The sequence below is a fragment of the Aythya fuligula genome, chromosome 1 (assembly GCF_009819795.1).
Source record: "Aythya fuligula isolate bAytFul2 chromosome 1, bAytFul2.pri, whole genome shotgun sequence".
Taxonomy (NCBI): domain Eukaryota; kingdom Metazoa; phylum Chordata; class Aves; order Anseriformes; family Anatidae; genus Aythya; species Aythya fuligula.
This window is the reverse complement of record NC_045559.1, coordinates 69859335-69927183: the sequence shown is the minus strand read 5'-3', so window position 1 is coordinate 69927183 and position 67849 is coordinate 69859335. Positions and strand designations below refer to the sequence as shown.

Sequence of the window (67849 nt, the reverse complement as noted above, 5' to 3'; positions counted from 1 at the left end):
AAGATAGTAAGATTTATTGCTCATTACTAACAAGCTAGAGAAGTGAGAAACAAAGGAAAGAAACCAAAAGCACCTTCTCCCCCCATCCACCCTCTTCCACCTCCTCCCCGCGAGCGGCGCAGGGGAACGGGGGAATGGGGGTTATGGTCAGTCTACAGCACTTCTTCTCTGCCGCTCCTTCTCGGTCACTCTCATCCCCTGTGCTGTGGGGTCCCACCCACGGGATGCAGTCCTTGATGAACTGATCCGGCGTGGGCTTCCCACAGGCAGCAGCTCTTCCAGAACTGCTCCAGTTATGGGTCCATACCATGGGGTCCATCCCTCAGGAGAAAACTGCTCCAATCTGGCTCCCCTACGGGCAGCAGCTCCTGCCAGGTCACCTGCTCCTGTGTGGTCTCCCCTCCACGGGCTACAGGTCCGGCCCGGAATCTGCTCTGGCAGGGGTCTTCCACAGGCGGCAGCCTCCGTCGGTGCAGGGCCACCTGCTCCACTGTGGTCTCCTCCACGGGCTGCAGCATGGAACCCTGCTCTACCGTGGTACTCCATGGGCTGCAGGGGGACATCCTGCTTCACCATGGTCCTCACCACAGGCCGCAGGGGACTTCTGCTCTGGCGCCTGGAGCACCTCTCCCCCTCCTCCTACACTGACCTTGGCACCTGCAAGGCTGTTTCTCACTCCCTTCACTCAGCCGGCTGCTGTGTGGCGCAGCGTTTTTTTTTCCCTGTCTTAAATATGCTCTCACAGAGGCGCAAAACAACATCGCTTATTGGCTCAGCTCTGGAAAACAATGGGGCCCTTCCCAAACACGGGGCAGCTTCTAGATCTTTCTCACAGAAAACCACCCCTTTGGCCCCCTGCTACCAAAACCTTGGCACGTAAACCTACTACACCAGTGCAAATCCTCCCAACCTTATTGATGATGATACAGTGCATGTTTTATGAGATAAATTACACATCTTTAATTTTCCTGTATAACACTGGAAACTTCCATTGTAGTGTAAATGCTGTGAAGAGTTAAGAGTAATAGAGTACAGTAGTAAATACATCATTATCAGTGGTCTTTTATTAATGTATTTTATGTTATAATGTAAATGCATCACCCAGAGTGTATGTAATGATACACACCCTGAGGTTACTGCCGTTAAAGATAACAAAAAACGTTTCTATAAATACATCAACACAAAAAGGAGGACTAAGGAGAATCTCCATCCTTACTGGATGCGGGGGGAAACTTAGTTACAAGAGATGAGGAAAAGGCGGAGGTGCTCAATGCCTTCTTTGCCTCAGTCTTTAGCGGCAATACCGGATGTTCTCTGGATACTCAGTACCTTGAGCTGGTGGAAGGGGATGGGGAGCAGGATGTGGCCCTCATTATCCATGAAGAACTGGTTGGTGACCTGCTACGGCACTTGGATGTGCACAAGTCGATAGGGCCGGATGGGATCCACCCAAGGGTACTGAGAGAACTGGCAGAGGAGCTGGCCAAGCCACTGTCCATCGTTTATCAGCAGTCCTGGCGATCGGGGAAGGTCCCAGTTGACTGGCGGCTAGCAAATGTGACGCCCATCTACAAGAAGGGCCGGAGGGCAGACCCGGGAAACTACAGGCCTGTCAGTTTGACCTCAGTGCCAGGGAAGCTCACGGAGCAGATCCTCCTGAGTCATCACGCAGCACTTGCAGGGCAAGCAGGTGATCAGGCCTAGTCAGCATGGGTTTATGAAAGGCAGATCCTGCTTGACAAACCTGATCTCCTTCTATGACAAAGTGACGCGCTGGGTGGATGAGGGAAAGGCTGTGGATGTGGTCTACCTTGACTTCAGCAAGGCTTTTGACACCATCTCCCACAGCATTCTCCTCAAGAAACTGGCTGCTCTTGACTTGGACTGGCGCATGCTTCATTGGGTTAGAAACTGGCTGGATAGCCGGGCCCAAAGAGTCGTGGTGAATGGAGTCAAGTCCAGTTGGAGGCCAGTCACTAGTGGCGTTCCCCAGGGCTCGGTACTGGGGCCGGTCCTCTTTAATATCTTCATCAATGATCTGGACAAGGGCATTGAGTGCACCCTCAGTAAGTTTGCAGATGACACCAAGTTAGGTGCGTGTGTCAATCTGCTCGAGGGTAGGAAGGCTCTGCAGGAGGATCTGGATAGGCTGCACCGATGGGCTGAGGCCAACTGCATGAAGTTCACAAGGCCAAGTGCCGGGTCCTGCACCTGGGGCGCAATAACCCCAAGCAGAGCTACAGGCTGGGAGAGGAATGGTTGGAGAGCTGCCTGGCAGAGAAGGACCTGGGAGTGATGGTGGATAGTCGGCTGAATATGAGCCAGCAGTGTGCTTAGGTGGCCAAAAAGGCCAACGGCATCCTGGCTTGTATCAGAAACAGTGTGACCAGCAGGGCTAGGGAGGTGATCGTCCTCCTGTACTCAGCTCAGGTGAGGCCGCACCTCGAGTACTGTGTTCAGTTTTGGGCCCCTCGCTACAAGAAGGACATCGAGGTGCTTGAGCGGGTGCAGAGAAGGGCGATGAAGCTGGTGAGGGGCCTGGAGAACAAGTCCTACGAGGAGCGGCTGAGGGAGCTGGGCTTGTTCAGCCTGGAGAAGAGGAGGCTCAGGGGCGACCTTATCGCTCTCTATAGGTACCTCAAGGGAGGCTGTAGTGAGGTGGGGGTTGGTCTGTTCTCCCACGTGCCTGGTGACAGGACGAGGGGGAATGGGCTTAAGTTGCGCCAGGGGAGTTTTAGGTTAGATGTTAGGAAGAACTTCTTTACTGAAAGGGTCATGAGGCATTGGAACAGGCTGCCCAGGGAAGTGGTGGAGTCACCATCCCTGGAAGTTTTCAAAAGACGTTTAGATGTAGAGCTTAGGGATATGGTTTAGTGGGGACTGCTAGCGTTAGGTCAGAGGTTGGACTCGATGATCTTGAGGTCTCTTCCAACCTAGAAATTCTGTGATTCTGTGATTATATACATTTGTATATATCACATATATACATATATACACTCTAAACATGTAATGTATGCGTATGTGTGCATTCTTCTGTTGCAAGGTAGTGCTTGGGGGTTCATTACTTTTAGGTAGAAATGTCAATAGCTAACGTGTAAATAAGGAAGCAAGTTAGGCCCTCCAGAACATAAATTGGGAAGCAATGAGAAACGGAAAACCACACACGGTATCTAAAGGCATTAACTCTCTCCATAGGCAATTATTTTACTGGTGTTTACTGGCCAAGAGGAACATGGCGTTAGTTCATGACAGCTCTGACCTCAGGCAACCCTGTCCATAATAGATTGAAATTTGAGCTGTAGAGCTACTATATTTGCTTCTCTGCGGTCACTGTTCTAACCTCCAAGTAGCAGATGTCTCATTTTACATCCAAACACTTGCCCCCACAAGCTGGAGAAGTAAGTTTCTTATGGCAAGGAAAACATGAGCTGTCTCCAATGGAAAAAAAAAAAAAAATCACACAAATTAAGCTCTTGGCCATCTGGAAGAGTTGTGATGCATAGTTTTACTGGTGCTGTTGAGGAGACTAACCTTTCTTTTATCTCTCATATAAACATTCCAAAGAAAGACTGAGATCTAGTGCTTGGTCAAACTAGAACTTGCTTTGTCAGTTTTCTGGCTATTCTTTTTGCATCTAGAAACTAATCACTGACATAAGATGTCTTTAGTAAACAGTGTGTTAAGAGTTGTGAAGTAAAATGTTCAGTGTTGCTAAATAGTCTCTTGAGGTTGTTTGCCTACATTCTAGCATACTTTTGCCCTTTAAAAGGGGGTTTTAGAACACTAAGCATTATCTGTTGTTTAGATTAGACAAAAAGGTCTATAGAGAGATACGATTATAATTTAGCCAGGAGGGTAGATGTTAGAACTACTTGGAATTTCATGAAGTGCTAAGATCTGAACATGACTGGCTATGCATGAAAAGTCTGTGACTTCCACAGATGATCTTATGGTCTTCAGAGAAGTAACTTATACTCCTGACTGGAGTTGACACTTTTGCCATGTTTTTGTGCATAGCGTTGCTAGAAACAGAGCTAAGGGATAAAGGGACAGTAGCCTAAAAAGGTGTGTTCTATCTGAACAAAACATCCTTCTGCCCATTCTCTCATACCTTATATTTATGTACTCACTTTCATGTTATTTTCCTAGTCTTTAGTAAGTGGTCCTGCTCCTACTGTGCTTTATATAACTTTTTTCCTGCCTATTTATCTGAGAACAGTAATAAAGGAGAGGGGATGTTTCATGTTCACATTTACTTCTGGTATTTCCTGTCTTGAATGTAACCCTTATTGATACCGCAAGAACTATGTTGTGTCAGACATGCAATGGTCTGGCCCATGTAAGCAATGTATTTTAAACGTGTGGTATGGATTTCAGAGTCTTCTGTCTTCCATGTATGATTAAATACTGTGTTACATCCAAAATACATTATTTTCAGTATGATAAATTAATGAATAAAGGACACTGTATTACAATGCAAACAGTTCTGCATATCTTATTTATTATGTGGAGCAGATGGAAAGAGGTGTATACTTTCTTTGAAACCTGGAAAAGGGAAAAAAATTGGCATTCAAATAAAAAGTATGAAACAAAACAAATCGTATATCCCTCTTTAATTGAAGATAACTAGTATTCTTAGCAAATGAATTATTATAACTACTATACTTAGCAAGACTCTAAACTTAGAAAAGTAAAACACTTGATTCCACTGAAGTTGTGGAGGAATTTTTAGGTAAACAATGTAATTATTTCAATTGGACTAAGCTGCTTGCATGTGAACTCCACTACATAATTTCATGTCATTTTTTAGAATAACAATAATTTTAGCATGTTCACTGATTTTTCAGGATAAATTATATCTGGAATTCAGTGCTGCAAGGTCTTGGAAATAAAGTTTGGGCAGTTTGAAATGTCCTAGTCTCTGAAGTAATGGCTTCTCTTTGGCTGGGAACTATTGAACCTCTAGTGTGAACACAAGCAGAAATTTAATAGCTCCATTCAGCCTGAAGAAAGTCATTGCACAGTGCAGATCTAGTTCACTTACTTACTTATATATTTTTTTTCAAGTTTAGGTTTAGACACTTTATCTTGTAATCCTATATAAACATAATGTTCTTTGAAGTGTGTTTATTACTGAGTCATCCTTTTGGCAGCAAACATACACTTCACTGTTGTAATTTTTTGACCTTTTTAAACAAAAAGTTTCCTATAAAAGAGTACTTATTAATGTGTTATATTGCATATTAATTCATCTGGTAGTGAATAGACAAGCAGAAAGGTAACTAGATGTAACTCTGCCCTTGATGTATCTGTACATCTTAGATGCAATCTTAGATGCAAGTTGTTTTTAAATTTTTTTTCCTTGGTTACATGACTTCAAAAACGAGGAGAAACCTATTTTTAAAGCATTTTCAGTGCAAAATGTTTGACAGTGCTGGGTGAGGTGTGGAGAATCCCTATGGTAAACTGTGCTTTTCATTAGTACTAAGTGAAATGAGATTTGGAGCATGTGGTTCATCAGTTTATTTAATGTATTTATTCAAATTGCCACGATGTACACCTGAATGATAAATGTGGTAGAAATCTAAATACAAATTTAGAGAACTTTTCATCTTCTCATTAAGGCTCTGTAAATATTAATCGGTTATGCCTGCTTGTTTCTTTAACACAAAGGTGCTTCACTGAGCCATGAACTTTTCCTTCAGAAATTTACTTGAGCAGAACGTGGCTGTTAGAGCTAAGAGAATCCTGCAGCTTCTAGTCTAAAAAAAAGATCATACTGGTAGTCTTGGTGCATATCACCATTTCCAGTGTAAGTTGTGGTGAAAAATAACACACATCCCAGTAATCAACAGGCTGAGGAACTGAGTTCCTCCCCTGACATGCATGTGCCTTTGTTTTCTTAATGAAATGAATCAAACCTGAAAGTTTTCCATTGCAGGGTCAGAGTAAATAAAATTACTTAAGATGATGAACATGTGAGAAATACATACTTCTTTAACAATACCACCACATTTGTTCTTTGATACATTATAGAGTATCTTGGTTCTTCTCTAGTTTCTTTCTTTTTGGTGTTAAAAGCCTAGAAAAGAATGTCAGCTTCCTCTGAAGCTTCTGCTGAAGAGTTCTTGAGGTCTTACCATTCTTATTTGAATGTTTCATTACAAATACTTTAGTGATAGCTTAACTATGTGCTAGATTCAGCCACATGAAGAATCAGAAAAGTGTAATTTGAAGGTAAAAGTCATTTAATCAAAGTTGAAGTAAATCTTGCAGTAGGTGTATCGCCAGAGCCTGTATAAGATAACCACAGAACTCCCCTTAAAAAAAGAACGGTATCTAATTTTACTTTTTCTAGATAAAATGGAAAAAAAAATGCTTTTGTATTTTATCAGATTATGCAAAACAAAACAAACAGTCCTTTAAGGTGTTCTGGCTGTCAGTCTCTCTCCTATTACATACAAATTAGCATACAAGATTAATCAAGAAATAAACGAGGTGTTTTGTTTCTTTTTTTAAATCTTCAGTTTCTTAAACTACAGTGCTAATCAGTGTGCACTAAAATATAATTTTAGGCCTTTTCCTTTGAAACCAACCCACTCAACTGTAACTAGGTAGTCATGTGGCTTTCTACCCTCATTACTATAGTCATTAAACTTTGTTGTACTAGTTTTGAAATAACTTTCTATACAGACATATGGCAATCATTTTTATTTTGGATTGTTTCCTTTTATAACATTTCAACTCATCTGGGAAATAGGAACTTTTTTACAGCAAGTGAAGAAAGTGAGAAACTCTGAGACATCAACAAATTTAAAAGAGGAAGAGCAATCCCAGTTACTGTTGAAAATGTTTGCTATGCTAAGCAAACTTCCTGAGCAAGGTAAGCTGAGGAAATACCTTGCTACCTGATTGATCTAATAAGTTGATTTATATTCAGAAGGGGCACTTTTATGAAGCATGTATAAAGGATAAAGAAACAAATGTGTTTTTTTCTTTTTTTAAAATATGTATTTATTTTTAATTATAATGCTAACTTCTAGACCTTTCAAAACCTTTTGTATATTTATGTGCAATGTACATTGAATGTCCCTATTAAAAAAAAAAAAGCAAATGTTGTAAATGGTAAATGTGATTAGGCACAAAAAAGTAAGTCAGTGAGGGCAATACAAATTGATTGTAATGCATGAACAATTCTTAGCTGTATTTGTGCCTGCATTAACCAATAGTAGAATGAATCTGCAATGTACTGCACAGCAAGTAAGCTTAAAAAACAGGAAAAGTCTAAAGGTACTTCTAGGAGGACTTGAAAAACATTGAAATAATTGTTATCAGAAGATTGGGGTTAAAGTAAAGCATAAATAATTGAATAATCAGATGTTTTGGTATGAGTTAATGGAATTCGGTAGTTTCAGGGACTAGTTTTTTTATAGGTGTTTTTCTTTGAAGAAGTAAATAGTCCTGGTGAAATTGTTTTGTTCCAGTATAAGGGACAAATAGTGAAAAACAATCTAGAATATAACGGGAGAAAATGAATACGTAGTTTTTATAGAAACAACTAGATCTTAGGTAATTAAAGGATTATTAGAATTAAATGATTTTATGATTGTTAAAACTTAAGTCTGTTTTACTGATTGCATTTTTACTTAATTTTCTAAGTTTGGTCAAAGTCGAGGGAGAGGATATATAAAACTGTAGTGAATCTGCTCTCTTAAGTTAGGAAAAGTGTATAGTTTGTATCAGGTATTAGCCTGGGTCAGATTATAAATCAAAATATGCTCAAGCAGCTTTGAAAGTGCAGAGTATATACTTCTTACCCAAAAAAGAAATTGTGTTTCATCTGGTGAGAATGAAAATACAACTAAATGATTCTGAAAAGAATTAGGCCAACACATGCTATTCATTTTTTTTTTTTTTTTTAAGGCTATTTGTTTCAAAACAAAAATGGTGACTGCATTTTACAAACTACCTTTGACTCTAGTGTATTTTATGACTCGTCTAGACATTGCTCTTCCTCTCCTTACGGGATTGTACTGACCTTTCCTATTTCTGCAACGCCCTGCTGCAAGAGCGACAGTACAACAGCAAAGGAAGATGAGAGAAGAGCAAAGAACAACTGGAATCAACCAGACACCCAGAGCTGCAGCATCCAAGCAGGTACCTCATTGTCTGAAGTATAATTCCTACCACTGTAGCCTTTGGTTTCATTTAAGTGTTGCTTGCTGCTGTTCAGACGAGGTGGAGTGGGCATGTGGGATAACACCTCTGCAGATTTAGATATCAAAGTTGAGCGTACAGTTCTTTTGTCTGAGCTAGTAGTTGACCTAGTGCTTACTGAAGTTGTATAAGTCCTCTTAGCCAAATGGTCATCCAGAGGAGATGTTTCTGCCTTGGAATATGTGATAACTTTATTTTTTTCAACCATCAGGTTTGTACTGGAAGTGTAAGTGTTTGCTGTTAAGCCATGGCCAGTGGTAGAAGATGGAGCTAGGAGCAGAAGAGAACTTGACGTGACATTACCATGCTGGCATCTTTCCCACTCAGTGGTCTTTGTGCTGTTTTGTCTTTCATATTTATTAGGTGAGGAGTGCATATGTAGCTCTTTGGATGTTGCTTTTTCAAAAATAAGAAGATCAGGATCAATCCCTGTTAAATCATAAACATTATTAGTTTATGTGATAAAAGTTCATCTGCATACGAGAGAAGAGTCAGTCAATCTGTACCAGGAACTGGAGGGTGGTTGCGCCCCTGGGGGGTCAGGTGTCCAGGTGCCAGCATAGGGTAGACTGGGATCCAGTGGCAGCTACTGGTCAAAATGAGTGTCTGAGCCCACTTGCTGGAGGGATTCACCTTGGCTATGTGCATTTTATATATACATATATATATACATAAACACACATACATTATATGTATATACGTTTATAAATATGTATGGATAAATATATATTCTCACTAGCAGATCTCCATCCTGTGCAGCCACAAAGAGGATGAGGCTCTTCGTGCTGCCTTTGTGTCTGATTTGTGTGTCTCTCTATGCTACTTGTGTGTCTAGCTGTGCATATGTGTATACATGTGGTCTGTATGGGTATGCCTGATGGGAACACATTTTCAACCTTGCTAGTGTTTGGAGCAGCAACAGCCTCGCCTCTCTGTCTGTCAGATCTTGCATGGTATTTTCCCTTAATAAAGTATTCATTAGATACTCAGACCGTGAATCTTGAAAACAGTAAAGGTCCTTTCTCAAACACTGAATGGAAGAAAGTGGAGGAGTATTCCCAGAAGTAGATACATTATGAAAAAGGAAAAGGTGTCTTACACGTTTTTATCATTGTGTGTTACAGCAGATCTTTTAGCAAAGCAAATGACATGGTATAATTTTAACGTTTCTTATAGTTGCTTTGTTTTCAGACTATATATGTAAAGCTTGATTACCTGTTGTGATGTTGTACAAAACAACGTTGATTCTAGCCTTTATTATACAACTTTCCAGTGATGGGCAAGTCATGTGCAAGCAATTCATATTCTCATGAGTAGCTCCATGGTAGAACACTGCTAGGTTGCAGGAGACTATAACACAAAAGGAATAAAGCTGAATTTATCAGCATAATGACCATTGTATTTTGCATGTTATTACATTATTTAACATCAAAAGTGCATTAATACTGAGCAGCTGATCAGTATTTTTTAGTACTGTAAATCTGTGGTTCTCTCATTGTCATGCAAACTACTTAAACACCCAGTCAGAAAAGCATAACTACTTGTAACTATATTCTTATTTCATGTCTGGAGAAGACAAATAGAATAGCCTCCTGAATTCTAAATGAACCTCTGATTAAAGAAAACCATATGCTGTAGCCTGTAGTCCTCTTACTTGTGTATTCTTTCCTTTATATCTCTGTTGCAGTGAGTGGGCCATTTCTAAAAGTAAATCTATCAAGGAAGGCAACTTTGAAGTGTTTGCTCTTGTGTAATGGATACCTGTCTATTTAAAAACTGGACAGCAACCATCCTTTCACCCAGAAAACCATCACATGGCCAATCCTGATGTACAATATGTAAGTGGCATCCAACCTTTTTCCTAGTTTCCAGTCCTTTCCATTTTGCCTTTGGGCTGTTGTATTTCTGTGAATATACTAGTTTAGACAATTCTTCATTTATATTTGGAGGTTCATTTCTGTCTTCCCACCTGAGGAATCAAGGCTAAAGTAATAATGACAAAATGCCTGAACAAATTGTTACTGAAGACCAATTTTCAAAAGTATATAGATGTTTGAATCCTAGTGGTTTTAGATATCTGTAAGCAAGAAAATAGGGCTTCAGAAGTCAGATTCATTAGATACTTTTGAAAAATTTATGTCACGTGCTCATCCATATGTTTAAATACTTATGGTGTCACAGTCAAATACAAAATACCAAGTCAAAAGTTGATTTTATTTTATATCAGTGTGTTTAAAGTAGGATCAATGTAAGGTTTTGGTTTAGTCGTATGAAGTTTTGTGGGCTTGTTTTGCTTAGTTTGAATGTAGCCTTCCCACCTGTACTTCATATATGGCTACCTGCAATTAGAAAAAGTATTAATGGGACAGGAGACACATTCAACAGCAGAAAATACTGTAGATTATTTACAAAGCTATGGAGAATTTTCTGATACCTGCCTCTCCAGGCTTTGTGCTTCAGAAAATTGTAGTATTCCTTTTACCTGAATGGGACAATTTGTATATGAAGTATCTTAAGATGCTTATCTGTATTAGATAGTGTGACTGTTTAGAAAATGTGAATTTATAGGGCTGAAGTAATTAATGTGAATTGTAAATAATGTGAAAAATGTGAATTAATAGGGCTTCAAGTAAGCAATTCTAAAATATTTATGTATATAAATTTGAAAAATATTCTAGTTGCAGGATATTCATTTAACAGTAATGAAAAAGCTTTATTTTACATAAACTGCTAGGAAACTACCTGGCTTTAAAAATGTTTTCCATTTACTTAGGTATTTATTCCAAACATGCCTGGTATTTGTAAGTAAAGAAAGTAATCTAATTCTTATGCAACAAATAATTAAAAAAATAATGCAGCTCTTTCAATGTTATGTGTAACTAAAGGAAGTTACCCTAATTTATCAACAAATAAGAAAAAGGAAGAATATGCAGTATGTCTACCCTTACTATCTTTTCTGTATTTATTGTAATTTTTCACTTAATATTCTAAATACTGCATCATAAAATAACACTGCAAACATACAAATAGAAAACGTTTTTCCTTCATAATGAACATGTCTGACCTAAGAGAAAAGCATAGTTTTCAAAATATGTATATCATGCAATTTAAAAAGTACATTGAAAACATAATCTGTCTGAACAATGCAAATTCAGTAACTTTATAGAATGAAAAAAGCATACTAGAAGTGCTGTTACCAAATTTATATAGCATTGTGTTTTTTAGCTACTCACATACAAAGATCTAAGTTATCTGTGTATCTGAAACAAAAATAGTGATACTTACAAGTAAAACTGGGATTATAAACTATAATGAATAGCAAGTAAGGATAGGATTTGGCATCAAATCTAAATCAAAGGATTTAATCAGCATTTTTTCTTTAACCAATACCACTTTCTAACTTTACTTAGGTTTAATCAGTTTCCAGTTATGAAAATTCCAGTTGAGCTTAGAGTAGACTTATAAAAGTAAAACTGGTACAAAGAAGTCTATGATTATTAAAACAATAGAAGAACATAACTTGTCAGAGAGACAATGATAATCTTACAGGGACTGTACAAAACTCTGTTCTATACCAACTGATTTACATCTTTCTTTAAAAGATTACAAGCATTTTGTAATGTTCAGGAAGCATTACAGTTTAGCCAGTAAATTTTGATATATTTCCTGAGAGCTTTGGGCATTTCTGAAGGTCATATATAAAAATCATTGGCTTCCATGAATAAGATAACTTAAAATCCAGTAACTGTTTTTAATAAATATATATATATATATATATATAAATAGTTCTAGATAGTTCTAGGCATGAATAAACATCTTGCTTCAATTTTAGCATAAGATAACAGTTTAAAAGACAAAGGCCTTTGAATATTTCTATGAAATATCTAAGTAATAGTTGTTTTTCTATGATATCCTTTACTGAAAGATTTTTAAAGACTCTGAAAACACTAGTAATGTCATATGAATATTGTTATTGTTTTTAAATCAACATTTTTCTCATGTGTGCTCACAGTGATGATTTTTCTTCCAAGAGAAAACTGTTCTTCGCTTTTGTCTCAGCACATACTGTTGCCTTCACACTTGATAACACAACGTCCTAGATTTTGTTGAAGAATAGAGGTTTTGTGCTAATTGTATATTTTATGTTTGTTTCTCAGTATGATACATGAACACTATTCAGTTTTGTTGATACAGAGCAAGGATAAATTCTTATTTAAGAATGTAGAAAATACCTGAAAATATGTGGACTTGTTTGAAGGGAGGAGTGGAATGTTCAAAAATGTTTCTGTCTTCCAAGTTTGTGCAAAGTTCTACTGTCAATAAAATTTTCTATTTTCAGCACAACACAATTCTAAATATTTTTCATCTCAGTGGTTACTTTGCAAACTTTAAGAAAATACCATTAAATAGCAGAAAAAAAAAAATCTCCTCTGAAGAAATTGGCTTCTGTGCATATCTTCTTTTGGGGATGTGTGATGGATTTTACTGCATAGAATCAGGTAAGAAAAGTCACAAGCCTATGTTTTGGTAGGGAAGGATAGCTCTCTGGTCAGGAAAAATACTTCAAAAACATGCTGTAAGATATTTTGAGGAGTTAAGCAATTAAATAGGTTGCTTCTGATTTAAAATAATTTCAGAATTTCTTTTTATCTTTTAAGATTAGCTTTCAGTAACTGTACTATTACTAAGAATCCAGAAAAGATAATTTTCATACCAAACTTTCTTGAAATCTTAATTAGGACATTTATTAGTAATAGTGTCTGTGGTAGACTACATTTATTTCTTCCGGACTGTATGGAAACCACAATCTGATATAACAGCATATCTTTGAAATGTCATCTAACGTCTCTGTATTTTAGGTAAGATTGTAACAAATCTGCACTTGACTGTGTAAAACTATAAAAACAAAGCTCCAAATTACCATTACTTACCTTCATTAGCTATCTAGTCTTGAGTTTTATGACCAAAAATTTATTGTCCAAATAGGTAAAACATTACTAAAATGCCTATAATTGCTCTTTACTCACAATGTTTAAACTGAAGTTGACACTTCACAGGAATGCAGATGACACTTATGTTAGTTATCTTGGTGTCAAGTTTTCAGGGTTGTAACTGTGTGTATAATTCAAACTGTCATCAAAATTTATATTTTCTTTATTTAGTAACTGGTAGTTTACTTCCGTCATCTCTATCCAAAAACCTTTGAGCCTTGTGAGTTTTTTGGTTAAGTTAGACACCACAGGCACACACATCACATACACCCCTAAAATACTCTGCTAGAGTGTACCAGAGCAGTGTGATACAGTAAAAGTATAGTCTTGGATTTAAGATAAGGAATGAAATTTTCTCATTTTTATTCTGAGTCTTTATAAGACTAGGGAAGAGAGGTTGCTAGCTGAATAAATACTACGTCAAAGCTTTATTGCTCATATTAACACTATATGTGGGTTGGACCACAAATATAGCATAAGCACAGAACAAGAGAGTGCTCTCAAAGAAAATTAATATTCTTGTATTTTGGAGAAGGCCAAATTGTGCCTTCCCTCTTTTTTTCTCATCTAATGAAGAAGAGTCCTGTTGTAATCTGTGTCACTTTGTACCACTGTATAGAATTTTCCATACAGGAGTAGATGGAGATGGATATTAAAGAATTGTTTTAATGTTAGTATTACTCACAAGTTTGGTAACAGAGGTCTAAAATTTTAAAGCAGACTCTAAGGTTTTCATGTGGTGCTAGTGTGGTCTTCCACAAATACCAGATTATCAAAGTCCTTTCTATGGGACTGAAGATGGGAGGACAGTTAAGATGTGCCTCTGTTTTCCTGTCTCAAAAACTACATATACATGTATATTTTTCTTTTTTGGGAGGCATTATTTCTTCTTCAAACAAAAGGATGTTTGTATAAAAATTACCCAAAATGTTTTTCCTCGTGTGTCATGATACAGATTTTAATGTATGCTGCAATCTTGATAATAAACACTCACCATTCCTCTGAAGACAGCAGTTTCTGCTGCACTGTTGGGATGAGACTTCTGCATAAATCTTCAGCACCTGGGCTCCCCTTTTCTGTGATTCCTGCAGGTCAATCAGAAGACCTGGGAAGCGTCGGATCCAGCAGTTTTTGTAAAACGTAGTGGGTGTGCAGAGACAGTCTGATTCCACCACCAAATCCAGAACCAACAGCACTTCTGATATTGCCACCAGAAGGACCATCTCCTCAATGTAATTGGCTTGGTGAGCACGCTTTCTCCTCCACGGATGCACTAAATTTTGGACTGGCATTTTAAGACAGTCTCTGTAGTGGTGAGGATACTGCCAATTTTGCCAGGGAAATGAACTAAGGGATGTTTTTTCCAAACAATTCTCATGATGTTATTTGTGCAACTGCTAGAAGGAAGCAGCCATTTTATGAGCTACTTATGATTAAAATAGTTATTTTGTTCTCTACATTATTCAGAAGCAGTTTTTGAGAGACAGCAGGTACATGCTGCTTTTAGTCATTCAGAGAGCTTGCTTGTGTGATCTCAAGTTTGTGTCTTTTATCCTTCTAACACCAGACCATGCAGACAACCTTAGTATGTGGTGAATAACGATAAGCACAGCGTATTGTTTCACTTCAGCTCAGAAAGTATGCAAGTCCAGTCACTTGAGAGCAGGTGGGTCTGCCACTTTGTTCAAGCTCAGTACTACACTCAATACAGAAGAAGCAGCTTGATTTAATTTCTTAATACTTTTTGAATTATCTAGTGGTTGCAAATATAGTTTCCTTCTTGATTAACAAACTGAAGTATCTAATTTTATCAGCCTGCCAGAGGCGGAAATTTGTTCCCCTTCCCCACTGTGTTAGCAACAGATGAATATGACTGGAGAAAGCTACAACCTACAGTTGTCTTCAGACTAGATAGCTAATCAAAAGCCTGCTCTTAATCTTCCATAAATCCAAAAATATCGAACGGTCTGTATGGATTTTTATGCTTATACTGAAGTTGGATGAAGCCTGTGCAAGAAAGAAAGTACTGTTGGCATATAGGAAGGCAAATTTTCAAGCACCTGGTCTGAAACCTGAAACTCCCAAGTGTTTTGTTTCTTAAAAGGATGCATCTGATCTCTGATTCCCACACCTGTATGCAGGATAGCATGCAGAAAGGATCTAAAATATTACAATACACGAGCTCATACACTCAATGGACTGTGCAGAGAGGCTGAGGGAATTAAGTAGAAAAAAGTCCGCAATAAAGATTGTGCATGGAATATATAACAATGTTTTAGACAAGATTTTTTTGTCTTCACAATTAGTAATTTCTCCAATTCCATATAAAGTGTAGATCTGTGACTTCGATGGGGGCTGTAAAGATATTTCAATGCTTTAAGCACTATAGCTAGTATTTGTTTTGCAAAACAAGGCCCCCATTTTGAAAATCAGGCAACATTTACACAATTTTATTCCTAAAAGAGCTCCTTAGAAGGTAATGGAGCTCAGCATAGGTTAATTCCTATTGGTGTAATAGCAAGATCAAGGCATTTCTTTGTTCAGTGAAACTACTGGCCATGATTATAATATATATTTTAATGTCTGTTTTTATCCAGACTGAATGCCTGTTGTGAGAGGTGAATTAAACTGTAAGAAAGAGCCTGTGTGGGCAATTATTTAAGCCTTTGTCTTGAAAACTAACTCGTGATATTTGTGTGTTACTCTTTTGTTTCTTTTTTTTTTATAGTCTGATGTGCTTTATTTTGTTTTCATCTCTGCCTGAATGTTGCTATTTAAAATTTTAAGTGTTATATTTTAAATATGTAAATATGCACAGAGATGTTTTTAGGCATTTATCTGCCATTGACATGAGCATTCCTGACTGTGCTTTTCTGAAATATTTTTTTTTCAGTTTTCCTAATATTCCAAGATACCATTTAATATGGACCACATAGTTTTGAAAGATATGCTGTAGCTTCACCTCTAGCATTTAATATGAATTCTGTATCTATTTTGTTTTGTAAGACTGGTGTACAGAAATGTTGATTCCTGATTGCTTTCATCACTCCAACTCTTCACATTTCTTCAACATAAAAAAAATCTAGAAGATTCTGAGTAATTTGGGAAAACGTGGAACGAAATGAATAAACTCATACAAAACAAGCATTTTCAATAGGTAAAACTAAACATGTCTTTAGTCCACTGAAATAAATTAGATTACTTGCATGAACAAAAAATTAGATGTAATAGGTAGCTTTAACAGTAATGGCTTGTGTTTGTGGTTACTTAAAGATTACACTGTCTCAATTCATCTGTTCTTATATGTTTGGTGCCTTGCAAATTTGTATATAACAAATACGTTTGTTTCTTCCTTTCTAGGAAGAAAAAAATAAAGTCAAGGACAAGCCCCATGGCTTACTTCAATTAGATAGACCTGAAACACCAGATGATTTCTTCAGTTTCAGTAAGGATTTATTTAGGTAAAGTGCAACACTGGATGTAAACATGCTTGAGTATCAAAGCATCTTTCAGATTGTTCAGTAAGTCTTTCTCTGACATCACGTTTTGAATAAAGTAACAAATTTTCAAATACCTATTGCTGCCACTAAGGCAATCGCCAAACATAGTAAGTGAGGTTACTCCTCATGTTTAAGTATGTTTTTACAAGACTGAGCTTTGGTAACCAGTCACGTTCTTTACAGATCTGTGTGTTTACAATGCATATTTTAAATCTGTTTTTAGTTTGCCTCTACTTGCCAATAGGCATGCTGCTGATCTTTCTCAGTACCTTTGCATGTTTATTCTGTTTTTCTGCTGTCTGCTTCAACCAAGCAGCCTTTTTTCTTTTTCATTACTTGTAATTATTTCTCTCTTCTCTGTTTCTGAATAAATTATGAGAAAATGACTGCTTTAAGCAGTTTTCTTTAAAGATTAAAAGTTTTTGCTTAAATTTCAGGGTCTTCTGCCAGCTTGCCCATAATTTGCCAACTTGCCCACTTTGATTCTTGTATGGCAGATACATATGTATAATTTAATGCTGAAGTTTTAAATGATAAAAATTTTGCAAGAAGGAAATATATAAATCTTACCTGCAATCCAGTGACCAACTGTTCCATGTGCCCCACAAGGAGGGATCAAGAGACTTTTGCTGTTAATATGGAATCTCTGGCCAGTATCAAACCAACACTTCATGTTATTTGCAATTCTTTTCATGGTCGTCTCAAATTTCTTCCAGGAAAACAAACTGGCAGTTGCCTGTTTTCTGTAAGAACATGGATGTCTTTACAGATCTTTCAGTAAAAGAGATGTAAATGTACCTGACACAAGGGAAGAGAATGATCTTTTTATCAATTCTTGTTATGAACTGAAATAGTACCTGAAATTTTCCACCTGGGCTGGCAGTGACAGTGGCACAATCCAAGAACTTCCTAGTGCAAAGTATTCATCAGGCATTAACTCTTTTTTTGCCAAATATAAACAAAAGCAGACACTTTCTCCACTTACAGTTCCAAATATGTGTTATTTTATTTAGTTTGTATGGAATACGTGGTTCTAGTACTTGAAATGTGTAAAGACCACAAAGAAGATCTATATGGTATAGGAAAGTATTCCTGAAAAAGACTAAAAGTGTAAAGGGTTTGATCCTGTAGACAGGTCACCCTGTCTAAAACTACACTCTACAAATAGTTTGGTTTTGTTCATAGGTTACCTGCTGTTGTCCCATGCTTCTCTTTGAATGTCAGCAGGTGAGAGGATAGTCGAAGGCTATATGACTTTAGGTCTTCGTGCTGTTTCAAGTGCTATGAAATACAGTGCTGTTACTTGCTCTTTCACAGCTGACACTAGCGCATGTCTTTGAAAGTTTCTCTGTCTCCTGTTCTGTCAACCGTGGTTAAGCCAGTATGATCAGAGACGGATACGTCCCTCATATGAATGCAGACTAGACAAGAGAGGACAGTTGGAAATCATGTCTGGGTCTTCCATTTCCCAAGCAGATTACAGGAGATAAGTGAGACATACTCCTGTGGCCCAGATGTGGCAAAGCAGTTCTTGATGCTGCTATGATGATGTAGAAGTATACAGAAAATGATTGCTTCTAAACACAGATCCAGCCTGTCTCAGAAAGGGGAAGAGACCACAGCTGTATAAAGCACTTCTCTGCTACAGTTAAAGTCAGGTTAGTAACAGGTTAGCTTAAACCATCCAACTTTTAGGCTGACCATCAGAGCAACTGGAAGTTGGCAATTGCCAGCTGAGAAGCAAGACCAAAGCCTGCAGATTCCCAGATGAGTTATGAACCTGTCTGTCCTCATACAACCATCAATAAGCTTCTTTAACCAAACATGTGCAGCCTAATCCCATGTAACATCAACACTAGTAGTCTGCTGAAGGCAGTGTACCTCGGTGCCTCTGTTGCACTTTATGTGAATAAATTGCATGTCTTTGCTGAAATCTTTGTCTCATTTGTCTTAGATCACAATTTTACCTAATCCTAAATGTTTTGATAATGCCAGAATATGTCACTGTGACCCTATTACAGTATAAAAGTTGTAAAATACTAAAATAGTAGACCATGAAATAATGAAATATAAGTGCTATGACACTTATCAAAGTAAATCTTTCTATTATTGAAATAGTGTTCACTTGTTCACTTTCTCCTTTAATATTTCCTTGAAATCAAAACATTCTTGTGGTGTTATTTTATTTTATTTTATATTTTTTTTTTTTTGAGAGAGAGGGAGAATTGTTTTCTTAAATACAGCTATTGGTGATAAAATTTTGGTTTGAAACAATAAATTGAATTTTTAATAAATCTGAATTTCTCCATATCTTCAGACAGTTGGATTAAAAATTCTTCTTCCAGACCCATGGACACAGTAAAAAGAAGTAAAACTTTACTGTTCCTGTTCCTGAGACATTGTGAAAAAAAAACATTTTCAAACTATTGTTTCAAAGATGCTAGCAGGCCCAAAGATTCTCTCAGACTTTGGCCTCAAACTAATTCTGGTAAAACTTATATATGATTGCTGGAGTCTTTGTATTCAAGCAAAGAGTAACAGAAGGCTTGAACAGATTAGATTGTACAAATATAAATCTACTGACATATGTATAAACTTGAGATGAGATTTATGACAACAGGGCACAGTGTTTAGCAAACACTTTAATGTATGAATGTTGATTTATGACAGAAGTTAAGACTAGGCAGAGAGATAGAGTTTCAATATTGTGATGAATTTTATACAGCTGAATACTCAGTGAAAAAACTTCCATGTGGGATACCATTTATCTAACCTAGTTATTTCATACTAATATTCAGTCCTGTTTGCACAAGGATTTAAAAATATACACTGTTTTAAAAGCTCCCAGTTTACTCTCCTCTAGACAATGCTACAAAAGAAAATTCTGGCCTGGGCATGCACAATGCTTTTGTGCAGGACAAACATTCCGAACAGGAGATTCAGCAGCAGGCAGGATGCTCCAGCAGCCAGACCCCCACTGAAGTTTTATCAGGGAACACTTACTTCACCTGAGAGTTTTTAAGGAAATTCCTCATGTAAAAAAACAGACTAGACTGAATGTCATTGTAACTACACACTCATGCCTCCATTCTGCTGTCTGGTGACTGAACTTTCTTGTGATCCACAGGGAATGTCCACTAACACACAGACAGTTGTAACAGCCTCTTTGCTGCCTGAAGAGAGCTTGGTGAAACACACTTGAGTATTAATCACTCATTAAATTTGACTAAACTGGGGAGAAGTATTTGTTAATAAATTCCAAAAATACCACTTCAAGTATTTTTTCTGTGGTATTACAAAATACTTGTGTTGCAAGCAGTAAATATTATATTGCGCATCAAGAGCAGAAAAAATAATCAGAAAATAGGGAATAAAGTCGGAATAAGTGCTATTAAAAATAGGAGTGGTTTACGTACTTATTTTTGAATAGCACTGTTAAAGGTATTGTGTAAGAAGTGCTTTGTTTGGCTATGATTCTTAAAAAAAAAATTACCTTTGTTTAGCAGCTCATCTTTCACAAATGATAGAGATTGTTGAAATAAAACTATGCTCCAGTCAGTTGCTCTTAGAAATGCCAAGATCCTTTAGAACACTGATATTTTTAATGCTGAAATGCTGCAGAATATTTCCTATGTTCCACAGATGCTTACTTTGTATCCTGTGACAAGGAAAGTACTAAACAATGGCAGCAGCTAGTGAATCGTTTCCAAAAGACTAATTCCTCTCTTGAGTAATTCCACTATTACCCAATACACAGTCCCTTGGCAGAACAGTACAATTCCCTGGCATCTCAGAGGGAAGAATGTGGCACTTTATATTTTATATTAAGTAGCATGTGTATTTTAAGTATCCCGATTCTGTTTCAGTTCACGGTTTAGTCTAATACAACTGAAAGGAATTCAAAAATTCCATTGTTTTTTGCCCTCTATGAGGTCTGGTCCTTAGAACAGTCAGACTTATGTTTCTTACTGATGCCCACATATTATCCAGTTTCTCTGTGTTGAATCTAGGGAAGGTTTGCCTAAAACAAATACAAAACCACTGCAGTGTTCTTTTAGACACTCTGCTGGTGCTTAAGGGTTTGGTTCTCTGCTGCTGCATATTTTTTTTGTATGATCTTGGGTTAGACCCACAAAGAAATTCAGGCTGTATTTCATGTGTATGTAAATCAGGTTTCCTGCCAGGAAAAGCATTTGTCATTCTGATTCCCAGTCACTGGTACTTCTGTTACTCACTTTGCTGCATCTTGTGACTGTACAGGGAATCAAACTGGAAACCCAGCCAGCTTGCCATGCTAAGCCATCAAGTTGTTCACTGAGGAAAAACAAATGGCCATAGTTTCCTAAGTTAAAACAGTGTTATATACTTGAGATGATTATATAGTTTAAGCAGGCTTCAGCCTCAGCACACAGAGCAGCCTTGAATCAGTCTTTTAGCTGTTCCTTGCCTACATGCTCTGTGCAACGCCAGTCAGGAAGCATAACCAAGATGCCATGTACAACATAAAGAGTACTCCTCTCCTCTCCTTTCTCTTCCCCTCTTCTGTCCTCTCCAGCAGTAACTCCTCCTGACTCCCTCTCTGTTTCCTTACTTTTGCTATGCAAAGGGCTACAGAAATGCATGCCCAGACAGAGAAAGGGGCAGAAGCTTAGGTTTTCCTTATCATGGTTGAATGGTCTGTTACAATGTGGCTGCTGTATAAAAAAGCTTCTTCCATTTCCAAGTTTTCTAAAAGAAAAGAGTGATCATTTTTCAGCCTTGGAAATAATTTAGTCATTAAATACAAGAGAATAGTTTAGGTACAAGAAAAAGTGTCTAGCCTGTGAAGAAGGCTAACCCAACCAGAAATGACTATCTCAACTCCAGAGTGAGAGAGCCCTTACTGACGTTTTCTGGTGCCGCTGTGTTCCATTTGCTGGCACACGAGAATAATTTCACTATAGAGAGAAACCTGAAATATATCTAAAACAGGCTTGAAGATTTCACTCCAGAAGCCAAATCGAGAAGCTAGGCACTGAAAAGCTGAGAGCATTACCTTTGTTTTCCTCTCTATGTAAATGTCTTGTTCTTCAGGGTATGTTCTTTTAACACACACTTGTTTAATACCTGCCATGATGCAAACTTGTTTTTGTGTTCTTCCATTCTGCATCATGTTCTTAATGAGTTGCAGATTTTTTTTCATATTTGTTTCAAAGTGCAAGTTTTTTTATGGGTCTTGCCTACAGATTTTGACACAGTAGTTCTAGCACTAGATATTTCCGTTTTCAGCTGTGGAAAATATATTGCTTACTCTCGTAAGATCAACTAAGATGTCTGCTGGTGAAACCACAAGACCTTTTATTTGACTCCAGTATAATAATGTATATGTATCTTAGCATATACCGCAGTATAGCTGTGGACTGGGATTATCTGTACAAAATTATCTGTACAAATATGGAACAAAAAGGTAGTCCTTGCCTTGGTGTTTTTGCAGTGTAAGTACAATGTAAGCACAGCATACAGACTGATTAGCATAGTAAAAGAACAATGGATCTGCCCTGTCAGCATACTCTGACTTAACACAGTTGTCCAGTCCTAAGCCTGGATAAAGTACAGATAGCTGACAATCAGTCTAGTAAAAACAATTGGATGAAGAAACAGATTTAAGCTTTCTGCAAAAGTGGCCATCCAACAAAGAGTACTGCTGACCCCTTGTGCTTATGACAGCTCCTGATGAGAGCTATACAAGTCAGTACTCTCAAAAGTTTACTGTTGCGAAAAACGGTTTTTAGTCGCCTATTAAAAACCTCATGAAATGTGATGAAGGTGGATTTGAAATCCTTGGTGGTGTGGCAGGTGCAGGCACATAGGCCACAGGAAGGCACTAAGGCAGCAGCAGAAATATTCTAACTATCCAGGTTGTGGTGTCAACGCTTTGAGGGAACAGAACTTATCATAACTGACTACATGGAAAAAATCACTCACCAATTAGGAGCTAACTTACCAGTACATCAAACATGAGCTTCCAAACCAGATGTCTAAAGATGGCAATCATACCACTGTGTTGGCAATCATACTGTATTCCAGCAGGGGAGCTTAATGGCCATGACAAGCATGAGCTCTCTGTTTACTTCTGGAGTATAAATTATTACAGTTACTTGAAACGTCTGGCTGTGGGAATTAAAGTGCAAACAGGACATATGGGTTAGAGTCCTACAGAAGTGGTAGAACCTTTGTTTGTTGTGTGACATCTTTTCAGGCTGAACCTGAGGCAGATAAAAAATGGCCAGTGGTCAGAATCAGGTTTCTGCTAGGTGTAAGAAGCTTGGAGAGCCAAATAATGCAGTGTTTCACCAAGACCAGAATACAGTAAAGTGTATATGAAAATAACTGAAATACTGAGTGGGAATGAAAGAGGGACACAAAACAAGCAGACAGTGGAACTCATTAGTAGGAAAGAAAAAAATGAGAGGTGATAGTGACCTAGCTAGGGACTGAAGCTGCTGAAGAGAGCTTTTTGGAAACATTTGAAGTCCTATTTCTAAGGATTTCAAAACAGAAAACAGGATTCAAAAGCAAGATGCTGTGAAGAGAGGTGATAAAACAGAAATGCAGAGAAATCTACCCCACCTCAACAAATGTTTTTTATAGAAGTTGGCAGAAAAGAACACCTTTTCTGAGTGACTGTTCAACTCTGAGGTTGACATTGCTGTCATTTGTATAGACAAGAATTAAGAAGCTGAAGTTCAACAAAATTGAGAGAGGATCATTTCACAGAGGAAATGCTAAGAAGCAAACAACACCTTTTACTAAAACAAATGAAAAAAAAAAAAAGAAACAACAAACACCCCTTGTCCCCAGAACAAACTGAAGAGTTTTATTAATTAGGGGAAACAATCCCTTCTGAGCAGAGGAAGCAGGGAGTTGTCTGAAAGCTAAGCTATCTGCAATAGCTGGAGCTGAGTCACATTACTGTTAAAGGGAAAGACTTCCTATAATCTAGCAAAGCATGGGGTGATGTAAGTCTTTATAAAAGTAAATAAAATAAAATAAAAATGCAAGATTGCTAAAGTCTTTTTATTGTACCATCCTCTATGTTAAGCATCATCATATAAGAATACATACAATGGCAGACTCCCTTGGCTGTTTCATCAGTTAAAAAAAAAAAAAAAATCACTTTCATTATGTGAAATGAATTATTATTCTTCAGAAAAATAATTGGGCAAACTGCAGAACAGCCACGTTATCCGTGCAGCTAGATGCTCAGTCAGTGAGCATCTAGCTGCAGTTACTGAGCATCTGAGTTTTTTCCTTTCTCGCGTCAAATAAAGCAGAGCCCTGCTACGTGACTTGTAAATAGCATTTATTTCCTTTTCCAGGACCTTAGTTTAAATAAAAAGGATAGAGTAGCAGAAAAGGCTATGTGGTATCTCTACAAGCCGAAGAAGGAGCTGAGACACCGAGTGCTTGTGCAGGAGGAGTCGGCAAGGTCCCAGCAGAATTACGGGTCCCAATCGTCCCCACACCCTAGCGCTGTGCCGCTCCTTGCCGCTGCGCCTGTGCCGAGGAGCGCCCCGGGGTCGGTCGGAGCCGTGCCGCAGACCTCACACCGCCCCGGAGGGGAGCCGAGTCCCCCGGGGGGGCCGCCCCGCCGCGTTTATGGCAGGGCCGGAGCCCCAGCGCTGCCGGCCCAATTCGGGCACTACGAGTGGGGAGGCGGGGGCACGGCCGCTCCGACATCGCCTTTTTAGGAACTCTTTTTTAATCCCTCTCTGATTTTTTTTTTTTTTTTTTTTTTTTTTTTTTTTTTTTTTTTTTTTTTTTTTTTTCCCCCTTCTCTCGTCGCGGAGACGGAGCAGCACCTCCTCCCTCCCTCTGCCGGCCCGGCTCGGCTCGGCCCGGCTCCTCCCAGCCGGCACGGGGCGGAGGAGGGAGGAGGAGGAAGAAGAGGAGGAAGAGGAGGAGGAGGAAGAAGAGCAGGAGGAGGAGCGCGCACCGGCAGCGGCCGGGCCGGAGCTTGGTCAGGGGAGGGGGAGCGCAATGTCCCTGGCGGAGCGGCAGCGGCAGGAGGAAGAGGAGGGGGAAGGGGATGGCGCGGGGGAGGAGGTGGTGCAGATCCGGCTGGGGGACAAGTGCTACCCGGTGTGCAAGAGGAAGCTGATTGAGCAGAGTGACTATTTCCGAGCCCTCTACCGCTCGGGCATGAGGGAGGCAGGGCAGGGCCAGGAGGAGCAGCTGCTGCGTGGGGGGCTGAGCGCCCTGGGACTGGAGCTGGTGCTGGACTTCATCAACACCTCCTGCCTGGCCAGGCTGGAGCAGGAGGAGGGGGGCGATGACGAGCCCCCCCTGCTGGAGGAGCTGGTGGAGGCTGCTTCCTACCTGCAGGTCACCCCCTTGCTCCGCCTGCTCCTTTCCCAGGTGAGGGTGGGCAACTGCCTGGAGCTGCACCGCCTGGCTCAGGTCTACGGCCTCCAGGACTTGCATGATGCTTGTCTAGACTTCATGGCTGCCCATTACCATCAGGTTCTGCGGAGGCCTGATGCCCGGCCGCACCTCCACCTGCCTCATGCTCTCCAGCAGCACCTGAAGGAGAGACGGATGAGGGGCACCGCCACCCTCGTGGCCATTGGGGACTTCATGGGTGCCTCCTCTCTGGGCCTGCCTCCAGGCTGTCACCCTCAGGCAGAAGCCCCGTGGTCAATGCTGAGGTATGAGGAGGAGGCACAGAGGTGGCTGCCCCTGGCCAACAACCTGCCCCCAGATCTGGTGAACGTCCGAGGCTATGGGTCGGCTATGCTGGACAACTACCTCTTCATTGTTGGGGGCTACAGGATCACCACCAGCCAGGAGATATCAGCTGCCCACTGTTACAATCCTTGCCTAAATGAATGGAGTCAGCTGGCCTCAATGAACCAGAAGAGGTAACCCCTACTCCCTGATATGCACGTGTGTCCACATCTGTTGTCAAAATAGAGCCTGTTGAGTAACGTGGTGTTGACTGGGCTTGAGTTGCAAGAAGTGATTCAGACCTGTCTTTGTGCCGTAAATCACCCGTCTTATGCATCGTGTGATGGGAAAGGCCAAAGGGCTTGGCAATAGCTTAGCAGCGGGCCACCAAAAGGCCTGGCAAACCTTGTTTGTACTGGTAGCGTCTTCCAACTGCAGAACAACCCTGCAGCAGCTCTCCTGCATGGTGGCCCCTGTGCATTGCACAGGGAGCTGCTGTAGCAAGGGATGGATGAGGAGGATGGGACTATGTTGAGTAAATGCTGGTGATAAAGGCCTCAGCTGCAGGAGAATGTGAGATAGGCATCAGGAGATCACCATGCTATGACCTTCTACCATGTGTGATCGTTCATCTCGTGTAAAATGGTGGTGGGCTACCACTTTTCCTTTAAATTGTATTATTCTAGGAGGGCTGTGAAGCCAGTCTCTTCAAACAGCTGACTTTGCTGTAAGTAGAAATTCTCCTTAAATTGACCAAGAGGAAAAAAAAAATCACTTTGAGATATGTTTTAGCTCCAGTACTCTATGTCATGAGAAGTATTACTGCTCCTTCTGGGGGTGTACAGTCTATCAGAGCTAGAGATGGGTGAAATGTTCAAGTTGGAGCAGTTTTACATTGTTTTTTACTTTTATAAATATCCAAATGTTATATAGGCCTGCCTTTCAGTGAAATATGTAACAGAAAAATGGAAGGAAGATTTGCAGAAACTTCTCACTTCATGAGAAAATTTTAATCCAGTAAACATTCAGCATTTTGACCATTTTGCTTTTTCTTCTATTTTTTGAAATTTTTGACATTTGTGTATAAGTTAGTATCCAGAAACATTTGTGTGTTTGAAAGGATAACAGTGGGCTTAGCTTTGGGTGGTACCCAAGAAGGTACCCTGGCCAAGGTTATGGTTGCTCTACCTTAATCATGTTGCAGAGTTATCAAAATAAAACTTTTTACTTCACTGAAACAAAATATTTCTGTTTATCCAAGATTTTTTTTTCATTGTTTCCATTTTAGAGAAAATATTTAAATTGTTGTCTTCTCTGTCTGTATCAAAGCTAAAACAAGTAGGGAGGCCAGAGCTTGCTGTAGAACAGAAATTCTCTTCTCCATCCAGCAAATTCAAGTAGCGTCCAGAGACCCCAGCCATTGGCATAAATGCTTTGTATTGGTGTAGTAAATCTGTAGTCTGTATTCCACTTGAGTTTACATGCTAAAATGCCTCAAAACAGGGATTTGACCTAAAATTATTAATTTCCTACTTCACCCTTTTTTTTTTTTACTTCCTGTATTACTGTGAGATTTTCACATTTGTAATCAGTCATTGGAATTGACTGGAAACATAGGGCATTTCTGTCTTGTTGGAAAGATATCGTAAAAATTACCTGCTGTAATTTTTCAGCTTTTAAACATCATAAATGCTTCTTTTTACATGCATATTCATTTGAGCCTGACCCTATCAGTGGTCCATACTGAGGCACCTTTGAAAACTGAGCTGTTTCGATAGACCTGCCTTCTGTGGTCTTGTCTGTGTGAGCATGGTTGAGGGCACAGTGTCCTCAGTCAAAAAGGATGGTGGGGTCAGCCCACACAGTGTTTCCCATGGAATTGTGCTTAAACATAGAAATCCAACATTGATCAAATTAGAAGATGTCGGTATTGGTTTGTGTGATGTCTATAGCAAGGTAGATGTTGCTGTGTGCAATGATTCTTCAGCGTGGCAAATGAGGGGGGGAGAGGTTTGTGTGTTTTTTTTTTTTTTTTTTAAATGCTTTTTCATGGCCCTTTTTTTACCTTACAGCCTCTGTTCAATCTCATAACTGCCTCTTTCCCCCCTTCACTTTGTTTTTTTTTTTTTTCCCTCTAGGTTATTTGAAATAAATAAGTTGTTATTTTCTCCTTATGTTATTTTCATCTGTGTTGCCATACCAACTTAATCTTTAAGTCCATCACAGATGACAGCAAGGCATTACATAGTATGGGATTTCATATTGGCAAGTTACGGCAGAAAAGTGGTATGCAAACTGATATTTCTGGAATAGTCTCTAGTCTTATATTTCACCATAGTGATTGCAGGTTAAAAAGGACCAGAATTTTGTTTGTCTCTAGACTAGAAGGGAGCAGCAAATGAATATGAGGCTCTCTGAAAAACAAAACAGGAAGTTTTTCCCATGGAAACTCTGACACCTTCACAAAACACTTTGTTGACTTAACATCTTCATGGAGTCTCAACTCTGAAGGTTTGATTTATTGGTTTATTTATTTATTTTATATCTGACATAACATTTCACCTGTCTGATGCTGGATTGACCAGTTTAACATTTTGTGGCCAGAGCACAGAAGGGATGGCCTGTGCCGTAGGAACTAAGAGCAGGGGAATTCTTAGACTGAGAGTCCATATTTGACTGCAAGAGTACTGATGCCTTTCTGCTGTGTGGATGAAATGTACTGCAGTTTGCTTGGCATTGTGTTTTTAGTTTGTTGTGCTGTAGTAAAATAAGCAGGGTAGTTGCCCAGAGCTCTACTTAGGGAATAGGGTCACGTGTCTGTCTGCCGAATGAGTTGATGTCAGCTGATGTAATTACATCCCATGAATGCATTTTTTACATACCTTGAGGGACGGTTCTAGTTCCCATTGAAGTTGTTTTGACTTCAGACAACACTTTAACACTATCAAGATTTGGCCTATATGACTGGATTCATGTGTTGATCTGAAGAGGAGAATGAGGAATTATGGAAACAATTCTGTTGATTTAATATAAGAAGTCTTCTGCAGTCAAAAAAAAAAAAAAAAAAAACAATCCCATGATATTTTTATCTTTGATTATTTGCATTATTACTATATTGAAACCCAGGATGTTGGCATTCTATACACAAGCATAGATAAAGTATTCCCAATGACTGAATACTTAGTCATTCTGGCTTACATTGCAGCTGTTGGTTTTCTGTCTAGGCAAAGAGATCTTATTACTGTCATTTCAAATTTGTTCACAATAGGTAACACGTAAATTTGAGAAACTATTATTCCCTGTTCATGCATACAGAGGTAGATAAAATAATTTGCTCAGGCTCATGTAGGAAGCCTGTGTCTGTGCCTGGAATTTCTCATTGTCTCAAGCTGAATCTGGAACCAGTCACAAGTAGTCCACAGCAGATCACAGTTTCTAGACTTCTCTATTATTATTATTTTTTTCATTCTAGAGGTGTTGCTGTACTTGGAATAGTGTCTTCAGACAACTACCTGGACTTCTTTGAAGAAGAAACCTCATGTAAAGGTTGCTTAAGACCACTTGTGGTCTTTGGGGATAGGAAGGTACCAAGGAGATCTGAGGGCTATTCAAATCATATACTTGAATACCTTTCCATACTGTTCTTTAAATTGATGCTGACAGTTGAAATTTACCATTTAAAAATAATATAAGATTTCTACTGCATGTGCCAGTTAGAGCTGTATGTTCCATTTTTAATTTCTTTCAGCACAGTCATGGCAGGTAAATCTTCCAGGCTTGGAAGACCCTTATAAGCCCCTGGCTGAGATTATACATATGCATGTGGAACAAGGTTTTTGTGAGCAGCAATCTGTGCCTGAACTGCTGCCACTCTGAGGATTCTCACAAAAATGCAAGAGGCGATGTTCCTGGGGAACGGTATTGTTTTAGAAGATCTTTCCTTGTTTTGTTGTTGTTGTTTTTTTTTTTTTTTTTTTTCTGTGTTTTTTTTTTTTATTATTATTTTTTTCCCACTCAAAGATCCTCTGTGTTGGGGGAAAAACAGACAACAGACTTTTTGAAGATTTATAAGTTAGAAATACCCATGTCAAGTTTATCACAAATGTATCACCCATGCTTCCAAAGCTAAAGGTTGGATGCAATGTGCTCTGCAGACTCATATAAGGGATTGAAAAAGAGTGGTTCATGCAAGAAATGTAAAATGTTTTGGAAATGCTTTGTAAATGTACTTTCATGATTCTTGATCCTTGTTGCAAATGCTTTAAATCTAGAGTTAATACGTCATCTGATTTGTGAAAACTTTTAAGGATAAAGTTGTTTAATTTGGCATGAAGAAAACACAGGCTAGTTAGTCCAGCCCTCCTGTTCTATAGAGGACCAAGCTTACCTTGCAAATGTGTTTAACTTGTTCTTTAAGCCCTCCAGCAATGCAAATTCCAACCTTCTTCCCCCCAGGTAACTTGTTTCCATGCTTATCTACTTCTCTGATCAGGAAAGTCCTGTCTAATATCTAAACTAACTTGTTTTTGTATACTAAATGAGCAGAGTCAGTGAACAAGGAAATGCTTGCTGTCCTCTTCAGAGCCAGTTTAATAGTGGTCTCTTATGGGTATGTTATATGTCTGTTAATGCAATCTAGAACTCGCTATGCTTTTCAGAAGTTCTTGCATGTTATCTTGTATTCAGAAAGTTATACACTCTGACCCTTAGTTCCTTTGCATTTTGTACATCCATCCTTCCTTCCTTCACGTAGTGCTTCGCACTTGCCTTTTTTAAATGAAAAATGGTGTAAATTGAACTATTGTAAAACTGCACAGCTTGTTCTTGCTTGTATTCCTGGGGTTCCTTTCAGAGGAAATGAAGGACTTCAGAAGACATAGCCCATATGTGGTCTTGTCTCTCCAAGAAGAGTTCACACCAACCTGGCATTTGGAGAGTATTTCAGATCCCCAAGTTTAGGTAACTCACATCAAGTGAGTGGAGTTCAGTTGAACTTAGCATACCGTTAAGCTCAGTTGTTTCCAAGCTGTAGTCCATGGAACAGTTGTTAGTTGTGGAGAGCTGGCTAGTTGCTCCGTGTTTGGTTTTCTTGTTTCCAGCTGCTCCAACACATCAGAAGAGTGTAAAAATACACTAAATATTTCCTAATGTTCACTCTCCATAAAAACACCTGCTGTTACTGGCATGAAAAGGTGAATGGTAGAAGAAGTTATTCATAACATATTGAGCCGTTGTCCAAACGTTCAAATAAACTGTGCTAATGGGCACTTGTGGCTACTTTTGAGTAAAATGAATCATGTAGTTAATGTGCTCCATAAATCTGAGATACTTGCACCAAATATCATTCCTTTTAACAGGTGTTGGAAGTGGTTAAATGATTCAGCCAACTGACACACAAGTACGTGGCCTTCTAGAATAATTGAAGTTGAAATTTGTGCCCTGTGTCTTTCACCAGGTAGTTTTCCTGCTTCTGCCAGAAGCAATTCAGAGATGCAAAGGCAATCAAGCAAAACCTGTATAAATGAACTCAATTCAGATAAATAGTAGTTACAATTGGATAATTAGTCAAGCAAGTGTGAATTAGGAAACCTGAATTCTTTTATGTTCTGACACAATATATTTGTGTAGTTTATATGGCTAGGAGATCTTAATGAAAGACTTACCAACATGCATATGAGCTCATTTTGTAAGCCAAAAATCCTGTACTATCTCCATCATAGACACAGAGTTACAAACTTTCTAGTTTAATTTTTATTTTAAAAGATTGTTTGGAAAATGAATTTACATTTCTTTTTGTCTCTGCTAATTTGTGTCTTTTTTTTTTTCCCTCCACCATAACTTTTAGAACAGGTATATTGCTTTGAAAATTATAATGTTTTGTGAGTAACTATCCTCATTTCATTCCCGCTACTGATTGCCATGTTATTCTGGATTCTCTAAGATGGAAAACATAACTGCTGTACAGAGGAGATGAACAAAGTGACCTAATCGTAAATGTCAGCAAAAAAAAAAAAAAAAAAAGCAATTAATTCTTTCAAAGGAGCATTTTAGTTTCCAAAGCTATATCAAGAACAAAATGATTCCATCTGGAAACAAATTATTTTTCCAAATACATTTAATAAAAAGAACTTGCAGGGCAGACTGCTGCTAGGCAAGGTTCATTTTGTCCAGACAAAAACCTGCAAAACTACTTAGCGGTAAGTTTTGAATCTTGGATTCATGCAAAGTGAAATTCACTGTACTGCTCAGCAGGCCAATGCAAGGCTAAAGCACTACTTCACTGTGTCAGTAAAACTGCAGTTCCCTGTTTGGTTTTATGCTGATGTAGTGCACACCAATGATCGTACGTTTAATTAATCAGGATACTGCATGGTAAAATTTCATGGATTTAGCTCAAAATGAGCAGTACAGAAGTAATAACCTTGCTAGGCAAAGACAATGACTTGTAAGTAGGACTGTTTCCTAAACAGAGGAAAAGCTGATCTCTTATTAGACTGTCTTTCATAGCTAAAAGGAATAGATGAACATGCAAGCCCTTCAACTTCAAGCCTTTCTAGTTCTATCGACACACTTGCACCTCTAGTATCCGTAGGCCATTTGTTTCTGAATTGCTTCTGCCTGTATTATCTTAAAAGTTTAAGATGTGAGGCTTCTTGTACTTCGGTAAGTGGAAAGGTACCCTTTGTGAAACACAACAACATAATTGAATAGAATAATAAATAAAAGAACAGATCATTGCTTATAGAGTGCAGTGTGTTTTGTGCAACTCAGGATGGAATGTTAATTTACATATACATCTTGCTTCAGAGGGATAGAGGGTATATTTAGTGGTTTAAACTAATGCTGTATAAGGTACAGGATTCTTTTTCCTCTTTTTGGAAAATATGTTTCAATGCATATCACTTTAAATTTCTGTTTATTAGGGTTATTAAAGAGACTGTATAACAGACTGAGTACGCATTCCTTGTCATTCATCAAGTCTTGTTTCAAATTCCTGTAATTTTAACTAAAATAATATCCTTGACTGAGCGTGTATATAATATGTTTTTCTCCACTAAAGGTAGTTTATTAAAACCTAGTGAAAATGAAACCTCTACTGAACAGGTTAATTAGCTAACCATTTACTACTCAAACTGTGATACACTGAAATCCAAAATAAAATATTCATCAGTCTTAACGTCAACATCATTAATGTTTAGAATGTAACTGGTTACTTTCCTGAGTAATTAAAGTGTAATTACAGAACTTTGGACATGCACAGAAGAGTTCAGATTCTGTAATACATGAATCGATGGTACACGTTGAAAGTAGTGATGGGTGTGTTGGAGCCTCGATAGGAAGAACTTTCTTTCCTATATTTTTCTGTATGCTTATTTGACCTATTTCAATGCTGCATTCTTTGTCTTTCAGGTCCAATTTTAAGCTTTTGGCTGTAAATGGAAAACTCTATGCCATCGGTGGTCAGTCTCTTTCCAATGTGGAGTGTTATAACCCAGAAAATGACTGGTGGAACTTTGTAGCATCCATGCCAAACCCTCTTGCAGAATTCTCAGCTTGCGAGTGCAAGGGCAAGATCTACGTTATCGGAGGATACACTACACGAGGTAGAAAGTTTTTTGTTTTTGTTTTTTTTAACCTGATTGCTCCTCAAGCATAGATCATTTTCTTTTTCAGGATTTTTTTTTTTTTTCAACTGTTGTAAGAAAACATACTGATGAAATGAAACAGAAAAGTATCTCTGTCATACTGGTATTGTGTTGTGTTTTTGTTTTTTTTTTTTTTGTTTTGTTTTGTTTTTCTGGGCCTACATCTAGGATTTGTAATTATGCTTGCCAAACATATAGACTTTAAAACTAGATAGCTGTCTGTTATTTCACATCCAACGAGCTGGTATGGGGATCTGGGCCTCTGTTCTTCTGATGGACTAGTGGGTGCTTTAATATCCAGCATAGCCCTTCTCCTCTTAGATTTTGGTCATACAGTAGAAAGAAAGATCTCAACAGGTACACTTTTGTTTACTTTTTAGGTACACACATTAGAATGTCAGAAGGAAAAATATTAAGAAAAGTTTTGCCTACATTATTATTTTACGTGTATGTCACAGTCGTTCCACTGTAGCATTTCACAGACAAATACAAGCTATAGGTAAGCTTTTCAGTGCTGAAATAATTGTATAAATAATCGAAATAATTGGATCATTAATCAAAAGCTTAAGCAGGAACTTTCTTTCTTTCTGTACTTGTTTTCTGAGGGGACAATAGAGAGAGATGGATACAAAGCTGTATCCTTATCCAGTGGAAAAGCAATCCCCACAAAAAGAGCTTCCTTTTGTTTATTCCTTAAGCACATAGTGCTATTCTTTTGGTAGAATATTGTTTTTTTTCAGAGTTCCAGAAGTCTTAGATTTTTTTTTTTCTTGAATGTCAAATGTTTAATATTGATCACAACTTCCTAAATTGAAGTTCTTATATCTAGGTCTTTGCCTGCTTCATTTAACCACACTACATTGAAATTATTTTCCAAGTGGAGAATAAAATTAGAAAAGAGATCATTTATGGCTCAGCTTTTACAGAGTGTACTGCAAATAAAACTAAACTGACATCAGAACAAGCTGTCTCTTCTATTGTCTGAGTTTAGCTCTGAAGCATTTTAAAGTTTGTAAAAGACACATTTCCACTTCTCATGGTCCTTGTGGTAATGATAACCTTCAAAGTCATTTTGTCCGGTCCATTCTAACTCAGGACCAAAGTAAACAAAAGATATCGAAGTGCTTATGTCTATATGGAGGCCATTCTGTGATGTGCTCTGCAGTCCTGGTCCCTTGGTCTTCCTCACTAATGGACCTGCTGGGGTGCTTTGTGGTCCCTGATGCCCAATGCGTTCAGATAGACTAGGATTGAAGGGTATCAGGCACACAGAATTTACTGCTCTGGGAAGTCAGACCTAAGGAGAAACAATCTTTGGGACAAGACAAGAGAGCAGAGAAAAAGAGGCTGAAACAGAGTAATGGGAGAGACTTGTAACTACCATTATTTTACTTTATTTTATTTGTTATTTTTATCAACAGACAGAGGAGAGGTAAGAAGAAAAATCTCTGGTTTTGTTAATAGTGCTATAAGATTAAAGGGATGCCACCTTACTTCCCGTGAGCTTTGCGAATTCCTTCTCTGTTGCTTATGCTGTTCTTCTCTTTAGGCTGCCTGCGCCTAGTGTCATGGGTAGGAAGATTGGCATGTTGCTGATGCAGTTCCCACTCCCTTAAAATTCATTAATAAAGTGTATGTTGTCAAGATTTGCGCCCTAAATTGAGTCATGTTTAAATCCAAGAATGTTCAGGATAACAAATGCCTGTGCTTGTTATAAATAAAGGTCCTTACCAGAACAAGGACCTACAATCAGTTTATCTGTGACACCTTGGCTTTGGACAGCTGTCAGAAACCAGAATTCCTGAAATTACACTGGTGATTTACCTTCCAAGTTACGCAGATGTTGGAAGGTGATAAGGCACCACGATCTGAGAGACACTGAGTTTCATTTGCTCTTTTACTACATTTGGTAAATAAAATCATGCAGCAGTTAATGCTTTTTTTTTTTTTTTAATTATTTTTCCTATTTCTGTGTACACCTCAGTAAGACTGTTGTTTTGGTAGTTTTTGTGGATTATTTTCTTTTCTCTGTATAGAGCTTTCTCCTGAGACTGCACTTTCCAAAAGATGGTAGGATCTGAAATTTTGAATTGTGAAATATAATGAACGTTAGTGATTAAAGAGCCTCCTTTCAGTTCTCACTTGTAAATCTAATCCTAATAGTAACTCCATGTCAGGTATTATATTTGTTTTGTATTTTTGTTGTAGTTGTTTTGTTTTGTTTCTGTGGATAGAAAAGACACTAGCTCCATGCTATGTAAATGAGGGCTACATCCCAATAGACTTTCATGTACTCCCACTCAAACCATAGCATTCTATTTTTCCTTAGAAGATTACTGCTATGGAAAGACACAAACGTAATTGCTAGAAATGTTGTGGGGAGTTTGTTTATTTTTTTCCCCCCGAGTGAGTCAGAGAATGATTCATTGTTTGTAAACAAAGTTGATCAGCAATTTTATAGAGCATTGCCATGATATTTCCCCCCCCCCCCCTTTTTTTTTTTTCTCTCTTAATTTAATATGGACTAGATGTTTAAGAAGGTAATATAAAGTAATAAGCAATAACAGAAAGTCATCACAGTGAAAGCAAATGCTATAGCAGCACCTCCTGAGCCATGCTGCTCAGGCGCTTCATTCATGACAATCAAGTTATATTTATGGCTATTTATACCTGTGTGCTCTTACATAACTTGTTAGTATGTCACCATCTGCTTTTCCGCTTGAGTGCTCATCTGGAGATCCTCAGGCAGAATAGACTTGTAATATGGAGCAGATTCTATCGAAAGACCAAGCTGGAGTCTGCGAGCCTGTTACCACTTGTCACTTGAGTTTGGATTTAAGCTCAGGTCTCCAGAGGTTGAAACTTAATTTATTAGTTAATGACTCATGCGCATTCTTTGTTAACTTATTGAAGCCTTGGTATGGGACACAGCCAGGGTCTCCACTGCACTGTAAATCAGGGAGATAGTGTAACAATTTCATAGAATAACTGTATTGCAAACACATGCATCCACGGAGTCATAACTGAAACATAGATAGGGCTTCAACTTTTTTTTCTCAATGCTTCTGTCTAATGCAGAAGCATGTTGTTCCTGGTTTTTAAATGAGTTTAACTGTGTATTTCTCTCTTTATGATGTACTGAATATGTGCCCTTAGGTCATCCATGCCACTTGATGAAATGTAACCAGCTTTATGAATTTTATTTCATAAAACTTACATTTGTGGAGTGAAATGGATGATAAATTAGCACTTGACAGCCGATAATGAAGCATACTATGTTCATGCTAATTTGATTCATCTGTGATCATCACCAGTGAAAAGCAGAATATCGTTCCATTTCCCTTTTCAGAAAAAAATGTTTCATATCAATCAGAGGCAAAATTAAAAGCATAAGGTAACAGTTAGGGATTATGCTGGTTAAATCTGCATTCCCAGACCATTTGCATTGTTTAATGTGCCAGAAGTAGCTTAACTTTTCCTTATGCAATAGAAGAGAATGTTCAAACTTTATCACTGTGACAAAGACTCACAGTTCTCAGTAATATTTCTTCCCTGGTCTGCTACACTTTTACACTGTGTAATAATGGCTGATATAGACTGTGGAGATCCTCCTCCATGAGTATCTTCATATTTATTTATTTGTAAATCTCTCTCCTCTGTTTCAGATAGGAATATGAACATTTTGCAGTACTGTCCCACTTCTGATTCCTGGACCAACTTTGAACTTTGTGATGTCCATGTTCGCAAACAACAGATGCTCTCTGTTGAAGAAACAATATATCTGGTAGGGGGTTGTATTCATGAACTTGGGCCAAACCAAAAATCCAGCCAAAGTGAGGACGTGTTAACTGTGCAGTCTTACAACATTACTACCAAAGAATGGCTCTACCTCAAAGAGAACACATCAAAATCAGGTCTTAACTTGACTTGCACTCTCCACAATGATGGAGTTTATATATTGAGCAGGGATATTACCTTATCTACAAGCTTGGAGCACCGTGTTTTTCTGAAGTATAATATATTTACGGACAGTTGGGAATCACTAAGACGCTTTCCAGCCTTTGGACAAAACATGTTGATCTGTTCTATGTATTTGCCTGATGTGCAAGAAGTGTAATAGCATCAGGTTTTTCTTTTCAGCTCATTAATCACTCTTGGAAGAAATATTGCTCCCTCTAAGTAATTCCAGTTTCAGAATGTAATGTGGTTGCATAACATAGACATAAATACTGATTCCATTCTTAAAAAAAATAAAAATTAAAAATCCAGTATTAAGGGGATGCTTCCAGAAACAGTTTTAAGATTTCATCTTTTTTAAAAAAAATATTATTTTGGATTTTAATTTCACCAAATATTGTTTGCAACTTTAATGTAAAATTATTGTGTTGGTAACCAATGAAGGCACTGAAGGAACTCCAAAGACAAAACTGTTCAGTCTAGTTTTATTCTCCATCTTTATAGACACCATAGAAGATAAAGAATATACATGATAAAAGTGGAAATAATTCAATAAAGTAAATAAGAAGTTTAAGAAAAATAACAAAGGGTACAATTTCTTTTAAAATACTGTTTTTGCTCAAATTGTGTTCTATCAAATGCACAATGTTTAAAACTACTAACACTCTCGTTATGTATTCTGTAGTCACAAGTGATATTGTCAAGGATGCAATTGTAAGCAATTGAGTATCACCAAGATACAAATAACTCAGGTGAATATGTAATAAAATGCTTTGCAAGGGACTGGAAGGAATTGCCCAAAGGGTGAAGGTTTCTGGTTTGATACTAGGTGCTCCTATAGTGGCAGTTGGCAGTATTTATTACAGCTATTATAATAGAGGTAAAAAGGCTGCAAATTCATATTGAGAAATTTGCTCATCTTCCAAAAGGTTTTAAATTGTATTCTGTGTTACTGGGTTTTAAAGGTCAAATTATAGAAACAAAGAGGGAGATGTTGGCAACAAGTAAATGTACGTGAGCACGTACTGTTGTGATTCTGCACCAGGCCAGTTCTGCTTAATAACAGTCATCCAAGACAAAAGGGGTGACTGAATCACTTGGTATGGAAGGGTTCATTTGAGTAAACGACTTCCTACCAACACCAGCTCTAACAGATGTGCATAAATGATGGCTCTTGAGATACCAGGAACCTGATAAAGATTACCTAGTTTGCCACCCAAATCTGTTAGTTTCTCTAAAGAATGTAATGAGATAGTCACCATGAATACTCCTTTGCATTCCCCAGTTTCTGCATATTGCCTGAGATATAATCATGGCGGGCCCCTTTTTATAGTTGACAGGTTCACAGGGGTCTTCTGAAGGCACCTGCCCAAGTGTGGAATGTGTGCTCTCACAACAGGAAAAGGAGAAGGTCTTGGTCATCATGGAAATGTTTCACAGCTGCTGCCTCTAGGAAACAGATAACCAAGTTAGGTATGTGTTGAGCGTATTGTAGGGATGTTGGTTGGTTCTGCACCAGCTATTTCTTGAAATGAGAAGATGAGATTTAATTCAACTGAACACATTCCTGATATTTGGAGATGTCTTTTTTTTTTTTTTTTTTTGAATTCATGAATCTGAATTATCTTTTGAAGATAAGTGCCTTTTTGTACAGAGGAGGAAAAGGCTGCAATGGTTCCCTACCCTAAAGGCTCTTTTAACCCCTTTCTTCTCCATGGTCTTGAATGAAATTGGTGCTAAAAGAGCTATTAGACTTGAAGTGCCTTGCCAAATACCTGTCTGACATTCAGTGCTTAGGTGCATACTCTCAGTGCTTCTGATCATGGATAGCAAACCAAATAGAAAATCCCAGGAAACTTTGGTCTAGAATGAGAGCGTTTGGGTTTGAACCTTTTTATGATATAGGTAGACATTAAGCAAGGTACTTTGGATATCCAAGATTAACCTCTTGGGTAGGAATTTTGCAGCCTGGCTGAGTATGTTACACTTAAGCCCAAACTAGTGTCTATCATTCAGTTGTATGCATGAATTTCGTGAATTAAGCCCTTGTCTATGTGTTCATTCCTTTGAAAACCTGATGCGCTGAGCAGGTAATATGTAATGACATTGGTATCAGACCAAACAATGGTTCTTCTGTAATGAAGAAATAAGATGACTTTCATAAGATTCTTAAGTGATATTTTTTAACCTTAAATTTCAAAAGTGTTTCAGAATAAATATAGACAGTATTCCATTGTCTGATGAAAACCAGAACAAAAGTTATCTCAGCCACATTAATTTACTTGCTTTCCTTCATTTCTCTTCAGTTCCACATTCACTACCCTACAATCATCCTTCATTCAACTCAGTTCAATAGTAATGGAACAAACCACATTTGAGTTGCAGCATTCTCTTCCCTGGCAAAGTAATTTTGAAGAACTGACATTCCCAGATTTGCAGAGCGGTATATCTATGAAGTCCGTTCAAACACATCCATTTCATAGTGCAGGCATCATTCCAAAAGCAGTGATACAATGTTTTTGATATGATTATTCTTTTTCATGAGAGGCCCTTCCATGCTGGGTAAGTACGTGCTGGTTTCGGCTTCCAGTTATAAAGTGACCACAGTGCAGTCTGGAGAACCTGCTCAAATAGAGAAGAGAAAGCGGCTCAGAATGTAAATATTATCAGACCCTTGTGTGAATCTGTGGTGCAAATTCATCAATGCTGACATCTAACAGTCACAAATCAAAACTGGTGTTGAATTTAATGGTACCAGACTAATTGGACTGTATGACTACAAAATGAAACAAATATAGATTTTTTTTAAAACAAAATTCATTACAGAGGGGTATGCAATGTGGGTGTTCCTATAAATTAGGAGGGGAAAAAAAAAAACATCACAAAACTGTCAAACCGTCCCTTGCCTTTCTCATATTCTTTCCATCACTTTAATATTCCACATAAGGCACTGTTGAGCAGCTTCTGCCCTTCAGGCCAAGGAAAACTTATTGAGAGTCACTAACAGTGAGTAATTAAAAAGCTGCTTTTTAGCCAGTGGAAATGTTGTTCAATGATTAACTGTACTGTATTTACTTTCATGGTGGGGAAAAGGGTCCTAACTTTAGGGCAAATAAGCTTTCTTTGAACAGTGATACACGTTTAGAGCAAGGGGCCTTATGATCTGATCACCTGGAAATTCATCAGTGTTATCCTGATGTTTCTTCTAACTTACCTTGGAGACATCACCTTCTTGCATCTTTGCTCCCCAGTATAACACGTGAGTACGAATGTTGGTGTGGAGAAACAAATAGTTTGTTTGGTGTGGTAGTGTTTGTGAGATCTCTTGAATGTGTGAAGAAGTACGTATATTCTCCTTGTAACCGGAGACTTGGTTATTAAAACTGCTTGATGGAAGGTGACAGGATAGAAAGCAACTAGTAATCTCATTTTGGTCTGCTAACTACCTTCATTTTGAACTGATGGCTATTTCCAGTGTGTTTCTTTCTTTTGTTTCTGTCACCTACTGGCTTATTGCTAGTCTTGGTGTTCTCAAGTCTGTATCCAAATCCAGAACTGCTGCTTTCCTGCCATGTCTGGGTTATCCAGTGTTTACGTATCCACTTTTCATCTTCATAGTCTCATGGACTGTGTCCACTTGATACTAACCAGTAAAAGCTGACTATGGTAGAGGATGATCCCACATTGAAAGGAAGATCAACAGCCTCTAAAGTCCTGGGGGAAGAATAAATGGAAAACTCTGGGAACTTCAGTTCCTTCTCATAAAATAGAGAAGTGTTTAAAATGTTGCTCACATCAAGCCTAAGAGACAGCATAATAGTTTATTCCTTTCCAGGAATGGTTTGTGGTTTTCAATGTGAAATAAGAGTTGTGTGGGGCTTAAGTTTAATCTCTCTGGTCAGTTTCCATAGATTTCCCTTTCTGCCCTGTCAGCTGACCTTTCTTTGCCTTAATATCTGTTTTCCATTCTTTGAGGGTTTTGTCCTTCCACATCAGTGTCCAGACTGTTTTGATGAAATCATATGGTAGCAGTTGGCCTTTTTTATTTGTTAGCTTGTTTTTCACACAGGTCTGTGTCTATCAGTCGCCATGATGAAAGTGTAATTTGTAATTTGGGGAGAACCTTTTCGTATATTCAGTTCTGGGCTCTTGGAAGAGAACTCTACCAAGCTACAAGTGTTTTGTTTCCTTTAATCCTCATTTTAGTGAGAAATGATGCTACAGATTCAGCATTTGTGGAAGTTGACCCGCATTAGTTATGTGAGAGAGAATGGAAGGTACTGAGTGCAATGACAATGTTTAGCACATAACAAGCTCAGCGATCTGCATGAGTAGTAATTAATCATCCTTATCATCCCTGTAAGGTAAGGTATATACTGTAAATAATGTTAAACCAGGGGTGATCCCTGGGGTATCTTTCAGTGAACTTAAAAGCAGTTACCTAGTCCTCAGAGGGCAGAAACTCTCAGCATCCATGCTATGTTGTATCGATTTTGCATTTACAATAATGACCAAAGGGTGGCTCCCCATACCTACAGTAAGTCTTAGGAACCAGGACAAAAGCTGTAAGATGGATGAAGTTTAAACATCTTCTTCTACAATTATTAACACTGCCATTCTCAGAGTATGTTTTCTATTTAATCAACTTAGAGTCTGTTTTAGTATAATCTGTGTCTTTTTTTTTTTCCTTCCACCAAAAGGAGGGTGGAGTTTGGAAAAGGAGTCTGGATTTTGCGAACTAATGGGGATCAGGTATTCACATCTTTAAAATTGCTGTCCTGATCATATATGGTATGTGGATTTTTAATTTTTTCTTAAGAGTATTCACATTGCCAATAACATATATTATGTCCTACAAATATCATTGTTTTCTAAATTTCATTTAAGTTCCTTTATTTTAATTAGAAGGGTGAGACATGTTTAGCTTCTGAAATACAAGCTGTCTGTCTTTTATAAAAGAAAAAGAACTACTACAATGACTGTATTTTTCTAGTGGAAGGCAGATTAGACACTGTCCAGTTTTAGAGTATCCAGTTATACAATGTGTTGCACATCATCTAATCATATATGCTTTAGTAGGAGAGAGAGATCCTGATCAGCACCTGAGCACAGATATCTTATATGTGATGGTACTTGTACCATTATTTATTCAACGATGAATGTAAGCTCTCCGAATCCTCCTTCACTCACTCCATTTTTTGGTTGGAATTTATGATTATTTGATCTGTTGTTGATTTTCCACTGTCTGATATTTTCCAGATGTTTCTAAGGGTGTGCCTTAGGATAAGACACCCTTTGTAAATAATTTTCAGAAATTCAAATAGTTTACTCTGCCTTACCAGTTTTTGCCTACAAAGATTTTACCCTGGTGTCTGGGTAAAGCCTTTTCCAGGGCAAACAATAAATATGGTGCTTCTGTACAGTAATACTCAACTTTGAGACAAGATGCTGTCAGTCCACAAATCACTGCTGACAAAAAAATTCTGATGCAACCATCAACCTCCTGTATGCTGTCTGTCTCTTTTGGAGTTATTTCCACCCCATCTTGTTCAAGATTTCTGTAAACGAGTACAAGTGATAAAAACACCACTACTGTCAGGGGTTCATGGGAATCTTACACAGAACTGCTGTGTAGGTTTTGATCAAACCTAAAATCCTCTTTCCAAGAATCTTCCTAACTTTAAGTTCTCACGTATTCAGAATGACTTAAACTATAAACTTTCTGGTTAGCTTTTATTGCTCATGCTGTGAAACAGGGTTCTATAGTACATTACTTGGCAACTACTCACAGTATGAGGCATTTAAGCAGTGTAAGGGTAGTAGAATCTTATCTTTTTTTCTTCAAGAAGACTTCAGCTATGCAAGGTTTAAAACATAAAAAGTGATTTTATCTGTTCTCCTATGGAACTTAGACTAGGTCAAAGATTTACATTATTCACTCATATTAAAAAAATGTTACTGAACAACCATTTGGGAGGTGATGTTAGAAAGACTGTTTTCGTCTTTTGATATTTTTATTACAGCTTTCTTTTTTCTACTGGGTATACTACATATGTCTGGTATCACATTGTATTGCCTTTTTAGTTGGCTGTAAGGGAAATTTTACCCTTTTACAGGTAGGGCCTTGAATTTCTGTGAGGACCATGCTATGTCATCTGAAACGTGTATTTTTCAGTTGTAAATTAGCAATTCATAACTGCTCCGAAGCCCATAAAAACATGATTTTGGGTGGCGGGGGTGGAGATGAAGTCAGAAAACAGATGCTTAGGAATAGCCATTCTCTAACCTCCAGGCATAAGCAATTTTCAAATGTAGAAGCAGGCAGAAGAAATTTTAAATGGTTTTAAAATAACAACTCCCTTTTCCCTCTTCCCCTCTCTCCCCTGCAACTCAAACCCTTTCAACCACAATAATTTGTGGCAAGGCATCTGTGTATTTGGAAGAAAATGTTAGTGGTGAGATAGGAATGCACAGTTCTTGGGCAGGTGATCTCTTATCAGAACTGCTACTTGGCAGGCCGAAAGAAAATACCTTCAGCTTCTGTATGACTCTCTGACTGACATTATGACTCTTTAATGACATGTTATCTCCTAACATATGTATAATGATAGGTGCATCAAGGAGAGGAATCACAGAAGACCTATTGTATATCTAATTACAAATGCACAATAGTCTTGTGGAGAGCCTTTTTTTTTTTTTTTTTTCCCTATTAGGGCCTGATCCAAAGCCTTTTGATGTTAATAAAAAAGAGCCAGCTTTGAATTAGGCACATATTTTGTGCCTCTTTCTTTAATTCTGAAGGAATCTGAAGAGATGCTAACTGTGCAACCGGCTGATGAAGGAAGAGGCATAGACTGAAGACTTGGAGAATTTGCATAAAGTATGATCTCAGTTATGCCCCACCTGTATGCTTTTGTGTTACATTTCAGTCTCTGCTGAGTGTTGTCTGTCCCTTTTAACACAAATCTTTCAAGTATACTGACTCATAGTAGTCAGGAGAATGATGTTTTCCTGACTGTATTTGGGGAGAAGGTGAACATCTCTGGAATGATGCTGTTGGGGAGTTACTGAGAAAGCATTGGTAATACTTCATGACTCTGAACAGCAAAAGCACTGTTGTGTGTCCTGGGCTACATTTTCTTGTACCAAGAAGCTTAGTATGGGGGTTTATTTTTTTTTATTTTAGATCATGGTGCTATGAGATTGTTTCTTTCTTTCTACAGTGTCTCTTAAAAAATCTTGTTTATAGGCATTTGGATCCTTCTATCACATGCTACAATAATGCCATACCCAACAAAATGCAGAGTATAGTCATGTGGAACAGAGAGCTGTCATTCCAGTTTCGCATTGTCAACATACAAATACAAGATTTATTTGCACAAGGATTAGAACTTTGACAGATATTCGTGAAAGGTGAAACAGCTCCAGGAACAGTTTGAGAGCAACCCACCTCAGGGCTAAACTTGTATAGAAAAGATAAGGGCGTATCCCAGGGAGTGCGCTCAGATCCTTGAAGAGGATGGACTTGAATCCAAATCGTGTTGGCAAATTTCCCAGCAAACATAGTCCCTTCTCTCTTCAGTTTGTTTGTGTAACTTCTTATTTTCTTAAGCCAAAATAAAATAAATTGGCAGACTTTATTTGGGATAACCAAACTCTGTTTTTCAGAAAATATTTACCCCAATCTATTTACATATAATACCTGCCTAATTAGGATGTTTAAGTTTGCATTTCCTATGTATTATTTCCTTTTTTTGTTGTTGTTTTTGTTTGCTTTTTTCATTAAATCTGTTTCAACTACAGAGCTCTTTCAATTAATATTGTTAATGATGTGTCCTCTGAGTATTTGCAAAACATGTCATGAAGCAAGAGTAGCTCTCTGTTCTACAACCTGCTATTCTCGTATCTATCTGTGAGGAATTGGGCATGGGCTTTACTGTCACTGTAGTTCAACAAACACAGACTGAACTGTTGAACTTGCTGTTCAAGATTAGTTGTAGATAATGTCTGCAATATTGAGGAGCGTCTGTTGTTGACCAATGTGGCCATAATGTCCCTAGAACATCCCCTGTAGGAGTAGCAAATGCTGTAAGAATTCTGACACTGTTTCCCTGTGGATTTTCATCTGATCCATATACTCTCCAACACCTTCAAGTCAGAGTGATCATCTTCTGCCAGCTGCTTTGCATGAATCTCTATATGGCCCCTGAAGTCCAAAATAAACATACAGGAACATAAACTCCCTAACCCCTTCTGGGCCCAGCACTCTGCTGACTCCTCACCCCTCCAATGGTAAACAGAAGTCAAAAAAAGCAAATACTTCCATTCCACCTGGGATCAGGGACCCCTAAGTCACTGGGAGCCAGAAAAATCACTCATTTTCTGCCAGACTTTCTTCAGTAAAGGGAGATTTTAATAGGGAACAGTCTCTGCTGGCTTCAAGCCTCTCAGTTTGTCACCATTAAGGTGATATTCACCCTGTCAAGATCTTCTCTGCCAGTCTAACACCTACTTCCTTCAGGTGCCATAGGGTGGGACGTATTAGGAACTCAGCAGCCCATTAATTCTTTCCTGATTTCTGTGTGAGGTATTAAAAGAGTTTGTAAGATTTTCTTCAGAGGCAGCGAGTTTGGGATTTGAGTTCCTCTATAGCAAGCATGGGTGGTGCATAGTAATAGTCAGACTTAACTGCCTTTTTATCAGAATCAAAGTGGACTTGTGTTTTAAAAACAAAAGAAGTCCAGGAATGTTTTGGTGCAAAGAAAATGTGAATTTGGGTAGAGACTATGCCGTTAATTGTAATGCTCACATGCATGTACAGCAATGACAACTCAATAGGCGCAGATGTAGATTTGGAAAGAAAGGGGAAGAGGTTTTTCAGCATGATCTACGATGCTTTAACCCTGGGGCATTACATTTCAGACACCTGAGCACAGATTGATGTTTCATAAGTTTGGCACTTAGTGCTTTCTGGAAGTGTTTCTAATTAAGCATCTAGAAGTTATAGTCAATGACTCTGAGCCATTTCTGTAAATTTTACAGAAAAAAATGCTATCTTCTTGGTATCTTCCTCTTATGAATGCTTTGCAACTTTGAAAATACTAGTGGTAAAACATCTATTTGCTCAATGCAGCATATTAAATTGGGTAGTCTCCCCTCAAGCCATGTTATCTGGACAGAAATAGTGAGGCACTTACCTCACTTCCAGTGTGGAAGTACAATTCTTCCAGTTCAAATCACCACAGTTTTTGTACAGTGTATTCTAGATAAGAGATTGGTAAATATATTATATGTGTGCTGTCCATTATGAGCTATTGAACAGTAATCAGTAAACAATGATAGTATGACGCAGGGAAACCTCTCAACATTGATTTAGTTAAGCATTAAGCTAAGCAACAAAGAGGGAGTACATACGCAAAGGGAGAGAGAGACAGAGAAACAGAAATAGCTGGAAATTATCTGTACAGCAAAGTGATAAACACACTTTTGGTTTTGGATGCACGCTGTTTTTGTCCAGGTTTTCTCTATTTTTTTTTCAGCTACTGAAGTATTCGAATGCTTTTTGTTAACTCTGTGTTCTCTGAGTGTGGTCATCTGTTGACCTGCTTTTCTACTTCCTCTCAGCCAGAGTTTGTTTTATAAATTCTGAAATACGTCTTTTCCTTCTTCACCCTTCCTTTTCCTCTTCCATCTTTTGTGTATTCTTTGGCAGGCAAATCTCTCGTATGTTGTAGATGATTTTGGGAAGAGGGGGTAAGCCTTACGCTTCCATCTCTCCATTATTTTTTGACAGCAGCAACTATTAGGGAATATTTAGGACCCAAGTTCTTTACTGCACTTTCAAGCATCAGTCATTTTATGTATGCACATCTATTGTAAGAAGTAATCTATTCATTTGTGATTCAGATCTGTATTGCAAATATCAGTTTTGATGTCATGTGCTATGTTGCTGATGAAATCCTAGACTTGCCAATAGGTTTGAAAATTATTTAGCTGACGGTTTGCTACTAAGAGTTGACAGGGTGACAGAGTAGTGCAGGGTATTTTTTTCGGTGATCATGGAAAAGCCATTTCAAAGGCTTTGCCATTGCAGGTCTCTGTGTTTTGGAAATATACAAACAAAGAGACTGTTAGGGGTGCCCACAGCAGAAGTCTCAGGGTGAGTCATTGATTTATGCCATGCAGTGTTTTTAAAGCAGTAAGATATGGCTGGGTGGGGGAAGCAAAGATGTGTTTCCTATAACCCTGTAAGTGTGACACAGTGGACTTGTTCATTTTTTGGGGGGATAGGAATTAAGCTGCCTCAGTGGAAGCAGTGCAGTGGAGCTAGGAGTAAAATTTTCCTTTTCTGCATGAATTTCAGCCAGCTCTGGTTGGCCATGGTGCCAGGGTATATTTTGTGTCAGAATCTGAGATCTTCAAGCTGTCCAGCTGATAATGGTCTGTAGAAGGGTGTAGTTTCATTGCTGGTCAATTTGGTCTGTGTATATATATACAAATTATTTTCTGTACACATTCAGGGCAGGCCCTTGCTCCAAAAATTGTTCTTACACTCATATCTCTGCAAAGCTTTTCCTTTAAATTTAAGGAAAGTTGATCCTAAGAGAGAGCTGGAACTCCCTTTTCCAAATAACCACTCTGATTCAAGCTGACTTTGAATGCGTAACTACAAATTTAACAGAGCACATAAAAATACAAAGAAGTTAAAATACTCTTATCGTTTGAAAAATATGAAGAAAAAACCTCAAAATTTGTATGGTTATACACCCTAGGTAGGATGGATTTAATAACTTCTTAGTGATGGATGCTGTCCCACATGAGCTTTCAATTCCAAATGTGGTTTTGACAAAAACTTCTGTTTGTCAAATGTTTTAAAAAGTCATACTTCATGTTGTATAAGAATATTTCAAAAAATAAAACTCATACACCTAGGATAAACTGTATTCCCATATTCCACATTTTTAGTGTACTGCTTTTGAAAAGCATACCAAGCATTCTATAAACATTTATCATATAATACATTTCCTTTAGTAAATATTTAAATAGCTATCTAATTATACAACACAGATGTAGACTTCCCCAGAGATGGGGGAGAAGTTGATGCTAGGTGTTACTACATGAACTCCACAATCTGCTTTTGCAATAGTGGTGCATCATAGATGAAATAACCTGTTATCTAGAACAAATACATAGGTTTGATTCAGTTAAAAGGTTATTTCTCTGAAACAAAAAGCTCCAGTGAGTGGGAGCTTATTTTAATTGTATATCTGTGCTGCTCTTGGTCATGATGGAGATGTTTTTTCTTAGGCTTTTCAGTAACAGCAATTTCCCTGTTTAAGGAAAGAGACAAACTGCATTAAAACACACTGGTAGAGTTGCAAGGTGCAGATTTCCTAAACAGGATATGACCTGGCTTCTCAAATCCCATGTTCTCAAGGCATTAAGTTGTTGGCAGTTTGGCAATTGTGTTACGTTGTGTCTGTATCCTGGGCTTAATCATATGTCTGTACTCCCTGCCTTAGTCTTCCACTTCACCTCTTACAGTGAGGACTCTGATTTTCCTCAGCTAAAGATACATGTATTGCACGAAACATGTTTCTTGCTGGACTGTAGAGTCTTCAAAGGAAATTCAGAGAAAGTCAGTTCTTGATAGCTGTGGAAGATGAGCGATCTACTTTGCTTTTTACCTCCAGTCAAAATATTCCAGAGATTGGAAATCACTGGCAAAAATATGACGTATTTGCCTGTGGCTTTATCATGATGTCATTATAGGCGTGTGATAACAGTGCTCACATAAGACACAATAATAATACACATAAGCATGGTTGTGCTCTGCTTAACTTTTAAGCTTATTCTCATTTCTGCTTTTGCCTCTAGCACTACTTCCCTCTGATGCTTTGTGATTTGAAAGCATTCCCAATGGGCCAGGAGCAAAGCCCTCGGTTTGTGTTGTGGCATCCTTGTCGCTCTCTGTTCTCTTACTGGCTTGCCGTTCTGTTAATGTAAATTTAATTGCATGCTTTTGAACTGTTTGTGACAACAAAAGACATGTGCAATAATAAACATTTGCAGCTCTTTTCAATAACAAAGGTATCCAAGAGCTGTTGTTTGGCTCTATCAGTTTCCTGAAGAAAGGACTTTCATCTGTAACCTTTTAAGCAATTTATCTGTGACCAAGCATGTTAAAAAATACTCCTTGCATATTCCAGGGCTTGCAGCTCTTTTATGTGTTGAAGGGCCTATGGAGCTTTGTTTTGTTATTATTATTATTTTTTTTTTTAATTTGAAAAATACCATAAAGAGAAAGATAAAAGTAACACCATTTTGACAAGTTATGAACTATTTTGTTTACTGGGGCCATGCAGAAGAAGCACCTTCACTTTCTTGCTTTAATTTGAAGTCATTTTTTCCAACTCCTTCCCTGATTGTTACTACTTTAAACTCTCCCACTGAAAAAAAAAAAACAACACTCAGATACAGTATGAAGACTCATGACTAACAAATACAAAACAGGTAAGAATGGTGTAATTTTTTAAGGTAGAAATTTGGGCCCTTAAACAGCTCAAAGGGCTTGTCTATCCTAGAACACTGTGGAGATTAAACAGCTGCAGAATATGATTAATTCTAGGCTATTTCTTCCTTTTGTCTCCTAACTCATGTTTTCACCATCTTCTCATGAAGATAATTAAAATAAGTTGCTGTGAACAACGTCTCCTGCCATCACTACATTATGCTGAAGCTGTGATATTTGGCAGAATTTATCTTTCAGTGTGAAAGCAAACGTTTTAAAGCAGGCAAATAATGTCTCACTGGAAGATGCGAGTTAGCTGAAGATTATGTTAAATATTAATTTGGGAACATGCCCAAAATTCCGATCTCTTTACTGCTTAGGTGTTTTGTTTGTTTGTTTGTTTTTGTTTGCTTGTTTTTTTAACTCACTAACATTCATAGCACATTTCAAGTTATTCTCAAATCCAGATAAGAACATTTATTATAGCAGTACAACAATACACTAACCTCTAATACAATAACCTATTTAAGAATTTAACCTTGAGGTATAAAGTGTTTTAGAGAGATTCTGTTAAGGTATGGAAGTATGGGGTCCTCTTTGTTTTGCTGCTTCTGTGTCATTGGGACAGTAATATATACAAAACAGGATTGGTGCATGTATGAAAATAATGAAGAATAAGGCAGACAAAATGATAGTAGATTCTTAAGTTGATGCAAAGCTCTAGAATAAACAGTGAAAGCCAGCACACTAAGAAGGTAGCAGTAGCACAAAACATCATCTCTTCATGTGTTTCTGTAACTCTGCAAGGACATTGTGGGACTTGTGTGCAGAAAATGAACTAGCCAGATATAGCTGAATGTAATCACCATGATTGAGATCAATTAGGATAGAAGAAACTGAGTAAGAAGAATCAGATGATGTTGCTGGATAAGAAGGAGCTGGCTGGCAAAGTGTTTGTGGTATTTGCTCTGATTGTGGCATGGATTTACACTGATAAGTTGATGACCAAGGTCATCAGCCCAACTTATCAGCCCAAGGCAGAGTCAGCACCAAGACAGCTGTAGCACTTTTGGGAGCTCTAAGATTTTGGAATGATTTTGGTTCTTGTAATGGAGATGAAACACAGAGTAAATGCTAGCAGCAGGAAGAAAGCCAGACTAAGCTGGAAAATCTTGCAAAGTATGTCTCCCAGAAGCCAAGTCTGTTGGGCAGGAGAAGCAAGATTGAAGAATATGAGGATAAGAGTAAGCAGGTCTGTCACAAACAGGCTGGGAAGTGTATCCAGATGATTTTTCTTTAAGGAAATGTACATAGCCAAGAATGAAACAACCAAAGCATTAGTAGAAAATCCAACAGTCAGGACAAGTCTAAGTTCACAGGAATATTTCTGAGCAGAATTTGTGTACATTGCATACAGTCTTTTGAGAAAGCTGATTTTAAATCTGCAATCTCTTGATATATTCAGAAAGGGATGATCATTAATACTTCAGTATTTCTTTTAATCTGTTTTTGACAATGCCTTTGCTCTCTGTGTCATCAACAGGTAGTTGGACTTCCATAGAGATCGTTAAAAAATCAAGTTCTCAAGGCAAGATTGACAGTTTTTTGCCCGCTTGACAAATAAAACTTGAGAATTTATTTCTTCTGAGACAGGAGAACCAACATTCTAGTTGCTTTTGCCACAGTGTACAATGCTAAGTCCTGCTTGAGGCAAAACAAAACAATCTTATCCCAGAATCCTGCTCTTTGAATAAAGCCAGCCATTTCCAAAAGGAAAGGTTACAGAGAAAAATGAAAGTGTTCAATTTCACAAAGCTGGGAGAAAAGACCCTGCAAAAATGATGGAAGCAAATTTCATAGGTGGGGATATCTTCTATTAGGTCAGTTGATGAAGCTGGAAGAAATAGGCAAGCTTCTGAGCTTTGAGTCCCATCCTCAGATCTGAGGAGAAGCAGTAAAATCCATGTCAAAGAGCAATTAGACAGTTTTCCACATATCGGGATATTCTGATTGTCTGCTGTAGTCTCTAAGAAGTGTTCATTCACTCAGCAATATGTATTTAAGCTTGTTCAAGTGTGAATATTGCAATCACAATCACATCTGAATTGCATGCTTCCAAATTAGCAAAACATGACAGCAAATTCTTCCAAAGTACCCTGGGGTGAATCCACTGTTATCCAAAGATGTGTTGGATGGGGGTGCACAGGGATGTATTGCATTGCATCACATTCGTCGTGAGACCTGGGCATTGAGACAAAAGCCTTGCTGCAGGGTGGTGGTGTTCCTGCTTGTGGAATACGTCTGTGGGTTTGGTTTGGTTTGGTTTGGTTTATTTTTAGCTCAGTTACCACTGTTTTTTTGTTAGCCAACATTGTCGTAAACAGGTCAGACATTTGTATCTGAACACTGCCAATGCACCTTGCCCACAGATGAAAGATTAGCAGCACCAGTTTCTTCTTGTCCAGTCATAGTTGCATAGATGATGTTTTAACTTTATTAAGGTTTGCTTTAAGATGGAGCGATCTTTCTTGTTCAGCATTTGTCACATTTAGCAACAGGAATAACATAAAGAGACAGTTATCAATTTCTGGATTGCTAAAGATTTGCAGTGGTAACAGGGTATGCAAGAAAAGAGATGACTTGTGATACATGATCCTGGTATAGGTCAGGATGAAGAATGAAGGAGAAAAGAAGAATGTAAAAGGAGGTTCGTGGAGATAGATGCTGAACTTACTCTTTGTGTTGTGGAAAAGGGTAGCTGTAAATGTGCTACTAAGGTAAGGAGTGAATGGTTGATTTGAAGCCAAGCCTGGCTGCCACCATTCTCGTGTTGTCATGAGTCAGTTCAGTCTTGGAAAGTGCCAGGCTGCCAGCACAAGAAAGGGTGTGATGCTGGGGCATTGCTGTGTACTTGAAAGTGTGGTCTGCAGAAGCCAGGGTTGCTGCCAAAATTATGTGTGGAACCACAGCCTGTGGTCTGATGGTATCAAGACTTTGGTGGCAGTCCTGGCTTATGACTTCCCAGCTCCCTCTCCCTCACCGCACATTCCAGCCTCTGTGGTACAGCACACTGCCCACTCAGTTGTGCTGATAAATCACTTGCATATCAATGCTATAGAGCAGGTCAGAAAATCTTTAACTAAAAATAAATCTGAAGGGCTCGAGGGTTTGGGATATGGCTAGCCAATTTAATCTGAGGCTGCAACTCTCTGAGGTAAAGTATGGCAGTATATTGGCTTGAAGTTTTTCACCTCCACTTTTCCCACCCTATGACTCTTCTGCACTAATTCTGTCCTCTCAGTTGTACCACACAGCTGTCCATGCAGTGTACACGGTGTACCCTGGACTTGCACAGCTAGAGCAGAAGCATTTATTTGGCACTTGTTCTGCTTTGCTGCCATTACCTGGAGTGGGGCAGCTCCCATGGGCTGTGCTGGTGGAGGTTGGGGCCTCACCCCTTGTGCCACCCACTGCTTGATTCAATTGCTCAGTTCACAGTGTCTTGTTTTTCTCACTCCAGCTTTCCGCCTTCAGCTTTATGCTTTCTCTTAAGGCAGGGCCGCAGTCTGCCCCACACATTTCCAGGTTTATTCCTGGTTGCAGTTGGTCTCACCAAGTAGGAAAGTATGAATTTGCAACCTTGTGGTTATTTTTATATAAGAATGTCTTAATACACGGTGGATGTTTGAGTCTAGCTTTCGATGTTTTTCAAACGGTGTCTGTATTTTGATTTTTAATTTGCCTCTGAGCAAGACTGTCTACAAACATTGGCCAAATCTGCCTATCTGGGACCTGGAAGGAGTCCCTGGAGAAAGCACTTCAAGTCATTTATTCAGCACTGGCTGCTTTTACATTTGGCTTGAAGTCTGACAACTTTCCACCAGACCTGCAGCATAGTAAAGCACATCCTCTCTATGACAGCAGGAGAGCCAAGGAGCTAGCAGGTTGCAGGAGTGAATGCTATAAAACAGATGTTATTAGTGGGCTTCACCAAGGGTGGGAGGCTGAGTACAGTAGCCCTATTACAACCTCCAAGGTGGGCCACAAGATTGCTGTCTTATGAGCAAGCTGTGCCTGCAGTATTTGGCTCAGCATTGCATCCTGAAAATTCCAGTGCTGAGAAGCACTTTTGCGCTATGAGTAAACTGTAAGCTAGATTTGAAAGGAAAGATTTTGATTAAAATCAGCATTTCAGAGCCTTCAGCTGGCAGGTGGTGTGGTGTTAAGGATGGACATCGTTCGAGACTCCTGCGGTAAAGAGGCCCCATGTCTGAGTGTTTAAACCAGGTTCCATCCAGTTGTGATGGTGGTTTTTAACAGTCAGAGGAAAAAAAATATTGCTGTATGTTTACACATAGGGACAGATTCTGCTCCCATTAAAACCAATGGCAGTGTTCCCATTGATTTCCATGGGTGCCTGCCTCAAACTGTTTGAACAGTAAATATATTCTTCTGGGTGGGAAACCAGGATAGAAATCCCTCTCACAGCCTGCTCCCAGCGCTGTAAATGTCAGGGTTTTTCAGCGCTAGGCTCAGAAATGCTACTTCTAATTTTAAAATCCTTTTAAACTTCAACCACCATATGTGGCCTTACTTTGCAGCTGTCAATCATAATCAACAGCCACTATTATATTAGCTTGTATTTACCTCTATTCTCCCTGTATGTGGAATTATTTCATTTTTATAAATATCAGATATATCACAGTAATTGGGAAATACAGTATCAGCTACAAACATTTGCTCCCCAAGTGCTTTTAATCAAATAATAAATCTTGATATTCTTTAGTTTCATAGACACTAAATGAGCTGAGGGATTTTTTAGTGCCATGGCTCATGCTCTATATGCCTTTCCCAAAGTTTTTCTGCGGCTGTGGGATATGTATTTTGTGTTTCTCTTTCCCACCTCTGTCTTGACTGAAAGCTTTAGAAATTCATGGTCATTTGGGACTTTTGGGGATATAACATATGAAGTTTATAGAAAACAGATTTAAAAAAAAAAAAAAAAAAAAAGGTATCCCTAGCTTCTCCCTAGAAATTTGAGACAAAAGACTTTCTCTAACAAATGTCTCTGAAAGCTTCTTAATGCAGAGCATTCCCTCATAAACTGTTGGCTTTTTTGGAAACCTGTAATGTATATGTAGGTTTCTGTTTCCAATAGTTTTCAGACTTGTGTACAGTCAACCCAAATTATACAGAGCCAAAACTTCTAGCAAATTATTGTCAACCTGTATCAACATTTACATCAATAACATTTGGTATTGCTTGATGGATTATCTACATCCAAGATTTGGAAATGGGTATGGCGTCTGTGTGTTCAACATGCTGTCTACTGAAGGCTGTTCCTCATTGGCAGTCTGTGCTTTCTAAGCATATGATTGCCTGATGAACAACCTGCATATCCCAAACTTCTTGGTCCAAGTAAACTATGGATTTCTTCTTCGTGTTCTGAAATATGCAGGAAAAGGACACAAAAAATGTCTAGCAAGGAGGGAGTAAAAGATCAACTGTGTTCTTTGATTACCACAAGAAGCAGAGGGGAAAAAAGAAAACAAAGAAAGAGAAAAAGAAGGGGAAGATTAAAAAAAAAAAATGGGGTGGGGGGGAGAGAGAGAAAGAAACAGACAAGTAAAAAGGAGGTACAAAAACTAAGTAACTAGTTCAGTTAATGTACCAGTGCTTTTAATACCCAACAGATATCAACTTGTGCTTAAGCCGCATGCACCTGATAGCAAATTGCCCCCCTGCTAAACTTGGAAACAGTTTTGAAAATTTTCCTCACTCTTTTCTCATGCTAATGGAATATTAAACAAGGTTTTGAGCCTGTGCAGGCGTTCTTAAGTAGCCCCTGCCCATTACCTGTGGAGTAAAATCAGTCAAACATCTACATAAAGCCAACAGTTTGCAAGCCTGTTCTGGTTCACTGCAATGAATTTGGCTAGCAGATGTCATTAATGACAGAGCCACTCTTTTAAAATAACAGGATTGTTGAGGATATAGCTACATTTGCACACTGTTCTCTTCTGAATGAGGAGTATCACTTTTGTAGGAAGGTAATAGATCTTATGGAAACCTCCCAAGAGGAAAGATTGAGGAATAAAATGAATGATGGCAAAGGAACATAAGCTTTCATTTCCTACTGCTCCTGCTAGGTCAACTATCACCCATGTTGGGATAGCTGGATTGTTTTCAAGGATGAAAGCAGCAAGCCCTGAGACAGAGAAACCCCTGATTCTCCAGGCTTTGGGTGCTCTAAAAGGGAGAGGAGAGAGATCACCTCTGTAGGTACTCACAGATGCCTGCCCTGGTTATTCACAGGAGGCCCAGTGAGGTTAGCCCCTTCTTGTTTTCTCCATTTGAAGGAAAAAAATCCAAAGGAAAACTTGTCATATGATTTTTCTCTGTGATGCTAGTGCTTTTACAATGAAATGGTGAAGCAAAGAAAGAACTCAGTTTACAATGCATAGACAATGATCTAATAAATATATGCTTTGTGTTGGAGATGTCTCCTTTTACAGTTCAGCTTGTATGAACTGTGTCTTCAATTTTTTTTGTTTTGTTTTTCAGAGTCATATTCAAATTTTCTTCTGTCAGTGACTGCACGTGTTGTCAGTAAAAGTAACAAGATAACCTAGAATGAAGAAAAGCTCACATTTATTTCCTTACTTTGGCACAAATTATTCACTAGTCAGAATTTTGAATCTCTTCACCTTTCTGAGGTAAATAAATTGAGTGCCATGAGTCTTAATATGTATGGGTCTTTCATATAAGATGTTAAAAACTGCATTGTGTAGATAATAGGTCCATTGATGAGGGACCACACTGGGAACTGGCTGAGCTGGGTTCTCATGTAGCTTCTCTCCCTGAGCAGCTGTGTGGGGTTAAGAAAATTGCTGAGCCTTGGAGCCCCCCTTTGCAAAAGCTTCTCTCCCAGTAAAGCACTTCACGGTGTAGAGGTAAAAATGTCCAAGTATGGAGGGAGTCAATGACTGAGTGACCTCTTCTCCTACATCACAACACAGGACTCATTCTGTTTTCACTTGCTTGTATGTTTGTTTTTTCCCTGCCCCTATTTTCCTCTGTTGTGCAGCTTCTGCTGCTGTTAGAGTGTTTTAAATTTGTGCCTTATCAGTGTATTCGTTTAAAAGTATTAATTTCCTAGTGTCCTTATGACTGTGGGTGGTGGCAACCTCGTGCAAGATCCACTGAGATGACAGTCAGTATATGTAAGCATGAAGCATTCTGTAACTGTTTTATTATGGTTGACATTTGGATACCAAAAAAAAAAAAAAAAGTGTTAACAAGCTATGTAAATAATGAATTTTTTGGTTTGTTGTGATACTGAAAATATAATCCATTTTTAGATCTGCCTGAGATGTTTAACTTTTAACTTCTCTTTATCACATTTTGCCTTTTTTAAGTGAAAAGGAATATTCTGAAATACAAGTTTGAAATATTGCGTTTAGTATCAGTGCAAACCATTTCAGCTTTCCAAGATTTTTATCTTTTCTAGTCAAAAGTATTTGTGAAATTCAGCACAATTTCATGAATTGGTTTTAGTCTTCCCAGAACTACATAGTTCTGGGAATAGGCTATTTGCCAAAAAGCAAAGAAGTGAATCTGCTCCGTTCTATTTATAAGCAAATCTGTAAGAATTCATCAGTTTTTGCAGAGCTGATTTAGCAGACCTGTCTCTGAATAAATTGGATTAGTTTTCAGTCTTGTAGTGTGTCTATTAAAAATAACAAAAACAAAAATCCTGAATGTTTCCCATAGTTTTGAATTTATTTTCAGCTGTGGTAATGACATGCCATGCTATTTGCTGTCCATGTTGATGCAGACATTTTCTATGCTTCTGTATGGCCCTTCATAAGTGAGAGGGCTTTAGACTAACATCACGAAGATTCAGGTTTTTGCTTCCCTGTTTTCTCTCTCTCAAATATTTGACTTTCCTGACTGTGCCCACAAAATGGCGACAATGTTGCAAGGTCACCAGGGAACAGTAAAAAATCTCCTAGGGAAAGGCAATTGGATTAACACTATAGATTAGAATATATTTGTGTTTGACAGATTTTCCAATATCTTCATTAACACTGGTGTTGATAACATGGCTTTTAATAACTTTCATAACCACAGATGCAGCATGGAATGAAGCAAATAGGTCATTAATCCCTTAAAAGTACAATTTAATGCAATGCTTCATGACAGGAAGTGAACAGGATAATAAAACCTTTACTGTTTTAAGCCACACTTAATATTTTTACTGCACAGTTGGCTTGACAAAATACTCTTTGTGAGTCATCACTTCAAAGTAAGGTCCTGGGGACCAATTAAAGTTGTGTCTGCAATCCTCATGCATAACTGCATGTAAGCGTGAGGTATTTCAAAATATCTCTTTCAAGTAATAAGAGTTGTACCCAGATGAAGTAAAAAGGACCTTTTGCTTGAAGCCTTTTAATTTAATATGTTCATGTGTGGAGACACCCTTGGGGAATGAGAAATTGATTTTCATTCTTTGCATAGATCCTGCGGTAATTTTCACTGTCAAAGTAGTCCATGGAATTTTTCTTCCAAAAATAATACCCTTGACAGATAAACAATAGCAAGAGAGATTGTAGTTGATTTCATGCTTTATCTTGAAAGAAACCAAAATGTCCCTATTATGGCTGATTAAAAAGCAAAAAATGTGAAAATAACTGCCTTGCGTCCAGTCTGAAATTTCTGGACCAACAGGACTGAATGGATTAAGAACAATATGAGGATTGCTGAATTCCTTTTCTAATTTAAGCTATACAAACAACATTGTTGCTTGAACAGGAAAGATGTTTAATCTCTCTTTGGTTGATTTGCACTTTGAATGAATTCACACAAAGTGTTTGTATTGTTCTCGTGTTGCTGATATTATCATATACCTAATGTAGATGTTCTTATCTGAATGGCATAGTGAGCATTTTTTGTGTGAATTTTGTAGGTTTTTGGAGAATCAGCTTGGGTAGTAACTCCTTATAAGGAGCATGATGGTTTTTATTCTAGAACAAGTTGTATCTATATATTTTTTATTGCTAATAATTTTTATTAGTAATATTTATCAATTTTTGTTGCAACTAAATGTTGAATTATTTCAAGATCCTGCCATTTCTCCCCACTAGAAAATAATTTCATAAGCACTCACTTAACTTCCCTTTTCTTTCAGAATTTCCATGGATTTTAATTGTGCAGTTTGTTTATGAGCTGGGTTGGTGAATGAGGACTAGAAAATTGACTTGCTGCTCTAACACATCACAGGATTGTTATGTGTTAGTATCTTGACAAGTTCATAAGAAATGTGCTGTGTAGAGGGAATGGAAGTGCAAAGAAAAGGTGCAAGCATAAATGGTAGAAATTTAGGATGCAAATGTAAATAACAGACTTAGCACAAGAATATTTAGATTTTTGTCTTCTATTTAGGAAGCTTTTTTTTTTTTTTTTTTTTTTTTTTTTTCCAGGTGTGTTCCTATGAACAACCATCTTTGTTTTCTCACCTTTCTCCTCCCCACACTTCCTGATTATCTGTCTTTTCCATTTCTTTATACTGTATCTCCATATAAAGTCCAAGAAACTTCTTAGGATCCTGAAAGTAGACAACTTTGGTAAATGATTAGCATTGCTTCGTGTACAGATTTTTGAATCCAAGTAGGTTCAGCCCGTGGGAAAGTTTTAAGTCTCATCTTAGAACTCGGCTCCAAGTATTGTTAAATGGCTGAGGTTAGAAGTAGTGGGAAAAGGGTAAACAGATGCAGAACTGCAAGTCAAATCTTTACACCCTTTCTTTTCCCTTTCCCCACTGCCTTGCTTCACGCACTGTTGCATGAGTCAGTCTGTTTCTCCCTGTGCAACCCCCTCTAAGTGGGAAAGTGGATCTATAAAAACTAATAGAAATGAGGGGGGGGGGGGGGAGGGGGGGAGGGGGAAAACACACAACTCTTGATCGTCAGACTCAGAGACTTTGACCAAGAGCCAAATATTTCAAACAGCAGCCCTTTCATAACTGGGAGAGCTAGTGCTAGATCTGTTGGGTATGCAGTGTGACCACATAACGTTCAGCACATGTCAACATAACTGATAACCAAATTGTACCTCTCAACCTCCCATACAGCATAACTTTGGCAGGCTGCCAATCTCTCAGTCCTAATTAACACACTGCCATGCTATGACTGGAAGGTTAAAGCCACAGCTTTATTTACTGCACAATTAATGGGTAAACATGACTTAATCATAACTTAAACATTCAGCATTTACGAGAAAATTTCAAAATCCTTTTAGGAGCCCTTTTGACCTCAAGCCTCCAAGCAGACCTCTTGTAATGTGGAGTTAACCACTTGTTCCATCAAGGGACATCAGGACTCTTCATGACACTATAGATTTCCATTCCTGCACAGATTAAAAACAACATCAACTTAAAATAGGCATTATTGTGTGGGGGTTTGAATAGTCATAGTCTCATCCCAGTGGCAGGGCTCTTCTGGGCAAAATCTACATCTGATGGCAAGTAGCAATGACTTCAGTGAGGATCCCCAAGTAGCAGGATATATCTTTATTGTTCTTGGACCTCAGACAGTAACACTGCTGTGGCCTGCACTGACCCTTCAGCTTTGATCAAAATGCAGCAGCTTAGTTCTGGTCCTGCAAAGACCCAAGATTGTGCTTAGCTTTACGTCTTGTGAACAAGCATGTTAACTTTAATAAACTAACCACTCATAAAGTCTGGCATCCACGTACTATTTGTTTATTATGTTTAGAGCTTTAGATGATATCTGACTTAGTTTCAGTTTTTAAGCACTGTAGAAACCTACCAATGTAAAGCTCTTCAGATAACAACAAATTTATTTTTGCTTATGAGAACTTGTATCTCAGTGCCTAACTTATGATTTGCCTCACACCCAAATTGTTGTGTAATCATTTGAAGTAGCCTAGATGTCAGACCAGGAGTGGGGAGAAATCCCAATCCTTGTGGGACCACTGCAGGAATTGTGTTGTAGCATGGTGTCCCACCAGCTGCACCTGCTTCATGCTGGACCATTCACATGCTCAGAGTTAGGCAGCCATTCCTGTCTCTAGAATGAAGTAATTTATTTATTGCTAGATGTACAAGCACCATGTTTTGATAACAGTGTACTACTGCTATCACTAGATGTACAGCCATCTCACTAGAATGTGCATGGAGCTATACCCCTAAAAAGGATTGGAGGGAGAAAAAACTTACTTTTTCTGAAACAGAATGACTTGTAGTAATCATGAACTAACTACTAAAGTTTATTACTATTCAATATGTTATTTTTTTTAATATCATGCAGAGGAACTCACAATTATCCGCAATTAAAGAGTACCAGCCCTCTTCTGCCTGAACTCCTGGTCTTCTAGACCAGAAACAACTGTCTGTTCATACTTTGCTCTCTGCCTTTGTTATTTTGTTACATCTTTGTTACCCTTTGTTACCAGCACACTGCTTTTGCTAACACATTGCAGTAAATGCTGAGCTGGCAATATAACCTCTCCCACCCAATTCAGGTTGTAGTGAAGAGAATCTCTGGGAGGAAAGGAGGTGAAGAAAAGAACCACAGAATTTTAAACATCCCTTTAGATATATTACTGTATTTTATAACTCATAATGTGGAATTAATTTTTTTTTTTTTTTTTTTGGAAGATGCTATTTACTAACAGTATTAGCACAGTTGTTAATACCTGATTTTTTCATTGCAGTACGTCATTCTCCTGTGTACCAAAAATGCCATGCCTTCCTACATTCAAGACTCATGTAAGGGTTTGTGAGAAGAAAAGTGGATGTATAGAAGCTGATGCTTTCCTTAGAATGTGGGGATAGAGGAGAGTGCAGTTTATTGTGCACTGTGCAGAAGGCCCCCAGCGGTACTATTGAGATGGGCAGAGCTGAACAATTTTGCCCCTGTACATGGGGTACAGTCTTTCCTAATCCTCCTCACTGCTTCTTTGAGCTTCCTTCAACCCTTGAAGTGGTGTTTCCTCTTAGAATTCAGCCCATGCTAGAGGTTGACATAGACTGGGAGAAACTGCAAAGAAAAGGAAGCTTTGTGGTTCAGGGATTGGCCAATTCATTGGCAAAATTCCTTTGCCCTCCTACACTACTTTTGCCACTGCCCATGGTGTATTTACCACCTGTTTGGGTACACCTTGCGCCTGCCAAGTAGGTAACCATTATGCATTACACTATTTCAGACCTGCACACTTAGGTAGTCATGTAAGAGCATCTTCTAGGGGTGAAAATGAATGAAGAATAAAGAGTCTAATATCCTTTGCTTTCCCGTCTGTCCAGTGGAGCTAGTGGCGTTTATCAAGAAAACATGAGTAACTTGAAGTCTTCATTGTGTTTGGAGAAAGCTTTGGTTTCTTGGGTATGAGATCCCATTGGAAGTGTCAAGTAGTATTAATATAAAGAGAACATGGTGTTTTTTTTCTTCCTCTTCATGTGTTATTCACTTCTTGGCTTCAGCAATAATATTGCACATCCTCATCTGTTTCTGTGCCAATGCTTAATATTGTGTGTGCCAAGATACATTATAGTGTCTGTATTTACTATGTACAGCCTACATACTGCCTTTCTGAGTAAGTATGGCAGCAATGTAGGAGGGGAAGGGGGGAGTATCTGTGTGTCTGTATATAAGATCTTATATTTGTACAAAGTGTGTGTCTGTGGGCTTTGGAGACTGAGGGGAGTCTGTGGTTCAGACTGTCTGCCTGTGTTTTTTTCTTTATTTTCTCTGAAGGCAGCAAAATATGTTGATATGGATTTGTTTTACAGGAGCTTTTTGTATTTTAAGTTCATACATTTCCCTCACATCAGATCTCGCCAAATATCATTTACTTACCAGTACTGTGAAAGCAGGTTACCCAAAGGTAGCAAGCACCATTCCCCTGTAGTTTCCTCTCCTTCTGAACTGCTCAGAGACATACTGTAATAAGACTCCTAGTTAAAAACAACAGAATATCAGCATGAGTAGAAGGGGTGAGCAAAAATGCCTGTGCTTATGCTACATGTGTGCTTAAGCATTTAGCTGAACTAATGCCGAGGTTGTGATTTTATACAACAGAAATACTGCCACTGATTTGCTCTGGGTAACTGTGACCTAGTAACTTTGTGAAGTGTGTCCAGTGTGATGTTTTTGTTCAGTGTTCCCACTGGTAAAATGAGGCTTTAATTGTGTTGCAAATGAATAAAAGAGAGAAGCTTCATGTAGACTAGTCTACAATGATGAACACTTTTTTCATTCATGAAAAAAATATTTCTGATTTTTTCCCCCCAGAAATGAAATGCTTGCAGTAAAAAAGTAAAATACAAAGGAAGTGAACTCTTCCTGACTGCTGGAGGTTGTAAGTAATGACCTCTTTTTTTTTTTTTTTTTTTTTTTTTCCTCTCTCTCTCTCCCCCTCCCCTCCCCTATTTTTTCCCAACTAGCAAGATTTCTCAGAGGAAATAAGCTATTCAGTCTATGTATAGATCGTTCATCAGAGGGATTGAAATACATTCTTCACAAGCATACAGAACATGCCCAGCCATTAACAACAAAATCATTAGTGGTGAATAAAACAAAGGATATTACACATTTCCAGTGGGGAAATTGATTTATCTTGCTTTGCTTGTTTGTCTACATTAAGAAATGTCACACATTTTTGAAGTGCTTTACATAGCTAGTGTCTTGGGTTTGCCATACCAAAATCTCTGCTACACTATATCTTGGCATCTTTTTCTTGGCCTTATTTCAGTGAGGAAAAACTGCTTCCAATGAAGTATTTTTAGACAATTTACTTCTATATTAATTATATAGATATGTGTGTGTGTGTAGTTATGCATATGTTCAGATAGTTTGATGAATAGGACCTAAAAACTTATTTGCTTTTCCAAAAAGGACCACACTGATCTGTGTATACATTGAATTTGCATACAATCTTAAAGGAGAAATTATTGACACAAGGGAAGATTTGCTGTTTCTGTGAGCGGGGCTATGGAGAATTACATTATTGGACCTTATCTTTTCCTATTGAAATCAATGGCTTTCAGATCATTAAAATTAGATTCATGGACTTACAAGATGGCTTGCAGACTGGTGCAGCCAAAACACAGCCCCTACAAGTGGAAATCTATTTGTTTAGGTTAACAAGGCTAGGTGGCACACTCTCATAAGAGTTAAGCAAACTGCTTGAAAAAAAATACAGTTTGTGACACAGTCATAGAGGCATATTATAGTAATAGACACTATTAAAACTGCTTTTTAGAGCTCTGTGAACATATCCAATGAACATCATTAGGCCAGTGGTAATCATTCCACTCTAAATATTTAGAAATTTTGAAAACACGTCTTCAAAGGCTTAAAGTATTTGAGTTGCATCCTAAAGATGAAATTTAAAACTTATAATGCTAAATTTTTTAATGTCCAGATTTGGCTTGAGGTATTTATTTTCTTTTGCTTGTTTTTCTAAACAAACTGAGATCAATGATACATACAAACAAAATCTGGAAAATCCTTACTGTGGCTGATTTTGAGTTCATTGAGCAGAAAATGTCTGATCAGAACATACACGGAAAAATTTTTGTGTGGCTTTTTGTTTTGTTTTGTTTTCAGTGCTAACATAAATAAACTGCTTAACTGATTTTGTATAAACTTTCCAAAAAAAATCTCAAGCATGGAAAATTTCAGCACAAAATGGAGTTTATTTGAGAAAATTACAAGCAACAGAAAAAGAGGGTTAGAATGGAAATCTGAACTCTTCATTAACTAGAGTTAAGCGCCAACTTCAGTGCCAGTTTTTTTCTGTTAACATTTGGTTTAAAGTTACATACAGGTTTGGAAGAGCTTAGCTTTTTTTTAACCTCCCCCCCCCCTTTCTTTCTTTACTGTCACTGACTTAGTTGTGTTTCAAAGTGATGGCATGGTTTCAGGACTCAATAGCTATCTTCACCACAGAAGGAGACATACTTTTTCACTTTTTCTCTCAGATCATTGCTTGAGACCATGTTCACACAGCCTTAAATTCCATCTAAATCCCTCTACCTAGTATTTGCTATTGGTTAGCTCTAAATTAAATTTACTGACACAAGCCAATAGGGATCGCTGGGCTAAGGCAGGCCTTAGGTTGTCAGACCATGGCTTCTGGTTTCTATCTGTGGCAGTGCAAAGAGAAGACAGGAGTTCTACCTAATACAGTGAAATTTTGCAAGAAGTTATGTATAAAACTCAGTAAAACACAATGTAGTAGAAACAATGGAGTACTGTGCTTTAAGCTTTAACTGGGGCAGAAACCTGCACGATTTCATGTTTGAAAATGATGGCAAGTAATGTTTTGAGCACATCATACTTTTGATTTGGAAATATCAGAGCATTCAGTAAAGTTAGAAGATGTTATTTGACTGCTTTTACTTTTGATCTAATTAGGGAGATTGCTGTAGCCTAATGAATAGGACCTGCATCTAACTCCTTAGCAAGCAAGATTCTGTTCCTGGCTCTGTTGCAAATTCCCTATGTAACTCCTGGCAAACTTCCTCTTCCTATGCTCCTGCCTTTGGAAAATTCGTCTAAATTCAGGAGGGCATTTTGCTGGAGAATGCAGGATGAGGAGTCACTTTACCAGATTTGGAGTCTCTTTTGCATCTTGAAGACTAGCCAATTCAGTTCTGAGACCAACAATGAATATCTCCTCTGCAATTCTTAAGAGAATTGTCTCATTTTCTGGTGATGTAAATTTTGTTTACATTTTATACTTTCTAGTTTTAAAGACCTTGATCTATCTTTGTTCCCAATCTTTTTGTCTGAAAGATCTTAATGAGATATATAGAAAAAGGGTTCCAAATAGATATCGAAAGCAATTATAAGAAATCTGAATTTAAAATATATCAATTGCAAATGTCCATAAAACATACAGGAGGGTGGTGAGACTGCACTGTGTGAGTGCACACTGATTTTTAAATTAAGAAAGCAATTATCTTTTTAATAACTGTGACAAAACAACTGACAACCCAGACATCTGAAAGACTGGGGCTGCAACTTTGGTGCAGTATATTTGAAATAAAGCTCCCTGCCACTTGGAGTGAAAGACTTCTGTCAAGCACTGGCAGTCTACAGAAGCATGTATAGAAACTATATGGCAATATGCTTACACACATACTCATGCCATTATCAGGTGACTTTAATCCTATAAGTGCCTGTGCCTAGCATTTCTGATTGTCTGGTTTCCAACAACACCATCCTCAGCTTACTTCAGTTCTCTCAACCATACTTCAACGGCCTTCAGAGATGCTTAGCTATCTGTGTCAAGTAAGCATTAGAACTTGTTATAGACTGTCAAATATGGTCCTTGGGTACCAGTCATGTCTTCACTAAATGATATTAAACCATTATATAGAATTCTTCACTGCCATCACTGAAAGCTGAAATGAATTCTGATCTGTCCATAGCAATAGTTATTATAAGGGAAAATTTACAAAATTTTAATTTATTGATTGGTATTTCAGATGAATTCAGATTCTTTAGACAGATAACACCACAGAAATTTGTTAAACATGTTTCTAGATTTCTGAAAATGCTCAGAAAATTTCAGCCATTTCTTTGATACCTCTTCTTCATACCTCTCTTCAAGCAGGTCATGTTACACAGAAAGCTTGAAAGTCTTATAACAAGCTGTATTTTGCTGTTTCAAATTTTCAATAACAGGGACAAAAATACAGTCTAATGAACAAAACATTTATTTTGGTTCAGGACTCTTCCTGCTTCTTTATGCTCTTTCCCTCTTCTTTTTCTAGAGTACATGGTTTTTCATGTTGGCAGGATGTGTGTGGACATGGGCTGAAAATACATTTAATCTTAAATTTGAAATCAAGCAGTAAGGTATTCAACTACAGTGCCTGCATTAAGACAAAATTATGTCAACCCAAAGGGAGTTATGATAAGACAATTACTGAGTTTCTTGAATAGGCTGGGGCTTGTTTCCAAATAAAGAGTTCAGCATTTTCTGAGTTAGCAATAGTTTTGGTATGAACACCAAATTACAATTTGAATTACAATTACAATTACAATTTACAATTACAATAAGAATTACAATTAAAATACAGCCATTCTTGTGAAGCAGAAGCAAACAAAAACTATTTAAAATATATTTTTGATACATTTTTTTCTCAAGAAATGGTCACTGCTCGAGCATGGTCAGTCACAGCATGTCATGATGGTTAATGTAATCTGTATTAGGAAATGAAGTGGCAGTTCAAACATGCTTTGAGACTTGCACTGATTAAGGTGGACTTGGAATAATAATAAAGATACAAGCTTAGTCTAACGATATAGGCCTTGAAAACTCAGGTGGGTAAGCACAGCTCCCTTCTTGATGCTGATTCAAACCCTTTTTACCTTTTTTTTTCCATGCAGAAAACCCTAATGTAACTGCCTTTTGTGAGGAGCTTTTTACAACTGAGAGAAATGCTGTGTGTGTGGCTGCTCTAAGAAATATACACAGATGCCAGCTAGCACAACATCATTCTGTGACTGGCAGTATATAAGCATCTACAATTGAGATATTTGCATGCTCTGACCAAAAAAACAACTGAATTCAAGTTTCAGTCTTTGTGGAAGAACCCCTCACAAGCTATTCTATCCACTTTGAGGTCCTCATGGACATACAGCCTCTTTGGTGCTGACTTTTACAACCTGATATAGTTATTTCACTATAGAATTTTCTCATGATGAAAAGAGCGCAGAGAGGCAGAGATGTTTTTTGCTTTCTCACAACTTCTTCCTTTTTTCACAGTAGGAGATATTGATACTGTCTGTCAGCTTAAAGTTTCATCCTCCCATTAATCAGTCATCAGTCCTGCTGCCACTTCAGCCTCGTGCAGCTGGTGAATTCTTGTGTCACAGTGAGTGAAAGGTAGAAAAGGAAGAGATGACCTTGCAGAAGCTGAAAAAAAAGGTGGGATCTGGCAATGAAACTCTGTGGATGGATTCAAGTTTTGAAGCTGGGGCTGGACACCAATACAGATGGTCTGCAGAGAAAAAATACAATCAAGCAAAGCAAACTGCCATGAATTTGAAAAAGAATATTCACAAAAAGTAACCCAATTATTACTCTTATTTAATTGTACCTTCCATTTTTTTTAAAGGGGCTAGATTTTTAGAGGCTTTTAGAAGATTAAAAATCTAGTCATTTGAAAATCCTAATAGATGCCTACCTGCTTATTCAGGTACTTAATTACTCTTACAAATCTGGTCATCAGATCTTTCTTTCCTTACAGATTTTGAGGCAATTTTTCCTGTGTTCAAAGTCACC

The 67849-nt window shown here is 38.1% G+C and overlaps 2 protein-coding genes across 2 annotated transcripts; one reads left to right on the top strand and one right to left on the bottom strand.

The window, feature by feature from the left end:
* Positions 1-7958: 7958 nt before the first annotated feature.
* MANSC4 (MANSC domain containing 4) lies at positions 7959-14431 on the bottom strand. The gene is given in 4 exon segments (XM_032181983.1): positions 7959-8149; positions 8152-8646; positions 9433-9567; positions 14203-14431. Coding segments are annotated over 4 exon segments (1050 nt in total).
* Positions 14432-24727: 10296 nt separating this feature from the next.
* Positions 24728-37599, top strand: KLHL42 (kelch like family member 42). The gene is made up of 3 exons (XM_032197037.1): positions 24728-25608; positions 32825-33018; positions 36726-37599. The coding sequence occupies exons 1-3, from the start codon at positions 24728-24730 to the stop codon at positions 37175-37177; spliced, it is 1527 nt and encodes a 508-aa protein (XP_032052928.1). The 3' UTR covers positions 37178-37599.
* The last annotated feature ends 30250 nt before the right edge of the window (positions 37600-67849 follow it).

What these genes read in the sequence shown, in the direction of transcription:
- KLHL42 (XM_032197037.1), top strand. Translation starts at nt 24,728, where the DNA reads ATGTCCCTGGCGGAGCGGCAGCGGCAGGAGGAAGAGGAGGGGGAAGGG. An exon ending in GCCTCAATGAACCAGAAGAG is followed by an intron (nt 25,609 to 32,824) that starts GTAACCCCTACT and finishes TTTGTCTTTCAG; the next exon opens with GTCCAATTTTAAGCTTTTGG. An exon ending in CGGAGGATACACTACACGAG is followed by an intron (nt 33,019 to 36,725) that starts GTAGAAAGTTTT and finishes CCTCTGTTTCAG; the next exon opens with ATAGGAATATGAACATTTTG.